Here is a 63,031-nt window from a genome sequence, read left to right as displayed (position 1 = left end):
CTGCCCGCCCGGGGTCGCTGCCCGCCCGGGGTCGCTGCCCGCCCGGGGCCCTGCACGCCCGGGGTCGCTGCCCGCCCGGGGCCCTGCGCGCCCGGACTTCTCGCCGCAGAACAGGTGCGCGCGGGGAGTAGCCGCCAGCGCCGGCTGTGGAGCGGCAGGGCCGTCCCCACCAGGCCTATGAGTGCGTCTAAGACAGAGAAGCCCTACAGGTGTGTCCACGGGTGCCCGTCCCGTTCCTGACCCCGTCCCGTTCCTGACCCCGTCCCGTTCCTGACCCCGTGAAACAGAAGGGCTATGCGCGACTCCTCACACGCCACAGGGCTGCAGAGCTCCCGGGCCGCCTCCCGGGGCTCCCCTCCCGGACGCGCGGGCACGCTCAGGGCGCGCTCTCTGGCTGAGCAGCGCGTCTACGGGGCAAACCCCGCCGCCGCACGCAGCCGGGCGCCGCAGCCCGGCCTCCCCCGCGTCCGCAGACGCCGACCGCGAGGGGCCCGGGACCCTCCAACTGCAGCGGCGCTGCTCTCGGTCCCCAGCCGCCCGCCCAGCGTCCTTAACGGAAGGACGGCGCCTCGGCGCATCTGGGGGGGACCTGGGCGTGGGCGGGCGGAGGAGGACACCAGCGCCCGGACCGTAAACCGACGCCCCCGCCGCCCCGCGCCGGGGCCGGCCGGGAGGTCAGCAGCGCCCCGCTGCGTGCAGGGGCGCCGACAGCCGGCCCCGCGGGGCGGTCGAGGCCCGCCGCCCGCGCGAGCCCGGCCGCAGACGGAGCGCAGCGAGCGGGGGAGGGCGGGAGCGGAGGCCGGGCGGCGGCGGGCCGCGGGCGGCGGGCGTGTGCCGGGCGAGGCAGGGCGGCGTCGGGAGGGACCGGCGGCGGGGAGGGGCGGAGGCGGGGGGAGGGGGGAGGAGGAAGAGCGAAGGGCCCTGGCGGGGCTCCCGGCGCCCAGCCGCCCGGGCCCGGGCCCTCAAGCCACCGCCCCCAGGCCCTGCGCTGACGCTGGACGGTCCCCGCCTCCAAACCCCCCGCCCCGGCCAGAGAATAACTTACCTGTTTGCCGACGGAATCGCTCCTGCTCGCCTCTCTGACTGACTCCTCCGGCTCACCGTCTTCCCTCTGGGAGGAAGGGGAGGGACTTCCTGTCTCTCCTCGGAGCGACTTCCGGCGGCTGCCAGGTCGACTCCGTGGTGGACCGAGCGCCGGACACCATGACTATAAAATAGGATCCCGGAACTGGTTTAGCGAAACCCACATCGGGTTCCGCGTCTCTGCCCCGAGCGGCCGGCAGACCGGGTGCTGCCTTCGTTTCAGTCCATCAGCTCTTGCCGGAAGTCACTCCGAGGTCAAAGCGGAAGTCCGCCCCTCCCCGGCAGAGGGAAGCGGAAGGGTGGAGGAGTCGATCCGAACCCGGCTTGGGGCCCGGCGCGTCGGTCCGGGAGGCCCCCGGGGTTTTCAGAGGGCGCAGAGCGGGAGGGCCCCGGCCGGTCCTGCCTCCCCCCTGCCGCAGCCGCCCCGCTCCGCCCCTCCGCTCGCTCGCCATCACAAGCCCCGAGGGCTGCGACGGGGGGGCGGACGCGGCCCGGCGGCGCGGGAGGGCCGGGGCCTGCGCGGGCCAGCCGCCGGCCGTCCCCCGCCGCGGCCCGGAGCGGGGCCCTCCCGCGCCGCCGCGGCCCTCTTCGCCCGGGCGAGGGTGTGGGGCTGGGCTGGGCTGGGCCGGGCGCGTGCGCAGCTCCGGCGTCGGAGGACAACTCGGCGGGCTCCGGGGAGGGAGCCGCGAGCGGATCCCGACCCTCTCGGGGAGGCCGGGGCGCGGAACGAAGGGCGGAGAAGTGCTCGGTGCTTGGCACGCTCCCGCGCGGGCCGCGTTTCGACAGCTCGAGGGCACAGCGGAAGGACGGTTGGAAAGGCGGCCCGGCGCGGGTCGTGGTCCCGGCCCCCCGCCCGGGCGGACCGTGCGCAGCCCTGGAAGCTGGGCCTGGCAGGGAGACCGCGGCTTGCCCAGTGCGGTGGCAGAGACGCCGTCTGCCGCAGTGCGCAGGCATCCGCCTCGGGGTCGGGGGTGGAGATGCCGTGTGCTGCGCGCCACCTGTGAAGTGATCTGTACTTAGCTAACTTTGCGCAAATGGGGTTTTAAAATTCCGGCCTTGTGATCATGGTGATCGGCTTTCTAAACCAGATCATCTTTCAAGGTCAAGTCCAGCTCAGTTCTGTTTTTGAAATGCAAATACTGGGTTCATGGCAACAAGTTGAACATTTTTAGAGGGGCGCCTGGATGGCTCGGTCGGTTAAGCATGACTTGGGCTCAGATCATGGCCAACATTTACTGGGTCAGAACATTACTGGTAATAGATAACTAATAAACGATTTTTTCTCCAAAGAGTTCACTTGAAAATTACTTAGAATTTACTTGAAAATGTACTACTCATCATCTTGTATTGTCTGTTTTGACAGTGTTAGTTGGATGACATGGCGATACCTCTCCAAACGCCAGCAGTAGCTAGTGCAGTTCTCCATATGGATTAGGCATCCCGGCTGGTCTTTGGGTGATCGATCTACCTTTCTTACCTTGGGGGTTTAGTTAACGTGTCCTTTTTCTTTCTTGAACACTGAAATAAAATTCAGTTTATTTTTCATTTTTACCATCCATTATTTTGCTGAAACAGGTCTTTACATCAAAATGTGACTTTAAGGAAGACAGTTTGGACCTCGTTTTACTCATGTGTAAATTTGTGATGGTGTCTGTTTTCCCTAATTTAAAAAAATGCAAGGGGGCACCTGGGTGGCTCAGTGGGTTAAGCCGCTGCCTTCGGCTTAGGTCATGATCTCGGGGTCCTGGGATCCAGCCCCCCATGGGGCTATCTGCTCGGCAGGGAGCCTGCTTCCCTCTCTCTCTGCCTGCCTCTCTGCCTGCTTGTCATCTCTCTCTGTCAAATAAATAAATAATAAAATCTTTTTTAAAAAATGCAAGAATAATAGATTTCATTTCCTTCATACAAGGTGATCACACTCAACTAGAATTTGGATAACACTTCATTTCTGACCTCTCTTTTTGCTTTATAATGTTTTATTTGACATTAAAAAGTACAAAATATTCCAATGTTTCCTTCAACCAAATTCTATAATTATGTGCTTCATTTTTTATGCATATTTTTCCAGAGCCATTAGAAAATAGATTGCAAGCATGATGGCCTTTTACCCCTACACATGTCTGTACATTTCCTAAGAACATGGATAGGCGCTTACATAGCAATACAGTTATCAAAATTAAGAAATTAATGCTAATATGATGCTCTTATTTAATAAGCAGACCTTACTCATATTTTTGCACCCATTTTTTTATGTTGTACCTTTATTATGTCATTTGGATTTCCAAAAGAGGTTACAAATGAAGCACAAAAGAAGTCACAGCAGGAGACCTTAATCTCTTTATATTAATAATTTCATTAAGTGTCATTGATTTAAAAAAGATTTTCAGAATGGATAAAAAAAAAGATATTTTGGGCCCATATGCTGCTCACAGAGATTTTTGTTAAAAATTACCTCTTTGCATGTGTACTGGCCTCCAGGTGTTTCTGATGGAGCAGAGACCATTCAGCTCTTTCCTCCCTTGCATATTTCCCTATGTATCGTGTCATTTTTCTCTCGATACTTTCACATTTTTCTCTTTATTTTTGACATTCAGTGATTTCGTTATGATGAGCCTCACCATAATTTTCTTCATACTTAACCTGCTTGGTGTTTTGTGAGCTTTTAACATCTGTAAGTTTACGTATTTCACCAAGTTGGGGAAACTGGGGGTTATTATTTCTCCAAATACTTATCTTCCCCATTTTCTCCTGAACTCCAATCAAATATATACATACACCTCTTGCTACTATATATATACGACTCACTGAGGTTTTGGCTTTTTTCTTTTGTTTTCATTCTTTTTTTTTTCTCTCAGACTTTCAGATTGAATAATTTCTATTGATCTATTTTCTGTGTTCCCTGATTCCCGTATAAACCTGCAGTCTTAAAACATTTTTTTCATACTACCCTGACAAGTGCAGCTGTTGTCCCTGATGTGACAGAGTGCCTATTCCCAGTATAAACAGAGCAACACGTGTGTATCGTGATTCTTCTATGTTCTCTCCAGTTATCTGGTAAATGCAGCTAGGGATTTTTTTTAATTTCACAGATTGCATCTTTTGGGTCTAAAATTTCTATACAGTTATGTCTTTCTGTTTCTCAGATGAGATTTCCTATTTGTTTATTTTGTTTTGTTTTTATTTTTATTTTTTAAAGATTTTATGTATTTGACAGAGACAGATCTGGCAAGAGAGGGAACACAAGCTGGGGGAAGGAGAGAGGGAGAAGCAGGCTTCCCTCTGAGCAGGGAGCCCGATGTGGGGCTCCATCCCTGGCATCATGACCTGAGCAGAAGGCAGACGCTTAACGACTGTGCCACCCAATGCTCCTACTTTTTGAAGGCATATTTTCTTTTTATGTACTTGAGCAAAGCTGTAATAGCTGCTTTGATATTTTGCCTGTGAATTCCAACATATAAATCATTTGGGGATTAATCATCATTAATTTTCTTTGTTCCTGATTGGGAGTCATGTTTTCCTCTTTTTTAACTGTCGAGTAATTTTGAGATGTATTACGGACATTTAAGTATAGATATTATCAATTCAGTTATGTCCCTCTGAAGAGGTTATTCGTGGTTGATAAGGATTTAACAGGCAGTTACTTTGGCTGTCCTCATACTCTACACCTTAACTCGGTTGTTAACGATGGCAGCTGAAACCTTCAGTTCCCTCAGCCTTAGCTGGGATGCTTGAGTCTGCTTCACACATGCGTAGTTCAGAGGTCATCTGGCAGTTTAGGCAAAGTGTACAGAATTTGGTGTTCTCCCTTTGTGACTCCTCTTTCCGGAACCTCCCTCGCCTCACTTCCCACTAGGGTAGTAAATCTGAGCTCTGCCTTCTGGTTCTTTAAGTGGAGGTTTGGTTTGGTTTTCTTTTGTTTTTAAAGATTTTATTTGAGGGAGAGAGAGAGAAAGAGAATGAGTGAGAGAGAGGCCACAAACAGGGGGAGTGGCAGAGGGAAAGGGAGAAGCAGGCTCCGCGCTGAGCAGGGAGCCCGATGTGGGGCTCAGTTCCAGGATGCTGGGATCAAGATCTGAGCCAAAGGCAGATGTTTAACCAACTGAGCCACCCAGCACCCCTAAATGGGGTTTTAAATAAAGTTTAGTTGGCCTCTTTTATTTGATTATGACTATTTAAAATTTGAAAGAAAGCATTGGTCATTTTTGGTGACTAATCCTTTTTGCTGACTAATTTGACAGTGTCATTTAAAGTTCTAATTTCCTTTAAATTAACATGTTCTGCCATTACATTCAAATGCCTACCTACAATAACAGTCAGAATGTGCTACGAACACTTAGCCACCCACACTAGAACTTTAAATCTACATTCTTTTTCAATGCTGTTTTGGTGAATTTCAATGTGGGAGGTGAGATGATTTCAAACTTCACATTTTCTATCATAGTCAAAGGCATAATTTTTCTGACATCTTTTTTCATTCTGGATAAGAAATTATACTAGCATAATGTTTTAAATAAAATTTTTCCATGTAACAAAAACGTTTTTCTATTCAATCTATCTAAGCTAAAAAAATCCCAAAAGCATTTATTTACTTACCATAACTGTTAAGAAATTACATTCATTATACCCACCAGCTGTTCTCTTCCACATCATGCTGGAACAGAAAGAGTAGATCACTTTGCTTCAGAAAATCTCCTGTATTTCTCTTTGAACTTCATCAATTATTTGAGCCTTTGGACAGCTGAGCAAAATATAGAATATACCCAGCCTAGCTTCTGCCTCCCAGAGCTTGCTTCCTAAAGAGGAAAGTTCTTTTCAATGCAGTAAGGAGGAAGAGTATCTTTCTTAAGTGTCATGAGCTCTGCAGAACAGAACGTGGATGTAGAGTCGGCCAGGGGAGAACAGAAATAACGTACAAGGACTAGGACTTGGTTTCCGTTCGCTGCTTGCATGAAAGGCATTGGTATTAAAGGCAGGTGACATAACTGCGTTAGATTGGACAGTGCGTACATTATCACGGAAATAAATACCTCATCTCATATAATCGAGAACTCAAATCCTTATTTAATTCTTTAGCTATTACATGATCAATTAATATTAAATTGAAAAATAACATTAAAAAACAAAAGCTGGGTGATGTTAAATACATTTTAAACTAGATACTTAAAATAGCATTTTAAGCATTAGTATTTTTAGCACTAATAGCATTAGTATTTAAAAGTCATTTGGCCCTATCATAAAATGGTATTTGAGGACTTGTTTTTTTAAGTGAAAGTAGCTATCAGTAGAAGTGAGAAGCCAAACTGAATAGCATTATCTTTTTTTTTTTTTTTTAAGATTTTATTTATTTGACAGAGAGAGAGATCACAAGTAGGCAGAGAGAGGAAGGGAAGCAGGCTCCCTGCCCAGCAGAGAGCCCGATGTGGGGCTCTATCCCAGGACCCTGGGATCATGACTTGAGCTGAAGGCAGAGGCTTTAGCCTACTGAGCCACCCAGGTGCCCCGCATTATCTTCTTTTGTGAGCTACCATCTTTTTCCACTTCTAAGAAATTTGTTGAGTGCATATGGTGGGCTTGGCACCGTGTTTAGTACAGTCTTTCAACCCAGCGGGTTCATTGGCGCATGGGAACAGCACATCAGCATGGCCCAATTTTGTGGTTGCTCAAGAGAAATCTTTTGTGCAAGTCAGTATACTGACTTTGAAATGCTGGCATCTAATTCATAACTACTTAGGACATTGTGACGGCCACATGAAACATGGTGAATGGCGCCTTGAGCTCACGGGCTGCTCTCCTGTGGCCCCTGAATTAAGGCAGAACCCTCATGAAGACACGAGGAGTGCTGCCCAGCAGGGCACACACAAGCCATTCTCAGTCAACGGCACCTCTACGTGATTTGTTTTAATGCCACCTAGGCACCCTACGTGACTTGTTTTAATGAGCTTTTCCCCAGCACTGGCTGCTCCCAAGACAGTTTCAGCTAGAAAAAATATGAGAGGAAGAGCATAGAGAACAAGTGCATGCGGGGGGACAGCAGGCCTACCAGAGGATACTCAGAAAATGCGGCTACAGACTCAAAAGGAAGATTTCAGCAAGCAATACTGAGCATCTGCTGGGACAGGCGTGCTTTGGGGCCATACGTGCGTGGGAAAGGGCTGCCATTTATGTAGAGATTGGCAGGGGCTTTCACAGTAACCCCGCAGAAGTTAAGCAGGATTTGGCTTTCAGGCCATGGGAAGTGACAGTGCAAATGGAATTGGTGGCTTCTGAAATGGAGTCAGCTGATTTTGATATGAAACTGGATTTGAAAGAGAGAGAAGTGTCAAAGAATAAAGATTCCAATGGTCCATGTACCAAATCAGGGACACTGTAGGTGAACCAGGTGTGGGAGGATGGGTAAAAGACTGGTTTCCATTCTAGGGGAGTCGAGTTTCAGATAGGAAATAAACAGGAGGACCAGGGGTCCAGTCCTTAGTAAAGGGGGCTGGGTGGGGCCGGCCGGGAGTCCCAGGCATGAGCTGAGAAAGGGATGTGCAGGGAGCGTGGGGAGGCAGAAGAGGCCGACACCAAGTCCTCTGTGTGTCCTTGGCCCACTGTCCTCCAGCTGCAAGTGCAGAGAACGTGTGTCACCAGCGAGGCTCTTGCACTGTGCACACACACTCACACGTGCTTCCGGGCTGGCACACTGAGTGCAGTTACATTGCTCAGAACTACTTACAATATATTTTACAAACAGCTTTTGTTAACTCACTAATACGAACACCCTTTTAAGAATATAAATTGGCATCATAAACCTCTTGCAATTAGTTCTTGGGAACTTTGCCAAGTACATCAGGTAGGTCCCACGAAATCCAAAATGTCACATGATGCAACCTACTCTGGCGAGCGTGAACCAAGCTTAATAACAGAATATCCAATACCCATCAATACTCAACAAACAGGAATCGATCTTCCCATGCAGCAGAGGAAAAGTAGATCATTGATGGATACCCCGTAAGACTCCTACCTCCTTTGAGTCCCATTTCTTTTTTAAGATTTTACTTATTTATTAGAGAGAGGATGAGAGCAGGGTGAGGAGCGGAGGAAGCAGGCTCCCCACTGAGCAGGGAGCCCGATGCGGGGCTCGGTCCTAGAACTCCAGGATCATGACCTGAGCTGACGGCAACTGCTTAACTGACTGAGCGACCCGGGCTCCCCTTGAGTCTCATTTCTGAGACAAGACTCAGGGTAAGCTGAATCACAGGCCCTATAGTGCAGCCCTTTTGGATGTGGTCTTGCAAATGTTAAAGCTGACATTCCAAGAATCCACAAAGAGATTAAATGCGTTAGGCTTTGATTTTATTTGTAATCATAAGAGAAACATTTTTAATAAATTCTTAAGTTCTCCATTAATGTGACTTAAATAATGACTTTATAAAGATTGAATTGATTTGTTTACATACACTCGACTGTAGAAAAATTACATTCTGTTTGTTTGTTTACACCATCAAATGCAATCGAGCCCAACAAGATGGTTAACTAAAATGATTACTGAATGCAGCATTCGCTGATGGCTTTAAATTTAGAACCTGTTACTGGTGTTGGGGCTGATTAGATTTGTTCTCTATCTAAATTTGATGCTATTAAAAGCTTTAAGCAATTTAGATGTAGTCACTAAGTAAAATTCCAACAAGGTGAGAGAAATTCTATCAGAATTGATTCTGCGGTGGTGACTTTATATGTGCACAGATGTTGGCAGGGGTGGGGGGGTTCCAGTGATGGGGTAGCAAGAAAGAAAAGGGTGCAGGAGGGGTGGTCAGTTGGCATCAATCCAAGAAAGGTAAAGAGCCTTGGAATAGAAAAAGTACTGATTTTCACACAGGGAATCCCAAATGGCCTAAGGATATGACTATTGCTTGTTTCTGTTTCAGAACTTCCAAGAAGCAGGCAAAATACATGAAGGGAAAGCAAGAGGTTAATATGGCATCATGCTTTAGTTATTCCTCTACAAACGAACCCACAGGGAAATCCTGGTAGCCAGTGGTGGGACCAAGAGTTTTACTAATAAAAGGAACGTGTGGTAAGAGCAAGGATAATCTACACACTGTGCGGAATGATGATGTATTATGAGCACCTTGGAAGCTAAAAACCCACCGCGGGGATCAGACCCATCAAACTGCCAGGGAGGGTCTAATGAAAGAATTGTCCTTGTGCTCCAGGGAAAGAGTGAGTCCAATCCCGGGGCTTCTGCAGCCGGACTTGGGGAGATGTTGCAGGTAGTGGTGACTTTGGAAAAGTGTCCCGTGGGGACAGTATGCCATTTTCAATGGCTGTGCCTTTCAAATATTTTAGGACTGGTCCAAATGTCCTAAGACATTTTAAATGGGAAGGAAACATTATTTCCTGGACCTGAAGTTCTCTGGATATTTAGATTCTGTTCCTCACCAGGTGTGTGGGAGAGCGCATCTGTCAGTAGGTCAGATCTAAGCCGGAAGGTTGCCCTCATTATCAATGCAGCTTAGCCAGCTCTAGGAAAAAGGCAGCAAATAATTTGGATCCCTCTATGTAGTTCCACCTAGCAAAGAAGAAATCAAGAGAAACGCTGTTATTTCCATTCAGATGATGGGGGAAGGCAGTCTACGATGTAAATAGGAAGATTTGGTGATGTGAATTCAATCTCCAGTACGGAGCACGTGGGGAGGTGATGATGTGGAGACCCGGGGTTTGTGCAGTGAATGACAGCCCCCCGCCCCCACAGGAATCCACTGACCTGTTGATTTTCTCATTCTGAGCGTGCTCCCCATCATCAACAGCGCCCAGCGGGAGCATCATCACACTCTTCTGGACGGTGTCCTGGAATATTCTGGCAATTGGTATGGTTGACCCATCCCGAATCATGTCTGGCTCTGTTCCAAACACTGAAGCACAGGGACAGAAGGCATTTGAATGAAATAATGACAAGACTACCCTAGTCATCTTCTCAAATGTAGTGTTTGTTTTATCTTTCCCCTTTTTTTTGTTTATTTAACCATTAAATTTGCTGCCTGGGGTAAGTAAGCTTCTTGATACCATGCAGTTTTTTCTTCTAACATAGTCAATAGAGTCAAGAAGAAAGCCATGGATGCATTCTTTACCATTTAAAATTCTTTTAAATAAAACTTTTATTTTGGAGTGCAGATTTTACAGAAAAGTTGCAAAAGTAACACAGAAAGAATTCCCATATGTTCCTTACTTTACTCTCCGTGATGTTAATATCTCACGTAACAATCGTACAATTATACAGAACAGGAAGTTAACATTGGAATAATATTATTAACTCCATTCAGACCTTATTTAATTTCACCAATCCATTCCAGGATCCAATCCAGAATCCCACATTGCATTTTGTCACTGCTTCTTACTCTCCTCTGGTCTATGACAGTTTTTAATCTCTCCTTGTCTTCCATGACCTTGACCCACTTGAAGAGTACTGATCAATTGTTCTGTAGTGTCCCTTCATTTGGGTTTGTTTGATACTTTCTCATGATTGGAAGAGATCTTGCATTTCTGGCAAGAGCATTAGAATACAATGTACCTACTTTTATGGTTGCTTCGTGAATTAAATTATTTGGAAAGTGGGACTTCTTTGGTTTTGTAACCAGTAGACAAATAAACAGCTTTATTCAATTACCACCTGAGTGTTGCGGTGTTTGTGCTCCACTGTCAAGGTAGCCCATGAAACAGTGTTAATAGACGCCCGAGGGCCTAAGGAGCAATGACTTCAAACCGTCCAGGCCGGAAGATGAGTTGTCAGTGACGGGAGTGGAGACACAAAACGAAATGAAGTCACACAAGGTAGCATGCCATGATGCCCTGTCTTCTGTATCCGCAGAGTACAGTGTGAGTGTGAGTAAAGACGACGTACTTTGTTGGAAGAACTGGTTTTGCACACGATAAACCAAAAGGTACCTTTCCTGCAAGAGTATTTCTGGTCTTCACTGTTGACTTGACATTTCAATCACACCTCCCTCTTCAGCTGGGATTACATTCACCTTCCTAGTATCTTTTCTTCCTCTTTTCTTAACTTCCAAACTTCACTGGTAAAATACTGCTACAGCTGGGAGCAGTAGGAATGATTATGTAGAAAAGTGGGGCTCTAAGTCTTAGGCCTGTCCTCTAATTTTTAATGTCTCTGTCCTTTGTACAGATAACCCTGATAAAGTGTTAGTGCTCCCAGGTGGTCTGGACCTCCAATTCCAGCTCTGCTCTGTTAGGGATGTGCCTAAGGCCTCAGCTGCAATATAGTGCCAGTAGTCCCTAGAACCACGTGCAGGGTTTCCCCACCTGGCTTTTGGGGACACCCTGAAAGTCCCACTGCCTTTCGGAGGGCCCACTATGTTGCAGGCATTGGCAGTGTCCCCGTCCTGCTGCAGAAGCCAAAGAGACTGGATTTTCCTTCACCCCGCCCAGCAGCCAGGGCCCAGATGTGCATCCTGTGCTCACCAACCACATGATCCTGCCCGGGACATGCAAGCATAGGCAGTCAAAACAGGCGCCATCTGAGAAATTCCAAATAAGGCTCTGCTCCCTTCCCTACTTCCAGGGAGGCAGAGCGGCCCTGAAAAGACTACTGGTTCTAGAGTCAGATAGGCCCGAATTGAGTCCCTGTGTTTGATAATTTTATAAAATGAGCATCCGCAAGAAGCCTCTCTGTGGAAATCCCAGGTGGCCTGCCATGGGGCTGTTCGTATCAGAACTGGGCCCCACGGAGAAAGAATCTTAAGCGACTCTGCAGTGAACCCAGCCCAGAGCCCGACGTGGGGCTTGATCCCACAACCCTGAGATCACGACCTGAGCTGAAACCGAGAGTCAGATGCTCAACTGACTGAACCACCCAGGCGCGCCTAGCTCCTTCATTTTTAACCCCAGATTTCCTATTCTTCCATGCAAACGCAGCTATGCCTTTTAAAGGACATTTTTATACGTTGGCCATCATTTCCATAAGTATCAGACACTCACAAGTCCGTCATTTTGTCCCAAATTCAGGCTTCCAGATGTGAACCCAGCTTTGCCACTTCCACCTGGTTGCCCTTCATTCAGTAAATTCTTAAATCTCTTCCAGGCTTACTTAGTAAACTGGGGCAGGCTGTGGGGAGGGGTGGGGGGCAGTGCGTAGGAAGAACCCTGGATGGAGTTGCTGACACTCTACGGAGCCTGTCTGAAAAGGAGGGCCGAACGGAAATTCTGAATGAGCCTGCTTCGTCCACAGCCCCACCAGGCACCACACCCTGGTCCCACTGAAAACTGTCAACTCGAGGTACCGCACGTCTAACCTGTTCTGATGGCTCTTTTTGCTGCAAGATACTGATTATCTTTAATATTTGCGATCCACGGCTGCAGTCCTAGCGTCATAGAAACAGCCATCTGGTTGGAACTGTTTCTTTTGGAGAATATATTTTCAAGATGCTGTTTCACCTAAAAAGGAACATTTTCAGTTATATGAGAAAATTTCAAGTTATTCTCCCTGCAGTGAATAAACAGCGGTCTTTGATCAAGAAACTGAAATCCCAGCCCAACAAATTTGAGGGTCGTGATTTTACCCTCATTCTCGCGGAGGGCTGAGTAAGCGAGCAGGGCCCCGGGACTGAAAGCTTTAGCAGTGAGAGAAACGGGTCTCCCTCCCTTTCTATCTCCAATCCCCTAATATCCTCCAGTTCTCAGCCCTGCGCCCTCCCCATCCTGACCACAGTGACAGACTGCTCGTGTTTGGCAGTTATGAAGCACAATGCAAATTCTCCATTTGAACATCCCTCTTCTCAGACTCGTCAGTACCTTAATGACAATTTGGGGAATATTAGGCATTTGTTAATTCTTGAAAGGGGGGCGGTGATTCCAAACCAAGCTATAAAGGAGCCTTTTGTCAGCCTCCTTCTCTGTGCCCTGGGCTCCATTCCAGTGGCCACTGTGGAAATCCTCCCAAGAAGAACTCCCTACTCTGAAATATCCCTCCCATTCATCCCTTCAACACGCATTTGTTGAATGCCCGTCACGTTGATAGGAACGGTACTAGGTGCCAGGAACACAGCTGTGAGCAAAACCAGGGTGGCAGGGGGGTCCCTGGCGAAATCCATACGTTGTAAGAAAGAGAAACACCACATCCAAAACAGGAGGGGGGAAGGGCAGGAAACAGGGATGGACACAGGGAAGGAGGTTGTTTTAGGATGTAATTAACGCTACAAAGACAGTAAAAGAGGTCACCGGGATATAGAGATGTGGGTGACGTATTCGCGGAGCTCATTATTCAGAGTGTACTTTCTGTTGAACTTGAGGTAAACTGATGATAGTTTGAGAATTTAGACAGAAAACTCCTTCCAGATAACATTTTCATTAAAACGGCTGCCTTCAGACTGTGGACTCCAGACACCAGGGCAAACCAGCTACAGGTCTGAGTGTCTGCAGCCCCATCAGGCCACGGGCAGCGGGCTTCCCCATCTGCGCGTCAGCCAATCTTGCCCTGATGTCAACTGTTCAATGCAGAGACACTTCCCATCACTCCAACCGCAAACGATTATTTATCTGACTACTGTAATTGCATATAAGTACAGACAGAGATTTTTACCGAACGAAAATTATATTGGTTTCTTGACATTTGTTCCAGTCCCTTTTCTATCGGGGAAAAAATGGAACTTCAGCGCTAACAGCTGAACAGCTCACGGACTCCGGAGTGCGGCTGCAGGAGAACCACGCACATCTGGTACCTGTTTTTCCACCGCAGACGTATCCATGTGAGGGACCAGACGGATTGAAAATTTCCCTATAACTTGGCCAGGGATGACTGTTTTAGCTCCAGGCTCATCAAAAGCACCCTCAATCCCATGGATTGAAAGAGATGGGTACCTCCAGAGGTGCATTAGAATCTCCTCCTGGGGGAAAACAAGATTATTTTACTACATGAGAGAAGGTTCCGTTAAAACTCTGTTGACCTGTGCCGCCTGTATCACCCGTCTCGGTACATCTCTGACACCGCTCATGACAAGTTAATTATCACCTTCCGTAGCCGTGCCTGGACTGTAGCACAAGTCCTTCCCCTCGGGCCCCGAGTCCCTCTGCCGCCCCCACCTGACCGAGCTGCTCCATGGACGCAGGCCCCTCATCGCCTCAACTCTGAAGTTAATAGATGGCAAAGGGGCTTTCAGAATTTGGGACTTGATTAGAAACTTCTATCCCCAATCACCATGATGATCAGTTGCACAGAAAAGGCATTCTCTTTTCCAGAAGGCTTCAAAGAATTCAGCATATGTTTGAGCTACTTTTCTTGCCTGCTATGGCCGAGGCAGAGCTGGTCGCAGGGAAGAGATCTATCATTTCTGTTGGACATGATTTTCTCCCTCCTGGCACCCCCCAGAATAAGCATTAGCCACCACATACCGTAGCAGGCACAGGATTTAAAAAGAAGAAGGGGAAAGAAAACGTGCAAATTTTCCAGAAATGAATGCTTTGGGCTCTGTTTTTTTTACTACCCCAAGGCAGCCATGTAGCGATGTACAGATGAGCCCCAAAGGCTCTTAATTCTGTCTGCTGAAATGAACACTTAGAGGGCTCGGAGCTAGAAAAATCTCAGAGCGTTTTCATCTTTGAGCAGGTAGGAAGCACGGGCAGCCGAAGGCTGGCATGGGATCAAGTCCAAGAAACTGACTTGGAAAATCACTTGGAACTGAGTGATGGCCGCCTGAGGCCAGTGCCAGTCGGACCCCAGAGTAAGTTCTGGCTGCTCTAGACTGAGGGAGGTAAGTGGCCACGAAAGTGAAATTCTTCCTCCAAATGACCACCCACACTCAGTTCTGAGATGCGCAGATTCGCAGCCCATGGTAAATGTGGAATGGGAAAGACGGGCTTTATTACTGGCAGGTCTTCAAAGTAGCCGCCAGTTGTGACCATACCTTGGTGTCAAATAGAAATCTCTTAACCCGGCTACTTCTACGGTATTCTTCTAGGTCCAGATGGATGGCTTTGTACATTTTTCTCTCCTCTTCCGTAAGAGGCGCCACCTGGTCATAGATTCCGGGGATCAGAATGTGACCAGATGAGTCTACAAGACTACCTGCAAAGGTACACAAGGGAAGCAAAGCCAGGAAGAAGTTACGGGGGCGCTGATGTTCTGGGTCCTGAGCAGGACCATGGGTGACTCTCCTGGGGCTGCAGTGGGCCTTGTGACAGGCCCTGGTCCCCTGGCAGAGCTACTGGCACCATCCCCACCTCCGAGGGGGTGGCTGGAGGAAGGAGCTGGTCTCCAGGCAGACTCAGGTTGAGTCAGACTCGTTCCAGTGTCCACCTCGTCAATGGAGAGATGGAAACACACGGGAATCGGCTGGGACTTGCCTGCCTTACAGAAGTTTCAATGACACCTCCTGTGTTATAAATAAGGTTCCTTTTGAACTTTCAGTTGATCCTGAGTTAAAAAGTACTGTATGTTCATTATAAAAACTTCAATGCATATATATGTGTCTACACAAACATTCCTGAGGAACTGACAATCCTCTTTGCTTCTCTCCCCCTGCACACACCATCATATAATAAACACTCACCTTTAATCAAAGCACAATACCCTTGAGGTCTAGCCTATAAGGCTTGCCTCAACCACAAACATCTCCAGAGCGAACACGCAGACGCACTTGTCTGTTATTTATGAAGAGCTTGGGGATTAACAGGAATGGAGGAAGCGACCATCAGTGACTATCCACAGAGGAAGTCGAGGTGGAAGCTCAGTAAACACTGCCCACGACCTCGAGAACGTGCTTACCAAAGCAGCAAACGGACTATCAGAAATGGTGACAAATGTATTCTGGGCATCTAAATTCACCCTCAGGCCCCCTGGGGCCTTTCATTCAAGGAAAGACACTTCAGAAAAAAAATGCACTCCACATTCTTAATGTGACTATAACTTGACAATGTCAAACTACTGTGAAGCACTGTATTTTCAAATCTTCCTGTCGAGGCCGACAATTACAAAGCAGAGGCTGGAAGGCTCCGGTGGGATTCCCCTCGCGACTGGAGGCCGGCTATGTTCAAGGCACGAGATGAATGCCGGGGACGAGAGGATGTGTGAAGACCCCACTTTCATCAGCAACAGCGTCACCACTCAGCACACAGGCTAAATGACAAGTGTGACCCTCCCTAAACCCAATGGCAGGTGATTTGGCTCTCTGTGTAGACACAACAGAATCCACGGTAAACACCCTACCAGCACCCACAGGGATGGCCGTAGTGTGGGACATATTGGGTGTCCCAGCACTTGAGATGATCCTAGAAGGCAAACCCCAAGCTCAGAGATGTCAAGGCAGCGAAATAAGAAGGGAAGGCTTTGCTGTTTGGTTTTCAGCCATGTCCTCCTCAGTGCCTGCTCCCGGTCCCCACACACTTCACCCCAAATTCTACAGCCACGTTGGGGTCAGGTCTGCAGCCTACTGTGCGTGGAGCAGCCTCTGGCAGCACTGACTTACAGAATTCCCTGCATTTAGCCCCAAAAAGCGTATAACATAGTAAAAAATGGTACCAGCCCGTTAGTAAGATTCAAGTCAAACAAACGCTGGATGCCAGTGATTGGGACTGCCTGTCGCTGACTTGCAAGCCACCCTCTGTACCCACACCAAAGTCAAAATCAAACATAAAAGCACCACCAATAATACAATCACTAAGTCTTCCCTTAGCTCATGTCCCTAAACTTCCGCTGACATGCTCGCAGGCAAGGACAGAGCTGCAAAGAGTAAGCAACAGACCCTGCTCACAATCTGCCTGGAAAGAAGCAGGACGAAGAGACCCTGTGGGACCACAAACAAGCAGCTGCAAAGGGGCACAAACCGCAGGCGCGCAGAGCAGGCCGGGAGCCCGCAAGGGGGGACACACGGGGAAAGCCAAGGCGGCATCACCATTGGGCCCCAGAGATGGTGTGAGACACGCGCCTGGCACAGCCTCGGTGGTGAGAATCAAGGAGTGCTGGAAACAGCCAAGTCGGCCACACTTAAGACCTGCGATGCTCTAGCGGCCAGGGTGTTTGGCCTCTGTATCCCGACACTGAACTCTGACGTTCTTCAGATTTTTCCAGCTGGTCTTGCCAGATACTGTCATGGGCAGCGTGGAGGGCGTCAAACTAGGGCGGGGTTTGAGCAGCATGGCCTTCCTACATGCTCACGGCGCTTCTCTAGCACCCCTGGCCCGGCCCCGTCCTGGGTATGGTTTTGAATCACGGATCCTGTTTCCTCAGGACGCGGGGCAGCCTTCCCAGCTATGGTCTTCCCAGCAGACACAGATCCCGAGAGCCGAGGAGTAGCATGTCCTCCGCTCCCTGCCCCTCCGCCCCCCAGCAGAGGTCTGTTTAGGCGCCGCTCAGCTCAGCACAAGGTGTCCTCCGGCAGTGCCCCGGCAGAGCCAGGCAGTGGGAAAACGCCCCACACGGCCGTCCCTGCTTCTGCGATCCACTCTAGCCCCAGTTCTACGGCACTGGCTGCGTTCCCGTGCAAACAGGGTGTTGCTGAGAGAGTTCTTCTCCCCACCACACCCCTTTTCCCCTAGAAATCCTGATCCTCTGAATTTGAAGTAATTTCTGCAGCCACTAGAGCCTCCTCGGCCAGGAGCCCAGCCGGGAAACACATGGGAGGCAGAGAGGGTTGAGCCTTTGAAAACTGCACTGGGAAGCAAATGTAATCCTTGATCCCCAGGAGTCCGCTTGGATTTTAACATGTTAATACTATGGGGTAGTTGGCTCTAGTAAGAGGGCCCTGCCCCGACTCCCCTGCTGTGACCTTCCCTGCCTTGCGACTTTTAGGAGAGAGCAGGGAATGGGATTATCCACCACAAGAAAGTGTTGGAGCTGAGGGCTCTGCAAACTGGGCATCTCCCCCCTGCCATCCCCCGCCCTCCAAACACACCGCAGTCTAAGTCTCTTTGAAGATGGGGGTGAGCCAGTTTCCCTGTGTCCCCCCCCATGGGGACTCCTGTGACTTTCACACAGCTAGCACTCAATAAAGCTTTATAATCTATTAGAAATCACAGTTATCAGGGCCATAGAGCTGAGGAACTCAGAAGGCAGAGAGATTGGGAACTTGCACAAGGTCACACAGCAGCAGGGGGTTTCCTCACTAATGTGCAGGGCACCTGTCTGCTACAGGGGAAGACCTGATGGAACCAGCTCTCCTGGGTCATCGTCCCTAACCAGCAGTGACCCCACAGGAAAGCATGGGAGCCAAGACGCTATTGGGGTCAGCAAGCAAAAGTGCTTGTTATCAGTCTGAAGTTCAACCCTAAGTCCTTCGGTCTTTGTACAACACATATGAAAGCCATGCAGATGATCCAATCCCGAATCACTTCATTATGGACTGATTATTTGATTTGTCTCCAAAAATTAAAGAAAGTGAAACCATATGCTTTTCATTCTGTTCATGTTCCTGACCTGATTTTTCCTTGCAGGGCCATATACCATTTGTAGGACTGAATGGAATTCTATGCCTGGGTGAAATCATATAGTCTAAGAGAATGTCGTGCAATGATCATGATTGGGAGAGACTGAAATGCACTGTAAAGATCTGATGATGTCGGGGCACCTAGGTGGCTCAGTGGTTTAAGCCTCTGCCTTCGACTCAAGTCATGATCTCAGGGTCCTGGGATCAAGCCCCACATCAAGCCCCACATCGAGCCCCACATCAGGCTCTCTGCTCAGCGGGGAGCCTGTTTCCTCCTCTCTCTCTCTGCCTGCCTCTCTGCCTACTTGTGATTTCTCTCTGTCAAATAAATAAATAATATCTTTTTTAAAAATCTGATAAGCCAATCCTAGGGAAGAAAAAAATTAGTTCTGGTAAAACAGAAAATTAATTCTTTCACCCCTCACTACCAAATATTGAGTTACATGCTATCTGAATTCTTCTGGAAACATTTTAAACACTTTAAAGGAAAATGGATTGTTGTTCCCAGCATGGGAAATATTGTCAAGATTTACATTTTAGGAGAACTAGATGGCCATAAAGAATAGATAGGTGGCAGGCAAATAGAGAAAAAGGACAGGTGGACGGTAGAGCGTTGACACCGGAGCCAGACAACACATGAGAGGTAGACATAGAGATTTCATTATTTTCTTCGGGGAATGAAGGGGCAAGAAGCTCAACAATTATAGAGATGGTCCTGAAGACCACCCAGCAGGTGGCCCAGGTGCACTCATGGTGCCCAATCTGAGACTGCCAAGGCCAAGGGGATGCAAGTGAGTGGCCAGAGGTAAAGCCGTGTCAAATAAAGAGACTTTTGCTGATCAATCCCCATAGAGGACATGATTTTGGCAGTTTGCCCAAAAGGGGCATGCTGTAATATTTGCATAAAGGAAACCTGCAGGCCAAGGAGACATATCCAAGTATTGTGGTGTCTGAAGAATACCAAATTGTGAACATAAAAGGGCAGCGTTCTTGCCAGGATTGCAGAAAGGGGCTCCTCCAAGTGAGGCTCCTGAGGATGAAGCTTCCTTCACCACCGGGATCCAGCCCACATGCAAGCAAGGGCGACAAGATGAATCAAGGCGGTCAGAGAGGGCACACTTGCCCCCCAGCAGAGCACACACGTGCACACAGCTTCCGCCCGGAACTCCAGGCGCTCTACGGGAGGGCATGAGCAGGCAGCAACAAGCAAACCGACGGGGGTCGCTGGGCCACTGGAGGCCACAGAACTGGACGCAAGGAGCCAGGTGGTGCCGCTGTCTTTGGCATCATCTCTGGATGCTTCTCCGGACACCCCTCTCAGCTACTGCCCCCGGGTGTGGCCAGATGTGTCACAATACCCAGTAAAAGAAAGGGGGGTGAGCTGAGGAAGAGCTTCCATCAACGAACAACAGTGATGTGGACTTAATAAGCCCAAGGAACATTTAGCCAAAGTGGGGGAAGCTAAGAACATGGTTTTTCTTCTACTCCACCCTTGCCTGAGTCAAACAGAACCATATTCTAGTAGATCCTTGATGCTTATCCTTGATGAAATGAAGGGGTGCCTGGGTGGCTCAGTCAGTTGAGCGTCCAACTTGTCGTTTCAGCTAAGGTCATGATCTCAGGGTCATGAGAGAGAGACCTGCGTTGGGCTCCACACTCAGTGGGGGTCTGCTTTTCCCTCCCCCCTGCCTCCACCCCACCCTCTCTCTCTCAAATAAATAAATAAATCTTTGAAAAAAAATGAAATGAGATAAGACATTACCAAGAAGAGCAACCAAATCGGCCATTGGTTCGTTGAGGATACCCCCAAAAGTTCCTGAATGAAAATCTTGATCTCTGCACTTCACCTGGAAGACAGGTAAAAGAGAAGACAGGTGATCACCTCTGTGGTTGCTCTGGGGATAGCTTCCATGTGGCCGAGAACAGCCCCACACGATAGCCCTCAGGACTCAGGTGGCCGCCTCCCAGTCACATGACTTAGAGCATCTACCCCTGCCTTGTCTTCATTTCTCATTCTTTCCTGAACCCCCGAAACGGATTTCAGTCCTCAGTTGTTCGTCTCACACAGCTCTGTCTGGGGCCAGCAGCCCCTTCTCCAGGCGGCTGCAGTCTACGTATTCTGCCCATCTATCTCTCACCCCATCTTCTCCTTATTCTTTTCTTGCAGTTCTATTAGTGTCTCCACTAGTGACTTTCTCCCTGCCTCCCATTCTGGAGCTCGGTCCATGGCGCATAAAAAATGAATGGTTCACCATGGAAAGACTTTCTGGTTCTAAATTGCTGTCAGGATGAATAGAAAAGCTAAAGGAAACTGAACTGGATATCCTACTTGGGGATCACAACCACCCAGGACCCACTTTACAGGTAAAGAAACTGAGGTGGTGAGGTCAAGTGTCCGCACGAGGCTGTGCACCATGGGAGTCAGATTCCCATGCAGCCCCGCCATGCCAGTGCCCCCTCCTTCTTCCCTGACCACACAAGCACATGGGGGTCCTGCATGGACCTGTCACGACAGACCCTGATCAGGCAGTCAGACTCACAAACCCCTGTATCCTCTCCCTCCAGAAAAATGCACACAGCATGGCCACTCCGGTTGGGAGACTTCCTGAATCCCCCAGTCCCTAGACTTCTGGGACCCCCAGGCCATGCCTCCAGCTCAGAACTCTGCTCTCCCAAGAGCTTTCTCTCTTCCCCCCAAGATCCCAGGACAGACTCCTCCCTCCACACCACTGCAAATACCTCTACCCTGAAGTAGCTGTTCCCTCGCGTGCCGTAGGTGAGAGCCGGCTTCGTCCGGCTGAGCCACAGGTTATCTGAAATGACGATGCAGTCGACACCGGAGAAGAACTGGTCCTTCTCCTTTCTGACAAGCTCCTCCAGCCCCACAGAGCCCGCTTCCTCCATCCCTTCAATGACGAATTTGATATTCACAGGGACATCCTGAATCCAGTAAACAACAGAATAAACCATTCCGGCAAAAAAATCACAAGACTTGCCCATTCATCTTTTCAGATCCAGAATTTGTTCGCATGTGACATAAACTCGTGAATTACTACATGCATTCAGTGTATGGGTTGTTCATACTCCCATCAGCTCCGTTCACAACAAAGGAGTTGTAACCAAGACAGTGAAGGGGAATATAATGGAAGACCAATGTATATGGCCTCCAGCATGACCCTGATGGGTTCAGCATGAACCCTAAAGGATGATTCAGGGAAGAAATTCCTGCAGGAGAAGCAACACCCTCGCTGTGGAGCTCTGCTAGGCCCCCACAGAGACACGCTTTCTTCCTTCTACCCAAAAGGAACCTTTCAAGAAAGGTTACTAGATTACAAAGCTCTTTTCCATCCTCATAATTCTGAGCATGATAAATGAGAACTCTTTCCTTTGAAAGACTGTCTAATGTTTAAGCCTCAGGATAATTTTTATTTCAAGTATCTGTTATTTTTCAGTTCTGAGTTCAATCTGCCTTTTAAGTTATTCAAAGGCTTTGATCTTGCAGCAAAATGGAACTTGAGTTTTTCTCTAGTTAATATTAGGGCACAGAATAGCTCCTTTAAAATTTTTACAATGTGCTTTCCCCCATTTGGTTTTGATCTTTTTGTATCTTTATAATTTATAACTTCATATCTTTGAGAGCCACATGAAGAAGAGAGGTCAAAGTCTTTTCCTGGAGCATAAAACACACACAGGAGAACTTTAGAAGTAATTCCATACAGATAAATGATGGCACAAACATACTAATTAGTGAGTGGGATTGACTCACCAAAGATTAACAAAGGCAGGACGAGTGGAGGATTATGTATTAGAAAGTAAGTGACCTTCGGTCATTCAGTTGGTTAAGGGCATTTTGGGATAATGATTTGTTCAAATGTATCCCTTGCATAGATTTATTTCTATGTGTCTTAAGAAGTTAAACTAAAGTTCTGAATTATTAATATTTGAAAGCTCCTTATTAACATTTAACTAGAAAACAATTGCTGAGAAGTAGTTGGATAGCTTAAGAATTTTCTGGCAAAACATGATTAATAATATACAAGCCAGAAACCACAATGTGTTGGGGGAGGGGGACAGGCCAGCTGCCAGGCCTGGGTTTTGGTGTCTGCTCTGTCACTGACACACAAGGGCCCTGGGACAAGCCATCTCACCCCTTGGCCACTCAAATCCTTACCTATGCAATGTGGGTATTAATAGTTGTCTGACTTTAGTAAAACGATCCAGCGATGAGAGGGCCTTCAAGTGCTCAGTAAGCGACACAGAGGATGGGAGGGTGGAAGAATGGGGGGCACGAGAAAAGAAGAAACCCCCCTCCATAAAGGACCTCACCCTCACAGGCACCAGGTTCCTCTGTGTGTGATCTCATCGACTCCACTCCAGATTCCTGAAGCAGAAATAACGATTCCTACTTCACAGATTAGGTCAGTGAGGCTCAGAGAGATCAGCTGATTCATCCAAGGGCAGTGAACATTTCTTATGTTTTGTTTGTGATTATGTAGGTTTCAGAGGGGAGGGGACAGTTAAAAGCAAAGTAGATTTTGGCCTTTATACAGGAAGTTTCTTATAAATATTGCTTTCTCCCTTGGGAGAAAGGGAAGGAGGAGGGGACAGAGGAGGCAGGAAGTTGTCATCATCTTCGTGGTTGTCATCATCGTCATCGCCATCACCTTGTCATCATCATCATCGTCATTGTCATCGTCACTGTTGTCAACCTCATCATCCCAGTCATCATTGTTATCATTGTCCTCATCATCCCTGGCATCGTAACCATCATCGTCATCACTTGTGATTCTACTCATTGTCATTGTCACCATGGTCATCATCGTCCTCATTGTTGTTGTTATCACTGTCATTGCCATGCCCTTCATTGTCACCATCATCGATATCAATACCGATATCGTCATCGTTCTAGTCGTCACTGTTGTCACTGTCTTCATTGCAGTCATCCTCGTCATCGTCATCACCTTCATTATCATCGTGGCCACCACCATCATCATCACATTCATTAGCAACATCATTGTCGTCATCAACACCATTGTCCTCATCGTCACCATGGTCAACATCATCCCTTCCCAAACACCTGGTCACCTACTTCCTCCAGGGATCTGAAGGTGCTCACGGCATTAATCCACGCTAAAACAGGCCCTTTGTTGTCTGTTGCTCCTCGTCCGTAAAGTTTTCCTTTAAAAATGAGGGACGAGTGTTTAGAAAAGCAAGTTGAGTGAGTTAAAAACAAGGGTAGTTTTATGGGTAATCATTTCAACAGTGCTTTCCATTTTCCCAGGCACAGATCTTGCTCCGAGGCCACAAAGTCTGATTCCTGATGTACAAACAGTATGGTCATTAGCTCATCAGATGATATAAACTAATTTGAAATATACAGGTCCCTTTGGCCTCAGTAGGAATTAGCTATGTCATCCAAGTTCACTGAAAAGGACCTGAGGATTTGTTGCACAATGTCATGGAACATAGTCTCTCATTTCAAGATTTTATAATTAGTAGAAGAATGAAAAAAGGGTATGTGTGTATCTCCATTAACCTTTTTTCTTCTTTTCTTTAAAGAACATAATTACACTTAGTATTTTAAAAAGGAAAATGTGTGACCTGGACAACTTTTTCCTCCCAAGAACTCCCATGTTGGGAGTTAATTTGCCCAGGGGCACACGTCGTGGGTACATAACTCATAGTTTCTTTCACAAATGAGAAAAAAGCCAGCCTCATTGGACAGCTAGCAGACTATGAGACTGGTAGCATCTTGTCCATTCTTAACAAGAACAGGGAAGGCCTGGAGCTGGGGACAGGAATCACATCTATGATTCCTAAGCCACAAAGAACCCAGTACCGATGCGTCACTTACCATCCACTTCCGTCAGCGTGTAAGGATCTGTGAGCCACCCGTCTTCCTTTCTAGCAGGCTGTACGTCCAAGTGGCCATAGAAGCACACAGTGGGTTTCTTTGGATCATTCCCCAGCTCGGCCAGGATGATGGGAGGTATCGGGAGAGTCTGACCATTAGGCAGCTGGAAACACATACACACACACACACACACACACACACAAACAGATCACATTAAAAAAAATAATAATGTTTAGTTCGCCCAGAAAATCCAGACGTGACATTAGGAGTCCTGTTTCTACCCCTGGGTTTTTTGTAGAGCCCACAAAGTTTCTCTACTCCTCACTTTATCTGCCTCTAAAATGGGTACCATGGGGCACTTAGTTAAAACACACAAGATAATTAAAATTAAAGTGCTTCCTTGGTGCACAGGGGCAAACAGTAAACTTAATCAAATAAGCTCTCCAATATGAACTCGGACTCAAATGGCTTAAATTAGGTGGACGTGGTCCTTGAAAACACACACCATTTGGAGACACACCCGGGCTGAGGCAGGCAGCACCGGCGCCTACATTAAGGATCGCCATTTGCCCCTGGGACACAGTCATAAGCAGTGACTCTGATCAAAGACTGGAGCCTTTGAGAAAGTGCAACTGAAAGTAAGGGAAAGGGCGGTTTGGGAGAACGGGGCCACATGTGAAGGGGGTGAGGAGTGCGGGGAGGGGCCTTCCCAAAATAAGCTGGCCTTTGCTCACCCAGTCCACTTGCTCTGCCCCGCCCCCCAGTCCTGACATGATGAGAAATCAGTGATACCGACTCATCTGGGACCAGATGTCATTTTTTACCCTTATTGGGGATGGAGATTATGGGGGCATTTTTGAGGAGGATCAGATCGGAGTGAATCGCAGTCTTCCAACACCCAAGGGCAGGCCTGGCCAATGCCCGTGAGAGTGGCAGCTCGTAGAGAGGAGGGAGCCACCCAGCACCTGCTGATCCCCCAAGTCCACGGAGTCCACGCTGGCCCCCAGGCGCCGGAGCTCGTCGGCCGCCAGCGCCATCATTCTGAGGAGCTCTTGCCTGAGGCGGGGCAGGGGCTGCACAGAGTCGCTCTCCACGGCCACCCACTCCTTAAGTGTCTGTAAGGGAAGGTGACAAGGTGATTCGTCTAAGGCAGGGTCAACCACATCAACCACGTCCACTCTAGGTGGTGACTCAAGGGCTGGAGGCACCAAACCACCAGTGCTCGTCACCTGCACCCAAGACGGAGCTGGCCAAGGCGATATTCAAGGGTGACCGCAGATGGGCAGAGACGTCTGCTGCATGAAGAACGGGGCAGGACCGGCCAGGGAGAAGGCTGCCTTCCTGGACACTGGGCCTGTGCCTCCTGGGATCCACCATGTCTGGTTTCTCAGGAACCAGGAGCAGCTGGCTGGCACCCCTCCTCTGGGACCCTGGGTCTCACACAAATGTCCCCGGAGGCCTCTGGAATGTGCAGCTCACTCTGAGTAATCACACAGTGGCCTCGGCTAGGCCACAGAACACTTCCTGACCACCCCTCACATGTTGGGTTTGTGGTCGTCTTCCTCCCCACACCTCCAGAATCCGGTAGGCGGTGTACCCCATGGCCGTGCAGGCAGACAGCCTTGGCTCTTGGCCCGAGTTCCACCCATTTGAGTTGAATGATTTGCGTATGTTCCTCAAGTTTGTAGCCTCGCCTCCCTCTTCTGGCAGTGCTCTCTACCAGCAGGCTATTGCGAGTGTGATGCTGTCACACAGTAAGAAATACCTCTTGGTCTCTATCCTGGGCTCTTGGCCAGAGCACCTACAATCTTTGTAACTTCCTGTGCCATAAAGAGACTCGCTCTCTGTCCAGAGTTCCTAACACAGAGCTCCTAACTCCCTTGGGATTTCCTGGGAGACGGGAGCCTATTTGTTCTAGTGGGCTCCTGGATGAGGGCTGGTCACTGGAAAGACCAAGCCATGGTTAGAAACTTGGGGCTTCCCACCCCCTTCCCCGGGGAGGGAAGAGGGCTAGAGCTGGGTTAATGATCAGTCATGCCCACCTGATGAAGCCTCCATAAGCACCCTGGAAAGTCTGGGGCTCCGAGATCGTCCAGGTTGGTGACTGCAGCCTGGGAAGGTGGCGAACCCCAACCCCAGCAGGACAGAAGGTGCCTCCAGCCCCTGCCCTATGTGCCTCTTCATCCAGCCACTCATATCTACCCTTCATCGCGTCCTTTATTACGTAACAAAGGGCACACGTAATTGTCTTCCTGAGTTCTAGAACTGTTCTAGTAAGTGATAGGACCAGAGCAGAGTTCATAGGAGCCCCGATTTACAGCTGCTTGGAACATGTAAGCCACTGGGGCCTCCCTACCCACGTGCGACTGGCATCCACTACTAGTTGGGGGCGGGGGCAAGAGGGTGACGCTCACACCAGGCAAGTGGTGTCAGAAGGGAGTCAGACTGTGTGATGCCCCTTTGGTGTCCAGAGAACTAGCCAGTTGCTTGATGTGTGGAAAATGCACACGTCTGTCCACAGAGTGAGGGGAGCCGTCCAAGAAAACAAGCATGCCTTCCCGTGAGGATTAGAAAAGATGATGCGCATAAGACTCAGGTCAGTGCCTGGTCCCTAGCAGGCGCTCCGTAGACATCAGCTAATATTGAATCATTGATAACAATCAAGCATTTCCCATTACTGGGGCTCGAGTTGCTTATACTGGGCTTGCCACCATTTTTATTAAAAACCAAGCGTACTTCGAGTGACTGATCTTAGATTCCCCAACTTACTCCAGTTAGATCTCTGTCCTGGTTGTAGTACTTTCATTTGTATTATGAAGATATTAACCAAACCTAAGGAATGTTGTGTTTCACACCTTAAACTGGAATTTGTAGAGCAGATGCCGGCACGTAATCCATAAAGGTAATGGATGGGACCAGGTGAGGGTGCTGTGGAAAGGAGCGTTTTGGCTCAAACACCCAAATGACCATATCTCCACGGCATGCTGTCCCTCTCCCCCTGTCTGAGTCCCTGCTCAGGCTTCAAAAACCCAGTAGGCACCATGTCACGTCAATATGCCAATGAGCACGCGGAAGGGTGTCGTGAAGGTCAGGTGCAGGACCAGTGGCATTCAGCACTGTATGACAGCGGGAGACACAAACTCTTGACTGTTGCTCACATTGGTGGGGAGCTCCAGTGTACATGTACTCAACACAAATGGCGGGCCACACATGGCATGGGGGTTCGGGGACAAGGTCCCGTGACTTGTCACAGAGTCACAGGCTGTGGTGGACTCACCCATGTGCCGGAGGACAAGTGGGTCAGCGGAGGAGGAGGGGACTTGCAGGCTGATGGTGGCTGTGCCCCTTCCCTGCCCCCACCTTTCTGCTGCCCAGCCTGCCTCCCCCCTCGCCACCCCCGCCATCCCTTCTCCCCCGAGATGTACGCCCACACCACAGGCATTTTGCCACGTCGTGAGTTCAGAACAGAGCAGAGGATTATAAGGGAGGAGATAAAGTGCACGTTGCACAAGGACTACAGAAGAGTTTTGACATTGAACTCGGCAGAACTCTGGACCTGAAGCTTGCTGTAGCCAGCCCGTAGTACTCTGGGCTGGTGTCAGCGAGGGGTGGAGTGGGGGATGAGTCTCAGGCAGGCTTTGCCGGAGGAGGGGACCTCAACAAGGGCCCCTCTAAAGCAGGGAGCAGGGGCTCTGATGAGCTCAGCGGGCATCATCACTACACAGACAGCCCAGATCAACACGCTAGGAATGCCGTCTCTAGAAGGAAAGGCTGAAGAGGAATCTCTTCCCGAAACGTAACCAGTATTTATTAGTTTAACTCAGTGAGGAGTCATAGGCATTTTACATGGAATTAAGTTTTCAGGCAAAAAAAAAAAAAAAAAAAGCAAACCCCCAAACCGCGCCTCCCAGCAAATAAGCATTCAGCCAGCTACCCAGAGGGTATGTCCCACAAGTACCTGATGTGTATCGTTTCTCCTACCTCTACAAACTCATTCTGATGGAGATCGATGTACTGGAAGGCCTTGTCCAACAGCCCAGCGGGCGGCGAGGACGGACAGAACATGCTTCTCTCCAGCAGCAGCAGCGAGGCAAGGACAGAGGACGCCTGGAGTGGGCCACGGGGAGGGACAGCAGAAATAAATACCCAGCTTTGGACTTTCAACCTTCCAAATCATTCAAGAATGCTTATGTTATCCAATACGGCTGCTTCCAGTCATTGGGACTAACGCAATGAAGGTGGTAGAACAGGAAATGCATTTATTGCTTTATCTTCCCTGAAACGCTTCATTTTCAACGTTGAACATTTCAGGAAGACAGAAACTAAGAAAACAAGCTTGTCTTTCAGTGCTGCACTTAGGTTTTGTCTGTCCTGCCATCCTTCCCGTGGGCTCTCGTCCTGAGAAGGCAAGCCGGTGCCTCCACCCCTGGTGACCAGGGCAATATTTGTGAGAGAGAGGAGTGGGAAGCACTTTTCTGTGCAATCAACCAGTTTATTGGAAAAAATACATATATTGTGTAAGGACTCTCTAAAATCTGGTGCGGTCTTGTGGGTTTCTCCTGTTTCTGCAGGCGCAGGACCTGCCAAAGAAACTCAGGAGCCATGCGCTGTGACACAGGACAGGATGCAGGAGGCCATGTAGCCCCTGCAGCCACACTCTCCTGGGAGGCCCGGCCCTATCTCTCCTCTTCCCTGTCTGCTTCCATCCCCTTCCCTGCCCAGCAGACCTCACCCCCCCCTCCCTCCCCTGCGGCTGCTCCCCAGCCGTCCCCCCATCCCCAAGGTGGGCTCCAGGCTGGGCTCCGAGCAGAACAACCAGGTCCAGAGGAGAGGAGGCCGACCAGGTTCCGAGCTAAACTAGTGCTCGTCTTCCCACCCAGCGCTTCCTTCTGGATTTTTGTACTTTTTACAATAGAACTATTTTAGATGTAGGCTACTCCCTCCCTCCCTGATCCTCCGCTTCCAGGCGCAGGCAGGACCCACCAAGGCCAGGACTGCTGTCTACAGATACACGAGACTGCGACTCAGCAGTAAGATCCAACGTGACCCAGTTTAAAAGCAGGCAAAGGATTTGAAGAGAGGTTTCTCCAAAGAAAATGCACCAGTGGCTTATAAGCACATGAAAAGGTGCTCCACCTTATTAACCACCAGGGAGATGAAAATCACTTTGCACCCAGAGAACAGGTAAAAGTCAGGACCCCAGTGACAGGTGGGGTGTGAGGAGAAGGCCCCTTCCTGGCCCAGCCCGGGGATGGTGGCCCAGTCCTCGCCTTCCTCGTGGCAGCTGAGGGGCAGAGCTGATCCAAAGGACCGTCCGCCCACGAGCGGATACACAAAGACGTGGCCACGGCCACACACAAGGGGCTGTCTCTCAGCCACGGAAACAGACGGAGGGCTGACCCATGCCACAGCAGCCAAGAGCCTTTAGCATACGGTGCAAAGGGATGGACGCGGGACACGAGATACTACAGGGGCTCCCGGCCCGTGTCTGTGAAATGTCCAGAGCAGGCAGATCCCGAGATGGGGGACCTTGCCGCTCAGGGCTGGGTGGATCGGGGGAAATGGGGAGGGACCGCGGACAGAAGGGGGTTCCTTCTGGGGGGCTGGAATGTTCTGAAACTGTGCCGGCTGCACAGCCCCATAGACTCACAGCCGCCAGAGTGCGCACCTGGGTGAAGTGTAGGGCCTGGGAATTGGGCTGCAATACATCAGCAGAAGCACTCATTCAATAATGAGTCAGGGAAATGTTCACAAAGGACGCAAAAGCGTGGGTAAAACTAAGGTAAAACGGGACGGCTGGGCCGCTCAGTCGGTTAAGCATCTGCCTTTAGCTCATGTCCTGTGCCCAGGGTCCTGGGATGGAGCCCTGGAGGTGCTGAGCTCCCTGCCGGGCAGGTAGTCTGCTTCCCCCTCGGCCTCTCCCCCTGTTCCTGCTCTCTGTCACTCTCTCAAATACATAAAATCTTAAAAAAAAAAAAAAAAAAAAAAAAAAAAAAAAGTGGGGGGGGGGGCATGCTCATTGACGAGCGGATTAAGAACTTGGTCCAGTAGATGGTGCCAGCGGGCCGCTGAAGAGCTCCCCTCGCCTTCTATTCTGTGAGGAAGCAGCCGGGCTTGGTGGCAGCAGAGCCAAAAAGCCAAAGGTTTCAAACAAATCTGGAGGAAATGAGCCTCAGACCCACAGTGGCAGGAAGATAGAGCTGTGGGCACCCAGGACAAGCCCTCTGAAATGCAATAGGCTGATTGTTTGCAGAGGATGCACCTAAATCAATATTTGAACTCTTATTATTCCTTCGTTCAATTTCCATTAAAAATTATTCACCGCTCCTCTCTGATAAAAAATAACAAGGGGAATTTGAGGAAGAAAATGGAGCCGAGGCAGAGAAGGAAAACGGCGCCGGCAAGGACCGAGAATATTTCCAGTCTCAGTGGGAACCGCCTCCCCAGCAGGAGCTGCAGGCCAAGGACTGCTCTTCCAGAAAGACGGTCCTGCACCCCCTGCACTCCCTCCCTCCCTCCCGGCAGAGCACAGGGAGCTCTGCCATCCGTTCACGCAACAGAATTCTGGAGCTGCGGAAAGGTGCCCGAGAACGGGTAGGTGAAGCACGGGTCGGAGCTGAACCAGGAAGGCCCGGGCTTCCCTGTGTTCTGGGGAAGAGCAGGGGCCGTCCCCGAGGAAAGCTCGCTTGCTCCCCAGGCTTCTGCTAATTCCAGCTGATTGTTCCCTGACTTGGAACAAGCGCCCTGTGCTGAATCTCAGTTTTAAACACTTTTGCCTTTTCAGACCTCTTCAAGTCATGCCCAGGTCTGCGGTGTAACCGGCCCCGGGCCCCAGGCTGGCTGCTCCTCCTTGGAGGCTCGCTCTCCCTCCCCCAAGCTGCTGCCTGAGTCCTGGGCCTGTCTTCCCTGCGCTCTCCCCCAGCTCTGAACACGACTGGACAAAGTCAGGTGCTCCGTGTGCTTAGCGGATGGCAGCCTTGAAACCACCACGGGTCCCCCGCCCCCCCCCAAGAATAGCAGGTGCCCTAAAAGGGGCTGGGAATGGGGTAAAAGCTGTTGATGAAACCACTCCCTCCCTATCTGCTATTGCTGGTGGATTTTGATGTCGACTAGAATAAACAATAGAAAATGAAAACGCTGTTGCCTCCCAGCCCAGACAGCCCCTGCCAAGCTGGCTTCCTTCCCCACGCACGCAACGGCCGGCAGCCAAACCTTTTCCGCCTGTAAGAAACCTCAGTGCCAGCAGCGACTTGCCCACCAAGAATTCCACTCACCGAGTCTTCCGGAGTCCGCGTGACTGTCTTACAGAGGCTGTTCTGTCCTGTGCCTGCTTTGATAAAATTGTTATCACCCAGAAAAAAAGCTTTATTCACCTACTTTATCTCACCATGACAGGATTAAAAATAAAATCCCCAACCCCAAACCAGGCTTTCCTGACCTAACCAGGTAAACTGCCCCGCAGGCGCTGCACTGAACCCAGTGATCCTGCGGAGATTAACTAACTCTGCCCCCAGAAGCCTGATCAGGCTCTGGGGCGTGGCTTTCAGAGGGAGCCTGGAGGCCGTCTGGGATGAAGGAGACGGTTTCCAGGAGCAGAACTCCCCCCAAAGTCCCCCAAACAGCCAGTTTCTCCACCAGAGCCAGCCAGAAACCAGAGGGTAGAGGAGGAGCCGGGTGCGGTCATGGGGCACGGGTGGCACGGGGCAGGCTTCCTGCCCCAGGTCCCTGCGGAGGCCTGGGGTCCTGGACGAGGCACCCGGCTATCCTGGAGCCCCAGGCTCCCGGCACAGTGCTCCATCCTTGGGGGCATGACAAGCTGCTCTTGACTGCAGGGGTGCATGTTCTCTCCCTGCCTCTGGGCTTCGCCCCACGCAGGCCGCAGGGAAGGGGAAAGCAGGCATCGCCTGCAGTGATGTCACCTCAGGGAGGCCTCTTGTGACATTTTCAGTCCCTCCAGTCCGGCCAGGGATCTGGGCCTGTCCAGTCATCAGCCAGAGAGGCTGCCCTGTCGTGCGCCACTTCTGAAGCCTGCTGTCCTCAGGAACCGGCCCGTTCATAGCACCACAGCAAAGGGCCAGAGAAAGGGCTGGAGGGAGCCAGAGGCTTTGCAGGTGCACGGCTTCGCGAAAGTCACACCCTGAAAGGTGCTGCACCCTGACAGCAGTATCCCTGCGTGGAGCTGAGAATTTCCTCAGAGGCAAGAACCCAGACCCAGGCATAGCCCTCAACACTGGGGTGAAGGGTGTGAACCCCTAGTCATCCGTGGTGCTGTGCCCGGCCAGGCCAGCATCCTATCTCAAGATCTCCCAGCCGTGCTGAGACAGGAGCCACTGTCCTCTCCTTCTTCCCTTCAGTCTCATTTGATGGACTTTTCGTCCAAGTGTTAAGATCTAATCCACCTGTGGGAGGGACTGCCCGATCTCAGGGCACAGCCGGTGAAATCGGGGTTCTGGCAGCAGCGGAAGAGAGAAGCATCTGGAAGTTCCAGCAGGAGGCGGAGGGAGAGAGGGTATGAGGGTGGTGGGCACAGGGGCGCCCAGGAGACCCAGGTGGCCCAGGAGCCACACAGACACAGACCAGGGAGCACAGAGGTGCTCAGGGAGTCAGGCAGTTTGGAGGGACTTTCTTTCTTCTCCTAGAAACCTGCAATTGCCTCCATACTCTTAAGTGTCATAAAGCTCTCAACTCACAAAGAACTCAGTTTGACTTCAGAGCATGGGTTTTCCTTGCCCTTCAGGACTGGGCGTCAAGTCCAGGTGTAAAGGGAGGCTAGGCCGAGCCGCCTCCTGGAAGTGTACTCCCACAGGCGGCTTTTTGGGTGTGAAGAGAACATTCCCCAGATGACCGTGTGGGAGCAAGGGCAGGCTGAGGAAAGGGCAGGAGCGTCTCCAGCCCACCTACTAGTTCCCTGGGACCGCCGGAACGTCCCACAGACCGGGGGCTTAGAACCCCAGGACCGGGCCCTCTCATGGTTCTGCAGGTCGGGGGTTGGACGTCGCTCTGGAGGCTCCAGGGGGTCCTTTCTTGCCTCTTCTCAACTGTGCGGGGGTGGCCGGCCCGGGGCCACTCGCGGGTGCACGACTCTGATCTGTGCCTCCGGCTTCACTCAGTCCTGCCTGGGTGTCTCTGTGTCCTCTCTCTTCTCAGAGGGACATTGGCAGCGGCGTTAGGGTCCACCCCACTCCAGTATGACCTCATTTTAGCTGATTATATCTGCAAAGACCCTACTTGCAAATAAGTTCCCATCCTGAGGGTCCAGGTGGACATGAATTTCGACTCAGCACACCCTGCGCTTTATTTTCTCTACCTCATACTCTGTGGCGTGGTCGCTTAGCCCCCGGCTTGCTTGAGGGCTAGGGCTTTTGCCTCCCTTTTCTCCATATCCCAAAGTGCCTGATGCAGAACCAGACCCCAGCCAGCTCTCAGCGAACAATCACACCCACAGTCCTCCTGATCTGCATTGACGTCACAACTTCTATGTCAACGCTGTGTAGAAAAAGCAAGATCGGCCGCTCATAGATGTGTTTCAGCTGTAACATGGAGAAGGGGAATGGAAATGTAAATTTGGGCTGATCCTGTTCCCTCCTGGCAAGCTGCAGAGTCTGCACAGTCTCCCGCAAACCCACACCTGGATTTATTCCTCCTCCTGCAAGAGGCTCTCCTGGTGTCCGCCCACGATCGCAGCCTTGCCCCCAGTCCAAGTTGTGCATGGCACAGCACACACCAGCTGCTGCACCTCTGCTGGGCCGCCCCCCCGCCATGCACACAGGGCACCTCCCCGCTGAGTGTCCTCACGAAGGCCTACCTGCACCCTCCTCCCCTACGGGACCCCTACTCCTCAGCTTCGCTGGGTGTGTGTGACATGCTGATGCTCTGTCCTCAGCAGCCCTTAGCAAACTGGGTCTTTGTTTATTCTGTTAAATTCTCCTCCGTCCCAGCCCTGTTCCTCCGCCACTCCCTTGACTCTCTTTCTCCAGCTACAACCGTGGTCGGTCGATGTCCGGTCTGTGCCCTCCAGGCGTCGCAGCTTCGCTTCTTTCTTCCTCTGCTCTCCGCTCTGCTCCCGGGCTCTCCGCTCTGCTCCCGGACTCTCTGCTCTGCTCCTGGACTCCGTGTTTTGCAGGCGATTAGGTCTCTCTTGGGGACCAGTTACGCATTTACCTGAACTCCCGAGTTTCTCCAATGAGTAATTTCCATTGTCGGGACTTCTAACTTGTGTTTCATATCTGTCTGTTTTCCACTCATAAATACCATCCGCACACGATCACTGATCTCTTGAAGAATTCAAACACACAGCATTTGCATCCATTTTAAACGTGTTCTACTGTTTGTGCTTCAGAGGACATAAACTCACTTCTCAGTCGATGTGGACTTTCTTGCTGTGAGTCTTCCGTATTCAGGAGTTTCACTAGCAGGCCCACTTGAATGACCGCTCTTTTATTCTCCTTCTCCGGAATCATTCCTGCCTAGGACTGTCATGGTTGCCTCTAGTGGCTGCTTCAGGATGCCTGGTCCAGGATCTGGTCTTAAGCTGGTGGCTCGGCGTTCCTAAACAGCAGGCAGTGGGGCTGGGACGTGTCCCCAGCAGGCACCTCTGCAGTGGTGCTGGCTCCAGCCGCCCTCCCAGCCTGGGCGCTTTGGGCCCCATCACCCCGCAAGAGTCTCACTCAGCAGCTTCAGCTCCTGCTCCCCTCAGTAAGTTCTGTTTTGTTCTGCTCAGTAGGAATATTTATTATGTTTCTGAGACTCTGTCTTCTCAATTAAAAACTTAAAAGCACATGTAGTCGGGGTATCTGAGGTGGATGGGAATGCTGGTCAGAAGTCCCGGCAGTGATTTCCCTTCCTCGACGGCAAGGGCTCCCCAGCCTCAGTGCGCAGGGTCCGCACGCAGGCTCATGTGGAACACACCTCGCCACAGGCTTCCCCAAATCCAGGGGGAACAGGATTCGCAGGAAGACAATCCCTGAAAAGCCGTGTGCTCCAATTATGGTGCCTTAAAAGGCATAAACATTCATGTCCTGGATACCTTCTGCTTCCAAGACGAGGACATGGGATCTATCAATGACTATGGGCCCAGCACCATGAGTTCAGGATCTAAACCAAGGTGTGCGTCAGTAAGGGCTTGGGGCTTGGTCTCGTGGCCCCTGACTAGTGCTCCTGCAGAGACACTGGACTGTGAGCAGTACAAGGTGTGTAGTTAGGTAACAAGGTGCCCAAGCAAACTGGAAAGCTGAGATCTCTTAGCACAGCAGGCTTGGGGAGCCCTGGGCACTGGCGGTGCTCCTCAGCCTACACTCTGGGGAAGGTCCCACCCGTGGACTCTCCCCCTCCACCTCTGCACACTCCCCCTCGCTTCTCTCCCTTCACAAGTTCCCCACACCCTCAGGATGTGCTGTACCTCATTCCTTCAGGGGAAGACAGGGATCAATGCCCCCAATTTTATGTGCCAGTGGCTGCTGAAGTTGACTGTGGTCCTTTTCAGTGCCATGCGTAGTCTGAAAAGGCACCTCTGTTCCAGCCAGGGAGCTTCTGAATGGGGAGGAGAGTCATCACTTGAAAGAGCAATTGAGATGCAGGACACTTAAGGAATTATGGGGGCAGGGGGGAGAGGTGCTTTGGGGACAAGAGTCGTTACACCCAGGTGTGCTGGAATGACTACTATCCTGTGCACAGGGCTGGGAGGGGTTGGGGCGGAGCTATCCTTCTGGTTCACTTCCTCCCGCAGCACTTTCTGTCCCAAATTAGTGAGACTAAACTTAAAACAGCTTGTCTGGGCGCTATCTCATAAGCAATCCCCCCGCATGGTCACTGAGGCAGGAGCTCTGTGGGATGCCCCGACAGCGGGACTGTGTCAGGACCCGCACCCCTACCTCCACTCCGCTCCCAGATGCAACCCCAACAGTGCTCAGGTTTATCAAATATGTCTGCTGACAAAGTTTCCAGAATCTTTTTGGTAACTTGAAACCTTAAAATTTATACTAAGCTAAATGATACTCATTAAATATCCAGACTATTTCTAAATAAAATACTGAAACAATTTATAAACATAAATTTTAAACATAAATTTATCTGGTTTTGGCTTCTTATCACAGAGAGACAAAAGATGGATGAGTCTGTTGGTAAATATATTCTTTTGCCACATTGAAAGTCAGCTGTACTATAAGGAAGCACAGGCCGGTAAGAATGTGACATGAGATTCACACAGCTACTGAACTACAGAATCCGTGTGCAACAGCCAGCTCACAACTCTGACTGGTGTTTGCCAGATATCAAAGCTACAAGGGTTAAGAATTCTAATCTACATACAGTAAGTGAAACTGCTGAGAGCAATTAGGATTAAGAAAGAAACCCTATACACAAAGAACACAAGGAAAGTAAGATATGTTCTTGGTTAAAAAAAAAAAAAGGAATATAAGGCGTGAAGATGTATTCTTACTAAAAGAAAAGAAATTCTGTCCTAGTTTAGGGTTATCTAAAGTTTTTCGTTTCAAAATTTAAAAAACAGGAAAATAAAAAATAAAAAAAAACAAGTATCAAAAGTTGGGAAAAAAGAAAGAAAACGCTATGTTGTGTGGTGAAACTGGAGAAAAGTAAATGAATTTATTATAAGTTTTTTTTAAGTTTTATTATCACGAGTGTGACTATGTAAAACTACAACTGAATATTCTTTCTCGATTCAAAGAACAAGATCTTCTTGGATTATTATGAAAGACCGCTCGTCACATGTTGAGCAATCTGCCCAGAAAATAAAGATTATGTGTCTTATCAAAATAACCTGTACTGCACGTTGCCCTCGTCAGGTCTTTGATCACTTAAGAATGCTAAGTCTTTTCAATATGGAAAGAACTAAAGCGTTTTTCCTTCCTCCTCCTCCTCCTTCCCCCCAAACTATGTGACTTCCTGATTTGCCCTTGAAATGTTTAAATTGTCACTCTGGTTGAATAGAAAACCAAATATTATTTCACATGAACACTGATTTTATTTAATCAGGTTTTAAACCTCTGGATATTTTTGAAAACTTAAAGAAGTCAAATTCTAAATGAAAACTTTGACTAAGACCCAATTTGGGGATTTTTCCAGAGGGTCCCTGGACAATTTCAAATATTGGGAGTGATATTAACTATAATTAACTAAATTATAATTAGGTCTATGATAAGTTAAATTACATGAGAAGCACTATCAAACAAAAGTGATGTTTAGGGGCACCTGGGTGGCTCAGTGGGTTGGGCCACTGCCTTCGGCTCAGGTCGTGATCTCGGGGTCCTGGGATCGAGTCCCGTGTTGGGCTCTCTGCTCGGCGGGGAGCCTGCTTCCCTCTCTCTCTCTCTCTGCCTACCTCTCTGCCTACTTGTGATCTCTCTCTGTCAAATAAATAAATAAATAAATAAATAAATCTTTAAAAAAAAAAAAAGTGATGTTTAACTTTCTTCAGGTTGTATTTGTATGGTTACTAATATAAGTATTTCAAACATTGCATAAAGGTTCTAGAAATCTGTCCATGTTTTTACTGTACATGGAATCCATCACAATCCCAACATTTAATTTGAAATGCCATGTGCCTCAGAAATAACCACATTTCCTTTTCGCTTCAGTCAGTTTGAAACGAGCTTTCGAACATGGTTAGCCACGACCCTTTTCCAGTCTTTGTCACTGGCAGGCACTGCCTCACTCTGGTTCTTCTCCCAGAGTCTCCGTCAGCAGCAGCAGCAAAAGGACGCTCCGCCGAGACGTCGCCGGAGGAGCTCCGCGACCCTGCCACACGGCCGGGCGCGCATTCCCAGGGTAAGGAAGGGCTGATGCGATCACAAAACTTCTAACCCAGAATCAAACAAAGCAAAACTTGACTACAAGAAACTGGAGGAACTGAGGAGCATGACTGCCATTTTTTCAACTTTTTGGTTGAAATAATGCTGATTCCTTTAAGATTTAAGGAAATCCTTTTTTTTTCTTTTCTTAAGCTATCTTTACCTTACAGTGATCTGATAAATCATCTCTATAAACAGAATCGAGACACTTATGCTTTTCTCCCTGCCTGATCCCTCCAGATTTGTAAATTCTTACTGAGCGCTCTTATTTTCACCGCACGATAATTCACATATCTGTGCCTATATATTTTACGTATAGGCAAATGTGTACATTAAATAGGAATCTGTCCTCCTCATAAGAGAATATAGTTTAAAACACTGATTACCAAGACCTTGACTGGAAGGCCGTATTTGAGAACACTGTGCATAGAATCAGATATGTCCAGTTTGAAAGAACTAAAATTGACTTTCCCAAACCAGTAAAGCACCCCCAAGCCAGCCTGGTCCCTTGCTTACAGGGTTTCTAGCCTGACAGGTGAGGAAGGATGGACACTTTCTGGCAGACCCAGGAGACTTCAAATATGAATACCGTATAGTTTCATTTATATGTGGAATCTGAAAACCAAAACAAAGGCACAAACAAAAAAACCAGACTTTAAACCAGAGAACCAACTGGTGGTTGCCAGAGGGGAGGGGGGGGATGGGTGAAATTTAAAAAAGGGATTAAGAGGTATAAACTTCCAGTTACAAAATGAATAAGTGACAGATGAAAAGTACAGCATAAACTACGGAATAGTCAATACCACCGTAATAACCCTAGAGATTATGCTTATCATAGGGAGCACTGAGCAGTACCTAGGGCTGCTGAATCATTACATTGTATACTTGAAAATAACACTGCATGCTATATCCAATAAAAGAATTATTAGTTTAAAATAGATATTGGGGAGCCTCAAGAAGGGAGGGATTCGCCCAGATCTATGGGTACTTGGAGATGAAGAATGATGGCCAGTCCTGGACTTGACTTTCTGATCTAGAGAGATTTTAAAAGTCTGAGATTATTTAAAGTTCTAGTGAAGCAGACTTAAAAAGAGCCTAAGACCAATCGCAGTTCTTGCTGCACTTCCATAAATAAGCAGGCCAAGTGTAATGCTACTAGACTTACTTCACGAATGAATTAATCCTACTGTGACGTCTGCTAGAAATGCAGGTGATGGCGGAGAGAATATTGTGTTTCCAAGAAGAACAGTGGAAGACCCACCATCAGGCCCTCGCCCTATCCACAGTTACCCACTATAAACCAGGCTGGGTCCCCAATTCTTGTCCCTCCAATAACTAGCTACAACTCTCCAAACTAATGTTTCCAATTTTCACCCGCCCTCTGACTTGGAATCACTAACTCAAACTTCCCTTTCTCCCAAAGCCCTGCAAACTGAAGACAGACAACCTGATACAGACTTCGAGAGTCCACGGCAGTGGTGTGTGCACAGACACCTTTTCCTGCCTGCGGCTATGCGGGACCACAAAGGAAGTTGACCAGAACACCCAGAGCTGTCAGCAGAGTCACCCCAACTGCAAAGCAGGAATTCATCAGAATCACACCCACTGCTCCACCAGCTCCGATGCTCCAAAGCCAGCATCCTGGAAAATCTCATCTGATTGCCCTCTACACTCAAAAGCGGAATTTAGAGTTTGCTGGAATCATAAATTTTTATTTTTGTTTCCTTAGAAGTGCTTTCTCTTGAACAGCTGCCTGCCTGGCCTATCAGGAGTCCTAAAAGAGATCCAAGCAGATGTGGGGCTGCCCGGGGCTGGAGGCAGGGACCAGGATATAGGGAAGTCATTGTTCAGGTTACGGGACTTCTTTAACGAGCTCGTGAAAACATCCTAAAATCAACTGTGGTGATGGTCACACGTATCTGTGGATACACGAAAAATCACTGAATGACACCCTTAAAATGCAGATTCCTGGGCCCCCACCCCAAACTAGGCCCGCAGACGGTGAGGGCGGCGGGGAGAGTTGGGGTCTTAAGAAAGGCACATGCAGGGCTCTCCACATCCACCGTCTTCCCCTACAGGTGGCACCTTGCCTTCTGCCTTCAACGGCTAGGAACACTCAGTAGGAACATGCTTTCGGTGGAAGGAAAAGAGGACAGAAAAGCGCCCGCCACAGTCCCAGCTCCCCCGCCTGGAGCAGCTGCTGGGCCTCATCCACGCCCATGGCAGGCTCCACCGCTCCCCGCACAACCGCATGCCGGGCGCTGCGGAAGCCCTGGAGAACCTTCCACACACCCCCTCCCCGCAGGGAGACCGGGAGCACCTAGGAACATTTTGGGGGCCGCATCGCAAGGGCCCCGTGGGCATCTGCCCGACCCGCCTGCCGCACTGGTGCCATGCACAGACTCCTTAAGCAAACGAGGTCTAGCGCTCTGGACCCAGGACTCTGGTCATCAGAGGGTCTACTCACCACTCTTCCAAGTTTGGGATCCATTGGGCTGGCGTCTGTAGCCTCTAGCAATTTCCCTGGACCTCAAAGGAAAGGGGAGGAGACGGTCTTATCCAGGTCCTCAGCGGCTGTATTCACGACTTCTGGGCACACTGCTTGCCTGTGCCCCCGCCCCTGTCCCAGGACAGTCAGGCAGACAAGGCTGCTACAGTGGACCATTCACATTTGGAAAACAAAGATGCTTCAGAGACACTCATTCAGTGTGCAGGCCCAGGAAGAGACAATGCATCTCATACGCACAGATAATGGGATGAGGCAGTGGCCTGGAAGTCATCTGATGTCACTGAAGGCCAGCAGGGCAGCTCCGGCTGCATCAACAGGTGCTCCTTGGAGCGCACATGGAGGGGTGGCCCTCGAGGGGAAGCAACTGTGTGTGCCCAAGGCCAGCAGAGATGAGACAGAAGCAACAGGAGCACAGCCTATGACCTGAGGGCAGGTGTAGAGCCTCTGCTCTGTCTTCGGGGGCCCTTGTGACAAAAGCTACACGTGAGCTCGACCGGCATTTAGGCGCGTGTTAGCCTGCTCAGGCTGCGGTAGATATGCCATGGACTGGGGGAGGCTTAAACCACAGAAATCTATTGTCCCCCAATTCCGAAGCCTGGAAGCCCAAAATTGGGGTGTTGGGAGGATTGGTGCCTTCCATGGGCTGAGGGAGAACCTCTTCCTGGCCTCTTCCAGTTGCCGGGCGGTTGGTATTCCTCACCCTGCGAACACACCACCCGATCTCCTCCTTCATCCTCACATGCCCTCCCCCCGTGTGTGTGTCTGTGTCCAAATGTCCCCCTTCCGCGAGGACATCAGTCATGTTGGATTAGGGCCGGCCCTACTCCTGTGTGGCCTTGTCATAATTAATTGCATCTGCAAGGACCCTATATCCTAGTAAGATCACATTCTGAGATACTGAGAGTTAGGACTTCAAGTTATACACTTGGGGGCTGGGGGAGACACAGTTCCACCGCTAATGGGCTGTTTCCAAATCACCTAGAGAGATCTTTCCAAACACACCAGGCTGTGAATCCGGATCTCCAAGGGTTATCGTGGGCAGGGCTGATCCCTGATCTCTCCCACATGCACAGGTGGGACCACAGGACCGTGTCCACTACACCTGGGTCAAAGTTCCGTCTAGAGTAGGCTTTGGCCATGACCCGTTCTCCAAGGAACTTTTCTTCTTCCTAAATGACTGTTCAAGGTGTGCACTGAAGCCGCCTCTCCACAAAGGCTATTTCAAAGAAGAGGCCAGCGGAATTCTGCAAACCATTTTTTTATGTAGCATTCCTACAGGGGCCATCGTCCTAGGCCACAGAGTAAGATTCTCCTAAACACAGGTGATTTATGAACCTTGCCGTGAACTTGAAAGGAACAGACTGTACTGGGCTCTCTTGAGAGCCCAGATTGGCCCACTGTCACATGTTGACAGGAAACGGTGCAAAGCCAAAGAAAGGACGCTGTGAACGGCACTGGATCAGGCTCGTCTCCTGACCCCATGCAGCAGCTCCCCGAAGCCGGAGGATGCCACCATTAGTTTTCTCCGAGGGAGTTTACAAGGGTTCTCCTTGAGTCCTTCCCCATCTGAGGCTATGCAGTCTTTCTCTCCGATGGCCTTGGGACGAACGTCATGGCAGAATCACGGTGCGATTCCCAGTGTGTCTTCCCTGACCCAAGGAGCGATGGCACCGGAAGCCGGGCCCATTTCCTGTCGCACCCCCCGCCCCCGCCATGCGGTCAGGAGCAGCCACGTGACCTCCCGAGAGTGAGAGGCCGCACAGGGACCTGGGCCTGGCCTGCACTGCGCCTGAAAGCACAGGCTGAGATGCGGCGCGGGCCGCTGGAACTGGAACGGCCACTGCGGAGCAGGAGACGACCCAGAGCAGAGACCAGGCCGGGGGGACGGAGGAGCTGCCGCGCCAGCCCAGCCTACTTGCGCGGGCTTGACAAGGAGAAACACGTTAACGGCCACAGCCACAAAGGCTTCAGGCACAGTGGCCTATGTCCTCACTAATGCACATAATTCAGGATTCTGACAGGTCTGTCATCTTTTCCTGGCGCCGTTCCTGAAAGTGACAAGAGCGGAACAAACTTGCATTTGCCTCCAGCACGTGGAGACACTCAAGTTCCTTCAGGCGGGAACGGCTCCTCTGAGCTGGTCTTCTGGGTCGAGGACGTGGCCTGCTGAGTTCTGCCTTCCTCTGCAGGAGACCGGGTGGCTGTACTTCGGTCGGGGGCCAGCTGCCCACAGGGGAGTGGCGGCACAGGGCGAGCTTTGGATTCTGCACGTCCGAGCCCACCCCCGGCACAAAGCAGCTTTGGCAATGCTTCGTGACAAGAGTGCAGTCTCGTCCACGCTGCACGACTCTACGCCCTGATTAGGAACCAGAGTGAAGGTGCAAAGAACCCAAGCGTGGTGGCTCGGAGGACTAAGCCACACGAGTGTCCCCGGTGAACGAGTGGTGTTGGATGGGGGAGGGCTGGGGAGGCTGGGAGGAAGCTGAAGAGGCTGCAGGGGACAGGGGCTTCCAAACACACTGCAGAGAACCCAGGGCTCTCAGAACCACTTCCCTGTCACCATCCTGCCTCATTCAGTGTTGGGTAGGAGGACCCAGGGACAAGCACCACCACTCTGCCTTTCCTTGTGTGCGCTGGGGAGAGAAGGCAGGTGCCGGGCCCTCCCCGCCCCTCCAACGCCCCCCACAAAGGACAGGGTACCCCACAGTGAGTCCGATGGGCAGGAACTCTCCCAGAGGCTTCACTTCTACTTTTTTATTTGGCAGCACATACTGAGAACAAATAATCCTTCCAATTAAGTTTAGGTTTTGACGAATCATAACAAAGAGAAGACAGGAGACACCGGTACTGGCTTTAGGTCGTGCGAGCAGGACAGAACCCACACAAAGCCAAAGGATAAGAAGGGGCGGCCCCGGGAGGCGCCGGGTGCCCCCGACTAAATCTCCCCAGCGCACGCATCCGAGTCGGAAGGCAGGGACGGCCGGCCCGCACCGAGGGCTCCGTGCAGCCCAGCTGGCCGGCCGCCACAGCCCGCAGTTGTGTGCTGGATCCTGGCTGTTCGCTGTAGACCTCACGCTGCCCACCTCCAGGAATGTGGCATGGTCACTCCACATATGCCGGACGAGAGGGCGAGGAGAGCGCTGAGCTGCACGGTCCTGAGTGGCGGGGACGGGTGGGGACGGGGCAGCGCTCCTCGCTCCTACAGCTGGGACACCTCGTACAGGTAGGCAGCCAGCATTTTGGTTCCTTCTATGTAGTTCAGCCTGATGGAGAAGAACAGGCCGTCGTGTCGGCTGCTGTCCAGTGGTCCAGGCGTGCGCCCGGTGTCCTTTCCAGGGCTCCCACTGTCCTGGCTTGCTGGCCTTTAGTTCGTTGGCCTTGAGAATTTGGCCACCTGGTTCTCAAGTGTGAGTTCAGTCTACCTGCCCCTGCCCCACTAGGGACCCATCCTGGTCGTGGTCTAACAGAAGACACAGGTCCCACCCAGTACCCAGTTCTTAAGAAGAAAAGCTTCACTTTGCTCATAGCCTCTCCCTTTGTTTGGGTAAGAGGCCTCCCCTGTGCCTGGATACACAGGTCTCTGTCCCTTCCCTTGACGTCTGTCTTAGCCGGTGACTAGCCTACCCCCGTGACCCCTGGACAGCTCCTGTTCTCTGTCCTTCCTGGCTCTTCGTATCACCCACGGGTCCTCCCTGCCTGCCTGGACCCTCCGCCTTACAGCGCTAACTCAGGGACACCTCCCATCCCTGTTGGTCGAAGAGCCCGCCTCATGTACGCATCAGCCAGAAACACAGAGAGGGGGCTCGGGACCAGCAAAGACACCGACTTTCCAAACAGGCGAAGCACGGAGTTTCTGTAGGAGTCCCGGATGATGTCCCGAGACAGACACGGGCACTGGCTGAATCCTGCTGTGAAGAACCCCCCTGCCCAGGGCCTGTCGCCGCCCCCCACTGGAGGTGCTCGCTAGCCTGAAGACAAGACGGCAGCAGGCCGAGCACTGCCCTTGGGGGGCCTCCCTGCCCCCTCCTGCGCTCCTCTCAAAGCGGCCAGACAGGTGGGGCAGGAGGCGGCGGGGAGGGAGGGTGGAGGAGAGGGAGGGGGAGGAGGAGAGGGAGGCCGTGGGGAGGAGGAGGCTCACCCAGGCTCTCCTGGGTTTCTCACGGGCAGCCATGAGGAAACGAACGCAGGGGCAGGACAGGGGCAGGACAGGGGCAGGACACAGGACCCAGAGCCTCACCTGTTGAGCTTCTCATTCTGGGAGTGGGCTCCGTCGTCCGCGGAGCCCACAGGCAGCAGCATGACGTTCTTCCCCGTAGCCTCCTGGAAGGTCAAAGTCACAGGAATGCTGCCACCTTCCCTGGTGAGGTCGGGCTCGACACCAAACACTGGGGGAGAAGAGTGAAAGACACGGTGAGCTTTCAGGCGGCGAGGCTGGGGACCCGCAGCACTTACTACCCAGCGACAGGAGTCCGAACCCCAGGTGTGGCTCGGGCACGGCACCTCCGCTCTCCAGGTGGGCGGCGGGCACGGCCCCACCCTGGGGGCTCTCCTCAGGGCCCTTGCCTGCATCCCCAGGGAGAAGTCTCACCTGTTTTCAAGGCTCTTCTCCCAGCCATGTAATGAGGGTGGTTGAAGTCAGACACCCAGGGCTTCCCACCGTGGCCCATGTACACCTTGAACTTGTTGGGGCTATGCAGGTCGGCAAACTTCTTTGTCAGGTAGCTCGTGACCTGCGTCACAAACGAGACACACCGCACTGTAGTCTGGCCTCAGCGCCAGTGCTGAGGTCCCTCTGAGGAGGGTCTAGAGGGGGGTTGAGGGGGGCCCGCAACCAGTCTACAGTAAGTCTACACCTGTCTACAGAGTCTACGATGGATGTCGTTTCTCACTTCCTGCTGCGCAATACTGAGCACGACAGTGGTAACAAAATCAGGGATTTTATCAAAAAACAAAATCCAACAATTTGAAGCTAAAAGGTACACTTTCATTCAAGCAACCTACCCTTTACAGATGTTCCCACAGGATGATACTTAAATCAAGTCTTTAAAAAACATCCCTTGATGTGCTTTACATTACTCATCATATGCAGACCGAGACCGGGAGTGGAGCCCGGCACTGACTGGGGCACATCTGATGACAGAAGCTCGGGCCTCAGTTTCCTTGCAGTAAGGAAGTCTCTGATGCCATATCTCCAGGAAATCTCAGAGGAGGGCAGGGTTGACTGCCCCCTCTGGGATTTTCCCCTTCTGGAATCCAGCCCGTCCACTCCTCACACTGGCCCAGATGCAGCTCCTGGGGGTTCTCCCTGTAACATACTTGGCCCGAAGCTGGTATCTGCCCGGAAGCCTTACAATGAGGTCAAGGGTCAGGTTTTAGCACGTTTCAGCAGTGACAAAGGTCACATGTGATGCTTTTTATATGGCCTTTATCTCTGATCAGTTTCTGAACTGCTTATTCAGCCAATTATGGGGTTGCGAGGAGTGAAGAAGTAGGGAGGTATGGGTCTGGGGTTCAGTGCCCTCCTGAAAGTCTTCGTGCTCCGAGTCCGCCGTGGCGAAGCCGCCCCAGCCCACGTCCCGGCTCCCTCACATGCCTGCTCGCTGACGACTTCTGGAGTCATGTTGGGCACGAGCCTGATGGAGAACTTGCCAACCACTTTCCTAGGAATCACGGTCTTGGCCCCTGACCCAGAAAAGGCACCTTCGATCCCGTGAAGGGAGAGGGACGGGTAGCGCCATCGGTGCATCAGGATGTCTTTCTGCCGAAAACAAGAAAAGGAGTCAGTGGACAACACTGCTTATGAAAGAGACAGCAATGGCATCTAAGTTCCACCAGGCGGCCCGCGGCCTGGGGTCCACACCATCATGGGCATCAAGTACCGACCCAGGAGGGCTAAGACACGAGCCTGCCCCAAATGTGCTCTGGAACCTGCTTTGACACAGCACAGTGTGAGGGCTCTGTCACACTCCCGCAGCCTCAAGCATGGTGTCTCCCAGCTTCCCTGCTGGTGGCCAGGAGAACCACAGGGTTCCCACCAGCCCCGCAGAATTGAAGGCAAGTCATGAGCCCGCCTAGATCAGAGCTCCTGCGGGGCCAGAGGCACCAGGAACCAGGAGAGAGAGGGCAGCATGGCGCAGGCCATCTGTGAGCTTCCCACCCCCCGAGGAAACGGAATGCAGGGGTAGTTCCTACAGGAGCAGAGCCAGGACCGTCCACGGAGCCCTGGGCCCAGAGACCAAAAGCATCGTCACCCTCTGCCAAGGGACTGGCCCAGAGCAGGCCCTCATTTCCTACACATGTGCCTGAGACCAGGGCCTCTCACGCCCACTGTGCCCAGCAGTGGCGCAAGACAAGTCCGAAGAGCCACGTGGCCACCCGAACAACAGGCGGGCAAGGAGAAAGGTGACGCGGCTCCGGGCTCCTCAGGGACTCAGCCACCTCATGTGTGGACTCCCCACCTGCGAACCAGACAGGGTCAGTGAGACGGGAAGGGAAACACGTGGCCCGCAAGGCCAACATCTCACATACAGGCGCTAACTGCTAGGCGACAAGGCAGGAACAACACCAGGAGTCTGTTTGCAACCAGCTTTCCCAGAAACACCCTTGCCCTGGACTACTGTCTCCCGGCCTCAGGCCCCCCCTGCCAGCGGTCCCCCTGCCAGCAGCGCCCCGCGCCACCTGCAAACTCCCGCTCCAGTCAGGCCCCCCAACCCTCCCCTGTGTGGCCTGCTTCCAGATGCCCCCAGACCCCCCTGTGCCACCCCCCCGGCTCCAGACTCTTCCCACAGCGGCCCAGCTGCTCTCCTGCCTCACTGTCCCCGCTCTGACCCGCATCGCTTCTGCCGCCACTTGCCCGCCAGGGAGGGCTCATCACCTCCTCCCTCGGCTCAAACCCATCACGTCCGCCGTCTCCCAGAACAGCACACGCGCTCCTCGGGACACCACGGGCCTGCACACCGGGCCTTTTCAGTGTGAGTCCCAGGCCGCCCAGGGCTAGTCCGCCCCACGACCAGCTGGGTTCCCTGCGCCCTGCCCTGGCACTCACCCCTGCTGACCCCTACCAGCCTCCCCTGGCCCTGGAGTGGCCTCCACACTCTGTCACACTTCTCTGCCCATCTGTCTCCTGGCGAGAGGAAACTCACGGGCTGGGCCTGGCCATATCCCTCTTGTATCGCAGGGTCTGTAGCTGCAATTCTACTGGCAGCTGCATCAGATGTAAACGCACACTCGTGCCACACAAGCCAAGGACGAGACTAATTAAGAAAAAAATCCCAACTTTTTCTTCATAGTTAAGTAACTACTTTGAGCCAATGCTTTCCACGTGGTCCTTGGCTGTTGAGGACACCTTTAATCATCTCTGTGCCCGGCGGTAAAACATCATTTTGCAAACGCAAATCAGGCAGAAGCTGCCTGCTACTGTGGGTTCTCTGTGTACGTTCTCTAGCTCCTGAGTTGTCAAAAGTCAACACGTGGCATTTTTAAAAACCTCCTCCTTCCAATTCCAAGCCTGGTAATGTGCTGCTTTCCGGTGTCAGGACCACCTGAGGACTTGGGGACACACGCAGATGCCTGATCTCTGCCAGCAGCCCTGGCTCCTGCCCATGGGAGTCCCCAGCACAGGGCCTGGTGGGAAGCGGTGGGCAGGGGAGCACCCACCTTGCAGCTGTGCAGCAGAGTCTCTGTCCCCACGTCCCTGGCATACTCCTCCAGGTCAAAGTCGATCTGGTCGTAGAGCTCCAGCTCCTCCTCCGTCACGGGGGCCACTGCCTCGTTGATGCCGGGGATGAGGATCTTTCCTTTCTTGTCCACCAGACAGCCTGGGAGGGCACAGAGGAGGGGTGCTCACCGGGCGGGCGGCAGAAACGCAGCAGCAGTCCCACGGGGGACGGGGGCCCCCACCCCAGCAGTTCCAGTTCCTGGCAGAGCACTCAAGCCCTGCCTAGGAACAATCAGTTAAATATCTAAACAACCCAGCGAGGGGAGCAGTAGCATCTCCCCACTGTAACAGAGATGCAGAAGTGGGGGTGACCTGTCCCCTGTCACGGAACAGGAGACAGACCAAGCAGACTGCCTCTGGCAGGCTTCCTGTAAAAGCCACTACACTGACCAAGAGTTCTTTTTCAATCCAGGTTGCATAAGAAACTAGCGGCTCCCAAACGAGGGAGTCTGAGATGAACAGAGTAGAATAAGCTCCCATGCTAGAAACAACAGGCCGCACGTATGGTGGCCGTTATCCAAGAGGGAAGGGGACAGAGCTTAGGCTAATCCTGGGATGAGGCAAAGTTTCGTCAGCCTTGACCAGCAGGATGCCAGGAGAATGGGGCTGGGCCTCCCTCCCACAGGGTGGAGCAGAGGGGGCCCTCGCTGGGGTGCTGGGATGCCAAACAGACCGGGGCAGGTGCCCTCCAAGGGACAGAAAACACAACTGTGTCCTGTGATCCTACGGACCGCGCAGACAGGGACGACGGAGCCAGGGACTGCCCGGGTTGGGTCCCTGAGGTAAGGCAAGGTTTAGTGACACACGGAGGGGTCCAGGGAGACAGAGGCAGAAACGAAGCATCTTCACCTTTCAAAGGGAGCAGTGAACGGGAGGAAGCAGCAACAGGGAAAGAGACAAACGCAGTCCACAGAGAATGGGGACAGCGCCGAATGCTGCGGACAGCCTGAAACAAGGCCACTCCGGCTTCCCCCGCAAGTCACCGGGCAGTGAGTGGAACCCGTGCTTACCCATCAGCGTGATGAGATCCGTCATGGCCTCGTGCACCGAGCCCCCGTACACGCCTGAATGCAGGTCTTTGTCACTGCACTCCACCTGGACGGACACAGAGAGCCCTCCGTCAGCCGCTCGGCGGGAACTCAGCCTGGCCACGGTGAACGAAGAACATTCACGAGATCCTCAAATCCTCAAAATCAAAATCTGTTCCCTCCAGGAACAAAGCAAGGCATTTACTAAATTACAAAACTTCGGCAGCAACAAAAGAAACACTCTTTTGGGAACGCGGACCGGGGACAGCAGGGCTGCTGACCACAGGTGCACACACACGGCTTCAGAGACCTTGCGCTCTTCCGCTGAAAGAGGACGCGCACCATGAAAGGCGGCCGGTAAGGACCTTGAGCCCGAGGACCTGTGGCCAGCACCCGCCCTCTGCTCCCCCTCACTAGCCTGTGACCGGCGTCGGGTTTGCGGCCTCGCCAGGCCCGAGTCTCCACACCTGTGAAATGGCCGAGTGGGAGTGACTGACCACAGCCCCTGGGCTCTTGTGTCAGACTGTTGGTAGTCTTGAGAGACGAAGGGCTCAGGGCAGCAGTGACGATGACGCTGGCATTTTCAGCCTCCAAATCCTCCTTTACAGGAACCAGTTCGCTCAGTGTGCTAGACCCGGCCTCGTCTGTGGAAGGGACGCGGGCTCACCTGAGCCCAGCCCTCCCGCGTTGCCCCTGAGCCCGGCTTCTGCGTCAAGCACAGCCACCCGGTCCCCTCGAGATCTCTGGTCTGAAAGATGAACATCCTAGTCTTTAACAGTACGTCTTCCTGCAGTGTTTGCTCAAGTCAGCTCTTAAATGGCTACAGCAGCTCGTCTTTCCTCAACGGCTCCAAGACAATTCTCCAAACACCCGGCAGCTCGAGGTGGCACAGAATGGACTCCGGCTACACAATCTGGAGTGGGGGTCATACGAAGACCCGGCCCATGGAGAAGGCTCTGGGATTCTCCATTGCACGCGGGGCCCCCTCCTACTACGGAAGGACAAGGGAGACTGCGGGCGGGGAAGAGACACCACAGAACACGAAGAACTCGACACGATACCTCGATGAAAAAGTAGCAAATGCCCCTGAGCCCGTAGGTGATGCAGGGCTTCTTCTTCCCCAGCCAGTAGTTGTCAGAGATGCAGACGTAGTCCACGTCTTTGAAGAACGTGTCTTTCCGGGAAAAAATCAGGTCGTCCAAGCCTTCGGAGCCCGACTCCTCCATGCCTTCCAGACAGAACCGGACGTTGACTGGGATTTCCTGCGGGAGGGAAACAAGCGTGGGGAGGCCTTCAGTTCTCACGCGGTTCTCTTTCTTAGGCACCACACACAGGAAGTCACCAGACGCTCTGCAATCACAAATCTCACTCAACTTCCTCCAGAGCCATCGGGTGGGCTGTGTGCGCCCTGTGGTGACCCTCAGTCCTCACGTGCTGGGCGGTCCAGGCTCATGCGTGCAGCCGGCCGCAGCCACACCCGCACTGCGGACTCCTGCCAAGGACGCCACGGTGTGACCACACTTCCTACGTGCAGGGACCGCTGCGCGCCCCAGCACCCATCAGGGGTCTCCAGGGAAGCCCGAGTGACTCTCTCCATACCACAGGCCACAACACAGTGTGGCAGGGATTGGCCACCACCCCCGCATGCGAGAGCAAGAGGGCACCTGCTCCCATGCCCGGGCGCTCCACACCGCGACCCACCACCTTCCACGTGCCGAAGGCCCTTCTCCCGCAGAGCCCATGGAAAGTGCGAGGCACCGCCCAGCTTCGCTCCTGCTCTGTCTCCCAGGCTCCCCAGCGCCTGCAAGAAGTGGCCCTTCCACAGAGGAGTGCACGGAGGGGCACCTAAGTGAGGTGACTTGCCAAAGGTCACATAGGCTACAAAATGGCAGAGCCCCCACGTGGACACAAATCCCTGGGGTCCTTGTTCAGAACTGCCCCCAGAAGGCCCTTTGCTCCACCTAGGTCGCCCCCTGCTTCTGCCTCCCGAGCACAATCTTTCCTGGGACCTGGCATGTGGAGGGGCATAAGTGAAGGGCTCTGGAGGCTCCGCCCTGCACATAGCACCCTCCTCTTGGTCACCCCCAGATCCCAGGGGGCCCTGGAGAAGGGGGAGCCTTCACGGTCTCTGAGACCAGTCAGCTGGAGGTTCTGAGCCTGTGCTCCCTCCTGTGCAAAATGACACGGTGGACCAGAGAGTCCCAGGCCCTCTCCAGACCCACCACTCGCCCTTTGACAAGAATGCTTGTCTTGTTACTCTTATTTTATCGCAGTAGAAGATAAAGCATGATGCAAGAACGGGCTACACAATGGTGAGGAGCAGGTTAAAGACAGTTGAAAAGATGAGTAAATAACAAAATACAAAGTCTCTGACAGCTAGAAGTCTGGGCGCCCTGTTCCTCCCTACTTTTCTATTTTACAAACTTTAGATGGGGACAGGGATTTCAATTAAAGAAATGTATCTTAAAAAATAAGAATCTTTCAGAAGGGATGCCTGGGTGGCTCAGTTGGTTAAGGGGCTGCCTTCGGCTCAGGTCATGATCCCAGTGTCGTGGGATCAAGTCCCACATCCGGCTCCTTGCTCAGCAGGGAGCCTGCTTCTCCCTCTGCCTCTGCCTACCACTCTGTTTGCCCGTGCGTGCGCTCTCTCTAACAAATAAATAAATAAATCTTAAAAAAAAAAAAAAAAAAAAGAATTTTTCAGGAGGATAAAAACCACCCTGAGAAAGCTAGGGGCTGCCCACTCCCACACGGCCCATGGCTTAGCCTCCGGGTGAGGCATCTCAGCGGCAGAGCCTGCGGCTGAAAACTCGAATTTCAGGTGCTGGCTGGGGTCCCACTGAGTCATCAGTACTATGACCTCCGGGCAACTATAAAACAATTACAATTCCTAAAGCTGGAGAACAAACCTACAATCTTACCTCTGATCCCACTGTGCTGATACAGTTTTGGGGGACCTTGCCTTCTCATATCCTGGGGATCTTTGATCTTTATGGGCTGTTCTGGGAACACACAGCCCTGCTTTGTACCGCTCTGCTGGAGCAAGGCAGTTAGCTGTGATTCGAGTACCTGATTTGTCTTCTGGAAGGCTTCCAGGGCATTCAGCCAGCCGGCCACTGGCCCCTTATCATCGGTTGCGCCTCTCCCATACAATCTGCCTGGAACAGCAATCAGCAGGCCCAGTTACAATCCAAGGAAACAGACAAGAAAGTGCGTTGCTGGTGCACAGCTGACAGCATGTCAGCGCCCCCACAGGCAGCTGGCCCGAGACCCCCTCTTCCAAGCGGAAGCCCCATTTTCATTCTGTCCGAGTCCCGAGTCCCGCTCCTCCAGTCCGGTGAGACTCTGCCAGAGAACTCCCCATAGTCACTAAGAGCAAGCCCGTGGCTGCTCCCAGCTGCCCTCCCCTCCTGCCAGCAGACACCGCCGTCAGCCAGCGCCCCTGTCCCTGCCGACGCAGGCCGGAGACTGCTGGGACTGCTCCAAGGGGCAGCCGGCTCGTTCCTTCCAATCGACCTCCACTGCCAGCTGGTAGCAGATAAAGGTAGGCAACCTAGTCATATGTAGGATCCATGATGCACCATCAAGAGAGAACTAGAAATCTCACATATCCCCAGTTGTGACACCTAATTTGGTAAGGAGAAGACTAGATTCATTATTTACTTCTCCACGTTATCCCTTTGAAAACCAAAGGACACGTCCGCTACTGCTTCTCCTCCATGTCGTTAGTCTCAGGATCCCCCTCTGCACACCCACTCCTGGGACCCCTAACAAAGGCTGGTGGGCACTGGCCACCACAAAGGTCACTGGGCCGTTGAGTCCAGACCCTGCTCCCCACCCTGTCCTATGATGCATAAGCTCACCAGAGGGGGACCAGGCCGGAGGAAGGACAGCACTCAGGCCAGGCGTGCGCAGGGCTCAGTTCCTCTCTGGCCAGGTCTGTAACAGCCAGGCCTTGGACTTGCTCATTTCCAATGTGTTTTTAGCATTTGACAGTTGCAGCAAGAGCACCCTGAAGCAGCAGGACGCTCCCAGCCATCGCCACTTTGGGAGTTTCTTTCTATAAACTAAACCCACTTCTCACAAAAGCTACAGAATTCTCCTAAAAAGCATCCTTGCTCCTGTGGTAAGCACTGACTGAATCACTTACTCCGACATTCCGAAACTGTGCGGGACAGAGGTGTCCAAGGCGCTGTGCTCCTCCCTCCCGCCCCCCGACAAGGAGAAGAACGTGGCCGCCAGCTGACCACCAGGAAACGTATCTGTGAGACGCGCTGTTACCCCGCTTCATCCACGCCTGAGACCCTACCGCGGGTGCCTGTCTGTCAGGTTTGGGAAGGAGGGAGCGGGAGGCCTCCCAGGACAGTGGGTGAGCAGTGCCGGTGCAGAAGCCGGGGTCACCTGGCACAGCTGCCAGAGCAGTGCTGAGGAGAGACATGTGGGAGGGACAGAGGAACCCCGCTGAGTCTCCTGAGAGGTGTCAGGGTGAGACACACGGCACTGAGGTCCTCATGCAGCAGGGAAAAGAGGGGAGGAGGGCTCGCAACTTCAACAAGCCACAGGCGAGCTCTCCGCAAGGGGCGTGTGGTAGCTGGGGGGGAGCCCCGCGGGGACTGCGGGCCCACAGGAGCACAGTGGGGGTGACGGTGACCTCTAGGTTTGTGGAGGGGCAAGGAGGGTGGGGGGACCGTGTGGAGGCGGGGGACGGGAACCAGGAGGAAGGGCAGGCCGGAGAGCAGGGGAACAGCCGCGCGTGTGCGGGGCTAACGCTCAGCGGGGTCTACTGGGAAGTCAGCGACCACGCTGTGATCCGACCGTGGCGCGGAACTGAATTCCCTCAGTGACGTTGCTGCAAGTGCCCAGTTTCCGCGACCGTGCACGGTAACGGACACAGCTGACCCCGAGCCAGGGAAAAGTCTAGACAGAAACCCAGCGCGTCCAGCTATAAGGACTTGGATTACAGACAGTCCAGACTTAGCCCAAGGGGGCGACACACAAGTGAAGGGGCTTCCTCATCTGGCCAAAGACAGTCAGGTACAGAGACGTGGAGATTCAGGAATGAAGGCAGGCAGAGGCTCCGTACCAGAGGGTCAGGAAGAAGGGAGGGCAGCCTGGAGTGGGTCCTAGACCGACAGTCTCAAGTGCCCGTGGGTGTGTGGCCCAGGCAGGGCTCGAGGACCATTCCCGAGTGATCATTATGTCCCCAGCCAGTGCACCCCCTCAGGTAGAAGAGCAGGAAGGCTTCTCCAGAGCAAAGTATCACTTACCGTCGCGTTCCACCAAGGTGAAGGGCTCGCTGTCCCAGCCGTCCTCCAGGGCTGCCGGCTGCACGTCCAGGTGTCCGTAAATACACACGGTTTTCTTCTGCGGGTCGGAGCCCAGCTTGCCGAGTAAAATGGGAGGGAGCGGAATCTCAGAGCCGTCAGGGAGCTAAGAGTCAAGAAGGAAGCAATCGAGCACAGCCTTTGTTTAAAAACGTGGTGCTTATAGTAGATATTATTCAAGTATCTGGACCATTTCATGTGTTCTTATCAATCAGCCTATATCGTAGAGTTCAAGAACACAGTGTTCTGCTGCAGCAGTAATGGACAAGACATTCCTTCCCCATAATCCAGAGCACTTAGACTGTATAATGTTCACCAACTGTAGGCAGTTTGGTAAATTTTTAAAAGCTGATTTTTTTTTTTAACTTTTACATTAAGAAAGCATATTATGAAGACTTAAGTTTGGGGTACAACTTTGCTCAATATTTTTTAAATAATGGATGAAAACTACTACCATCTTCTTTTTTTTTAAAGATTTTATTTATTTGACAGACAGAGATTACAAGCAGATGGAGAGGCAGGCAGAGAGAGAGAGAGAGAGGGAAGCAGGCTCCCCACTGAGCAGAGAGCCTGATGCGGGACTCGATCCCAGGACCTTGAGATCATGACCTGAGCTGAAGGCAGTGGCTTAACCCACTGAGCCACCCAGGTGCCCCTACTACCATCTTCTTAAAGCAGGAGCTACACATTTGAAATTCTGCATGTGGATCACAAATGTGCACAGAAAAGGATGCAGACCAGGACAGAAGAGAACAGAATTTGTAGCAAGCCACAGTAAAACCAGCAGAGAGAGCCGGAGCTCCCTCCTCACACTCAACTAGTCTCCCATAAGCCCCTAAGATCAGGAGTGCGGGGGGGGCGGGGGGTGGGGTATCAGGGTATCAGTCAGAGCACTAAGTGGACAGGTGCTCTAGGTAGCGTGCAGGCCGCCAGGATTCTTGCAGGATCTGTCTTTCCAGTGAACTGCGCTTGGAAGCACTCACCTCAATAACTCTTGGTAAGCCACAGCCCAGAATCATGATTTTTAAATGACTGGTTTTCTCTAAATAAATTTCTACTCAATATAGCTAAAATACTGAAACACTTTACCGTTTTTCTGAGATGCCAATTGAGCCCACAGATAAATCTGTGCTGAAATTCACACTGCAAATTGCAAATCTCTGCCCGGGCATCTCTAACTACTTGCAACAGGGAAGAAGGAAGTCTGGCTAGAAAGAGAGTCACGTGCTTACGGGCTACCACGGAACGGTACCGCTCTCCTGGAGGACCTGTCTGGACAAATGTCTTCGGCAAGGCTTCCCCACGTCTCCCCGCTTCTGCCCATCCCCGCGGCCACCTCCCTGCTCCAGCTCCCAGCAATACACTCACGGCCCTGGCGCCCCACGGGCCTGAGTCCATCCTGTACACTTGGTTCACTTCTTCCCTCACCTCACCGCTTGCTCACAAGCCACGACTGTCCCATTTCCTCAGCACTTCTGTCTGGGGGTCAGGCAGGACCAGTGACCAGGTCCCCCACATGTCCTGGCCACGCGCCCTTTCCACCCTCCTGCCTGGGCAGCAGCTGGGCAGCAGACAGGCCCGACTTGACGTTCCCGCAACAGCCGAGGCAGTGGGCCCGATACCAAAGAGCCTGCCAGCAGCCTTCCCCACCGTCCATGCCCACCTTCGATCCTTGCCCGCCAGGGACCCAGGCTCTGAGGTCCATCACTGAGACCCGAGCTCCAAATGTCACTGTTCCCCCGGAAGCCCGAGGACGCCCCGGCTTCCGCACCTACCCGTGATAACACCCAACTCCGCCTCCACACCTGCCCCACGTCACCACGGCTTCCTAAAGAACGGATCACTGCTGTGACATGAAGGGACAGCAGAAGAAGCTGCCACCTTACACTACAAGGATCTCTGCGGAACTTTTCTAACAGTGATGAAATCAGTCAATTCCTTGATAAGAACAGGTCTTACGTAATTCGGGAGGGCTGCGGTCATTTATCTTTTGTGGAAGGCTCTTTCTGAAGAAACGCACTGCAGTGCCAGTGTTAAATAGAATAAATCTACTGTAATGAAACAACTCTTGTAAATTGTTTGCCAGCTAGATTTTTGTTTTGTTGTTTTCTTACTGTATAAGGAAAAAAGGGAAGGGGAGCAAATCAATTATGCTTCTCAAGAAAATATCAAGTGGGGAAAAGTGTCAGGAAGATACAGTGTATCTTAGGTCAATTATTACATTTCTGGCCAAATGAAATCTCATACATACAATACTCAGTGGGAATCAGGACACCCATGTTTGAATCTCCTTCACCATCAACTGATTGTGGGTGCCCAGTGGAGACACAGCCCACCTGGGCCTCTGGGTTCTTCTCTTTATGAAAAGACCACATGCCACTGAATGTCCACACATAAAACCCTAAGACTATAATACCAGCGGACACTTCGGTCACCAGGCAAGAGAATCGAGATAAGCCAAACCCTGTCACCCCCTGTAATGTAAAAGAATATTACAAACTTGGAAAATACATGACATGACACATGCCATTGGTGTAGGACTTAAAATCATCTGAAACTAAAAAAGTGAAATAATATACCATTAGTGAGATGGTTCATTCATGTCAGGAAGAAAATGAACCAATGTCACCGGTCAGAATTCTACAGTAAAATGCAGCTGGGCCCCCAGGCCCAGTAGCTCTTTTTCAGGAATGAACTCATATAAAAGTGTTGTTTCTACCAGCGGGGACACGGAGCACAGCACAGTGACTGGGGGTCTTGATCCCTTTTACACCTACACAGACAGTGTACAACTTCCTAGTTTGAATGCACACGGCTTTCTAGGGGGCAATCTCAGTAATTTTCAAAGAGTGACCATGACATTACTTCTTCTTCTTTTTTTTTTTAAGTAGGTTCCACACCCAGCATGGAACTCAACTAGGGGCTTGAACTCACAACCCGGAGATCAAGAACTGAGCTGAGTCAAAGTCAAACGCTTAACCCACTGAGCCACCCAGGTGCCCTGACATTAACTTACTTCTGAGTAACCTCAACACTTGAAGAAAAACGCTGAATATTACAAAAGCTTTGCCCCCATCCAGCTGAGAAAATTATACAGTTTGGTATCCCAATCAAGACTGTTTTATTTGTTTTAAAGACAAGCAGATTATCTGAAGCAAAAGATGGTTTAAGAACATGCTGAGTCCTACCTGCCTGGGTGGCCCAGCTGACTGAGCGTCCAACTCTTAATTTCAGCTCCGGGCATGATCTCAGGGTTGTGAGATCAAGCCCCATGTTGGACTCTGCATTCAAAATGGAGTCTGCTTGAGATTGTCACTCCCTCTCCCTCTGCCCCTTCCCCAGCTCACATGTGCCCCCTCTCTCTCTCAAATAAATAAAAAGGAAAAAAAAAAAAGAATGTGCTGGGTCCTTAGGTAGGTCTGCTAACTGTGATTCTGCAATTCCCAGAGCACTAGTGCCATACCTTCTGCTTTCCAATATCTACCAATTCCACTGAGCCACCCAACTGTTTGATCTCTGCAGCAGCAACTTCCAGCATCTTCCTGATTTCGCCTCTCTTCTCGGGCCACGCAGATACACTCTGGATGGCTACCCATTCTGCGAGTTTCTGTTTGTGGAAAATAAGCAAAAAGGGATTCTGGAAAGGTGTTCCTTTAAGGAAGGAAGAGTATTCACAAATTTGCTGCCTGCAACCACTCCATTTTTAACATGATGGCTAGATGTCAAAGAAAAGAGCGATCACATTTGTTTTTTGTTTAACATTTTAAAAAACGTGGCTGTATCAAGAACTACAGCATAACAGAAAAATGTCAGATTGTGTGTTTTTAACCATTAAGCATGAGATGAATGTGAAATGTACAAAGTTCCATAAATAAGTCTGAATCTAACAAAATTACGACTACAACATAGAGAAAATACCCCAAATTTTCACAGTCTAAGTTAGTTTGTTATTCGTGCTCACTATGGCCAAGTTCTTTGCAGTATAATTGTTAGACTGAGAGTCAAGATTCCATCTGAAATGTCTTCCGAGAATAACTTTAAAGCACAGTTCTCTAATGTCAAGAAACAGAATGAATTTACAACATTACCAAATCATTTCAAACAGATGAAATGCAAAAAGGAAGTTAGATTTCTTTAGTCTCTATGTATCACATGAAATTGTACATGCAGATTAAATAAAGATCTCTCATTAGCTCTACTATTTCTGGAAAAATATATTTTTTGTCAAGAGCTAAAAGGATAACTGGCATACTATTACGGCGAGGCCGAGGAGAAGACTCTAGCTAATACACATACACTTTCTTTCGTGAGGAGAGCTGGAAGCGCCACTCTCTCCGCGAACTCTAAGTGGGTAACACAGGACTATTAACTACAGTCACCAGGCTATCCCAGTCAATCCCTGGAACTCACTCATAACTGAAGCCCCCACCCTTTGACTGACCTCTCCCCCTGTCCACCAGGCCCCAGTAGCCACTATTCTGCTTCCTGCTTCTGAACCTTCAACTTTCCAAGATTCCACATATAAGGGAGATCATGCAGTATTTGTCTCACTCTGTCTAGACAGTATTTTTTAATACTTAATTTAAATGGCACAGCTCCTACTAGTTTCTTGAAAGTTCCTCTGAGTCCTGCTGGATTAAACCTAATTTTAACGTTTACTACAATAAACATTCCCTTACCTTAATGTAGCGATCCTGATTTTGATCGACATATTTAAACAGGGTAGTGAGGGCAGACATCTTTCAACCAGATCACACACCTTGAAGGCTCCTGGAAGGAAAAACCACCCGTCAGTACTGCCAGTGAATGGCCTGACTGAGCAGCAGTCCGGAGTCCTCCTATTTAAACTGATAAAGAGCTGCCCCGCCCTCAAGGCCATCACGAGGACTCCAGGAAGCGAGCAGAGAGGCGTGGAGAAGCAGTTAGGGTTTCACAATGATCTCCTCTTTTCTCAGAAGGAAAATATGCACAAAATTCTGTCAAAATGGCACATAACCAAAGAAAGGGTCTGAGCTGAAGACCGTATGTGATGTAAATTAGAAGCAGGTAGTTCCTGGTAACACTGACTTACCAGCACTCAAATTTTTTGGAAAGCACACAGAAAACTTCCCATTTACTATTACCACAGAGGAAATAATCACTCCAAGGATGCCAGCAAAAGTGTCACATTCTGCTACTGTCACAAATCCACAACACAGCAAACAAAACCCAAGGAGAGGTAGATAAATTGTTTTAAAAGTTGATAATCTGAGCCCAATGGTCAAAGACAACATGTAACACCCCACAACGGCCTGATTAAGATAAAGGAACCTCTGTGGAAAGCACAGCCTCCCCCCAGGGTGCATTTGCTATCCTGTGTGGGACCCAACACACTCTGCTCCACCTTGCAAATACAGGGGAAAGGAAATCATCTCACTAGTCATCTTTAAAATGGGAATGTATAGGAAACAAAAAGGATCCTGGTTTGGGGACTTCCAAAACTGTCTCCACCCTCCGACTGACATTTCAAATTCTATCAAGTGGCAAGGCTGGCCCGAAGCAGCCATGGGAAGAGCTCGGCCAGACCACAGTGATACCAAGGATGTCAGAGATGCAGCTATAGTCCCAAGATCCTACAATATCTAGGTAGTTCTAAGGCCTGGACATACTGTAGACACAGAGTACTTTTTTCTGGGTATGGGCTTCCAAAGTGATTGCTCAGCAGAGGAGTGACTGTATAGTGACATCAGGCCTGGCAGCTGTTGAGCGGATTAAGGAAGTTACCCTCTAATCCGTGCGCAGCAGGACTTCGGTAAGGGCAGGGCAAACCACCCAGTTCTCAGAGCCTTCTTCCTCCTCTCCAAACCACAACCACTGAGCATAAAATATTTACAAAGCTCCTAGTCAGCCTAGCCTGCTTCAGCTGAGGCTTTTATCTGAAAGACAAGACAGTCCACGATGCTGGAGAGGCATTTCATGAGCACTAGTAAGTCAAATTTTCATGTCACCAATAATGCAAACAAAGAAGCTATCTATGACAATTCGCCACGCTGGGCACTTTTCCTTCAGGTCCCTGGTCATGATATAGCCCAAATCCCAAGCTCACTGAGCACACTCTCATTAGTGCACCCAAATTAACCAACGGCAGGACGCCTGGGTGCCTTAGTCCATGAGGCGTCTGCCTTCCACTCAGGTCAGGATCCCAGGATGTTGGGATCGAGTCCCACACGGGGCTCCTTGCTCAGTGGGGAGCCTGCTTCTCCCTCTGCCTGCCACTTCCCCTGCTTGTGCTCTATCTCTGAGACACACAATCTTTAAAAAAAAAGAAAAGAAAAATTAACCAATGGCCTTCCATTGGTTCACCCCAATATATAACTACCCAAGCTGCACTTTTCCCAAAGACTAAACAGAGACAGGCCTGCTCAGCTCTCCATGCCAAGTCCTCAGGGCTGGCTAAAAAGTAACTCCTTCCCGGAATTAGTAACCTAGTCAAAGGAGGTCAAGCCAGGGCCAGTGTCGTCCTCCCACTCAAGTCTGGGTTATTCCTGTCCCAACCTGCCACTGCTCCCCATCCAGTCCCCAGCCCACGACCTGGGGCCACTTTCACTGTCGCCCCCACCCCTCCCCCGTGAATCCCACCGATGAAGGTAAAAGCGATGCGTGGGAGTGAACAAGAGCACACATTATGCTTCCAAAATAAATGCCAGGAGCTCGGAGATGTCCTGGGGGCGGGGGTGACATTCCGTAAATGAGGAGGCCAGGGAGAGGCAAGGCCAAATGAGACCGGCAGCACCCGGGCCCCTCTAGCGATGCCTACGGCTGACTTTGCTCTGAGCGCCCCCAGCCTTGTCCCTCGGGAACTCAGGGCGCGCCGTGGAGTAAAGAGACGCACGAATCCTGGCTTTGGGCCCACAGAAGCCAGTGAAACCGGGGCAGGAACCTCCCACGCGCCACTCGGGGGCTTGATCCCAAACACGCGTACAGACCCTCCTCCGCCACTCGTCCCCGCACACGGGCGGGGCAGCTGGCGACGCCGCGTCGGCGCGAGGAGGGCCGTCCCCACCCAGGGGGCGGCTGGCAGGGGCCCGGCCGGGGCAGGGCCAGCTCCACCGTCCAGACGAGGAAGCCGCAGAGGACACGACGGAGCGAGCCGCCCCCGGCCCGAACGCTGCCACCTCCCGGCCTCAAACGCCGGCGGGCCCCAGCGACCCCTGACCCCGGGCCTCCGCCGGGCGCCGAGGGGCTCCGGTAGCCCGCGGGGCTCGTCGGGGGCCAGCAGCGGACCGTCTGCGCGCCCTCCCCGCGCCGGCAGCCCGCAGCGCCCCGGACCCCGGGAAGGCCTTCTCCCGACCGGGACGCCCGCCCTTCCCGTCCCTGCTGGCCACGCGGAACGGGCGGCCGGCCAGGCCGCGGCCCCGCTCCCACCAGCCGAGGCGCGACTCCGGCCGTCCCGCGAGACGCGCCCGCCCCGGCCCCACCGAGCGCGCCCGGTGCCGCCCGACTCTGCCCGCGGAAGCCCCTCACCGCAGCGGCCGCCGCGCCGGTTCCGCACCACGTGCCCGGTCACGCCCCTGGCGCGGGCCCGCCTCCCCCCCCCCCCCCCCACCAATCCCCGGCCTCGCTCGGAGGGCTGGCGGGGCGTCCCGCCCTGCCCGCCAATCCCAGGCCTCGTCTGCAGAATGGGCCTCGCCCCGCCCCACGTCGCCCCGCCCCGCCCCTTTCACCAATCACCGGGCTTGTCGGAGAGCCGGCGACTCCCCGCCCCGCCCTGTCCCGTGGCTCCGGAGTCCGGCGGGGGGCAGGTTTCCCAGGCCGGAACCCCAGGCCGGAACCCCCCTCCCCGCCTCCCGGCCCGTTTCCTCCTTCTCGCCCGGTTCCGCCGGGCGGGGTTCCGGTCCGGGGACCGCGAGGTCCTGCGGTCCCAGGAGGGGGTCCTCGGGCCTCTCGGGCTGGTCCGGGGCGGTGCCCCCTGCCGCGGCCGGACCTGGGTCGCCGGGCCGCCCCAGCCCCCTTTCCGAGGGAGCAGGATTTAAACCCTGCGGTCCCGGGAGGTGATGGCGGAAGAAGACCCCCCGCTGATTTTTGCGGAGTTTTCTCCGCGGGACCGGGGGGTGGCGGACACGTCGGCAGAGGAGGCCGCGAAGAGTTCGCACACCTGCCCCTCTCCCACATGCCGTCCTTTTTTCTTAATGGCAAGTTTAATAGTTGCTGTAAATACTTTAAACTAAAATGACCCTCCCGGAAGTTTTCCAGCTGCATCCGTCTCGGGTTGGCGTCAAACTGTAACTCTTTCTGATTAAGATCGAGCAATGAGGGACTAT

At 51.7% G+C, this 63,031-nt stretch overlaps 4 protein-coding genes across 9 annotated transcripts in view; 1 reads left to right on the top strand and 3 right to left on the bottom strand.

Moving 5' to 3' along the window:
• The window catches only part of ZNF407 (zinc finger protein 407), a 427,312-nt gene extending 426,177 nt beyond the window's left edge, over positions 1–1,135 (bottom strand). Inside the window, exon 1 of the mRNA XM_059409836.1 lies at positions 1,046–1,135. The gene's annotated coding sequence lies outside the window, so the exon portion shown is untranslated. The remainder of the gene's footprint in view (positions 1–1,045) is intronic.
• A 7,272-nt stretch (positions 1,136–8,407) lies between these two features.
• On the bottom strand, positions 8,408–40,811 carry CNDP1 (carnosine dipeptidase 1). Of its 3 annotated transcripts, none has more exons than XM_059409833.1 (12): positions 40,621–40,811; positions 28,330–28,455; positions 25,314–25,463; positions 24,349–24,511; positions 23,584–23,672; positions 21,234–21,434; positions 20,257–20,341; positions 14,979–15,139; positions 13,797–13,961; positions 12,372–12,513; positions 9,830–9,977; positions 8,408–9,634 (listed from the first exon to the last, which is right to left on the bottom strand). In XM_059409833.1, the coding sequence occupies exons 1-12, from the start codon at positions 40,642–40,644 to the stop codon at positions 9,568–9,570; spliced, it is 1,521 nt and encodes a 506-aa protein (XP_059265816.1). In that variant the 5' UTR covers positions 40,645–40,811; the 3' UTR covers positions 8,408–9,567. The 3 variants fall into 3 exon arrangements, with proteins under 3 accessions (XP_059265816.1, XP_059265817.1, XP_059265818.1); XM_059409834.1 differs by lacking the exon at positions 40,621–40,811 and adding an exon at positions 31,623–31,874; XM_059409835.1 differs by lacking the exon at positions 40,621–40,811 and adding an exon at positions 31,561–31,626.
• Positions 40,812–43,401: 2,590 nt separating this feature from the next.
• Positions 43,402–62,317, bottom strand: CNDP2 (carnosine dipeptidase 2). 4 transcript variants are annotated; one of them, XM_059409830.1, is made up of 12 exons: positions 62,235–62,317; positions 59,411–59,501; positions 58,195–58,338; positions 54,675–54,837; positions 52,477–52,565; positions 50,469–50,669; positions 49,390–49,474; positions 48,319–48,479; positions 46,256–46,420; positions 45,251–45,392; positions 44,900–45,047; positions 43,402–43,925 (listed from the first exon to the last, which is right to left on the bottom strand). In XM_059409830.1, the coding sequence occupies exons 2-12, from the start codon at positions 59,468–59,470 to the stop codon at positions 43,862–43,864; spliced, it is 1,422 nt and encodes a 473-aa protein (XP_059265813.1). In that variant the 5' UTR covers positions 59,471–59,501; positions 62,235–62,317; the 3' UTR covers positions 43,402–43,861. The 4 variants fall into 4 exon arrangements, with proteins under 4 accessions (XP_059265813.1, XP_059265814.1, XP_059265811.1 ...); XM_059409831.1 differs by lacking the exon at positions 62,235–62,317 and adding an exon at positions 60,495–60,661; XM_059409828.1 differs by lacking the exon at positions 62,235–62,317 and having other exon boundaries at positions 59,411–59,555.
• Positions 62,318–62,764: 447 nt separating this feature from the next.
• DIPK1C (divergent protein kinase domain 1C) overlaps positions 62,765–63,031 on the top strand; it is a 43,711-nt gene continuing 43,444 nt past the window's right edge. The window contains exon 1 of the mRNA XM_059408080.1: positions 62,765–62,855. Within this exon, the coding sequence (XP_059264063.1) occupies positions 62,765–62,855 (91 nt within the window). The remainder of the gene's footprint in view (positions 62,856–63,031) is intronic.

Source organism: Mustela nigripes, chromosome 8, assembly GCF_022355385.1.
Source record: "Mustela nigripes isolate SB6536 chromosome 8, MUSNIG.SB6536, whole genome shotgun sequence".
NCBI classification, from domain to species: Eukaryota; Metazoa; Chordata; class Mammalia; order Carnivora; family Mustelidae; genus Mustela; species Mustela nigripes.
The sequence above is the reverse complement of the archived record's forward strand: the minus strand, read 5'-3'. Positions and strand labels throughout refer to the sequence as shown.

Bases quoted from the DNA above. Each gene is read 5' to 3' on its own strand.
- CNDP1 (XM_059409833.1), bottom strand. From the start codon at position 40,644: ATGGATCCCAAACTTGGAAGAGTG. The intron at 25,464-28,329 runs GTAGGAGAAACG...CTTCCCTTACAG, and splicing joins ATCAGAATGAGTTTGTAGAG to ACACTTAAGGAGTGGGTGGC. The intron at 9,978-12,371 runs GTTAGACGTGCG...CCTGTGCTTCAG, and splicing joins AAAAAGAGCCATCAGAACAG to TGTTTGGAACAGAGCCAGAC.
- CNDP2 (XM_059409830.1), bottom strand. From the start codon at position 59,470: ATGTCTGCCCTCACTACCCTGTTTAAATATGTCGATCAAAATCAGGAT. The intron at 54,838-58,194 runs GTATGGCACTAG...CTTGACTCTTAG, and splicing joins TAGATATTGGAAAGCAGAAG to CTCCCTGACGGCTCTGAGAT. The intron at 45,393-46,255 runs GCATGTGAGGGA...TTTGTGACGCAG, and splicing joins CAGAAGTCGTCAGCGAGCAG to GTCACGAGCTACCTGACAAA.